A 64,371-nucleotide genomic window follows, 5' to 3' on the forward strand; every position below is an offset into this window, starting at 1 on the left:
AAGTTGAAAACCCAAAAGGGCGATTTGTATCCAAGGGAGATGTTTTAAGGCAAAAACCCAAAAAGGCGATCTAGGTATGAGGGAGAAACAATTATCAAGGAATTACAAAGATTTGACATGCAAAGGATGAAATCATGATCCAAGATATTCAGATAAAGACAAGGTAACAGACATTTGTGCCTGCTTCAAAAGAAAATCTCATATCACTATCCGAGTCTATTTGAGTAATCATTAGGAAAAAAATGTACCTTTTTTCTTAATTGAATTTTGCCACTATAAAAAACTTTTCGTCATTATACTTAACTATTAACCTTTCCCATATTTTCAATGAAATATCCTTCTCTCCAATTATGTTATTATTGTTTTTCCTTTCATTCCATAAATAAAGGAAATATTGATGCATTGCATTTGTCATGAAAATTTGAATGATATCTAATAAAAGATCATGAAAAACAAGAAAAGACAATTGCACTGCTTTGAAAAAGAATCACCAAAAAATAAAATGGGGTTTGACAATACAATAAGGGTATGGAAAAGAAATAGCAAAGGAAATGAACCATGTAGAAATTGAAATGTAAATCATTATGAGTAATGAATCGAATGGGTGAGAAAGCAACGTGCACTTTGTTCGCCTCCTGATAACTTTATGTTATAAAATAATTTTGTCACATTTTGAGCATTAAATTGGATAAGTTCTTGAGACTTAGGCTAGGAATTAGCTATTTTTAGTTGTTTTCCATAGTTTAGATTAAATCAAGATGAGTTATTTTAATTTAAGTTGTTTTATTTTAGTTTATGTTAAATTGCTTTATTTTAGTTTAGTATTGATTTAGTTTTATGCTTTTGTAGGTTTCTGATTAAAACGGCTTTAATTGGTGAAGAAGAGTGCATGAATGGCCAAGTGTTTTTCTCATATATGTTTTAGTATTTTGAGCATAACTCTCACTATATAAGTCCAATTGACTTGATTCTTAAGCCATTGGAAAGTTAAGAAAGAGGGCTACAACTTTCTTGTTAACCACATTGAAAGGTTCAACACAGATATAGGAGAAACTTTCATCAAAATTTGATTAAGTGTAGTAGAGTGTACTGGGAGACAACAAGTTTGGCGTCACGATGCAAAAAAATGACGTCGCGGCACCTAAAAACTAGAAAGTTGGCTACTATAGGGCCAAAAAAGTGGGGCTGCAGCATCGACACGATATCTCAAACACTCTAATTCAATATTTAACTCAAATTAGGTCTTTTTGGAGCTTATTTAAAGGCACTTTTAAAGAAATTGAAAGGCATGTTTAAATTAAGATAGGTTTTCTCTAAAGAAAAAAAGCATCAAGCAAGCAAGAAAGTGAGGAAAAACCCTTGAAGATTCAAGATCAAATATGTGATGATAAATCGTAGTTTTCTTTTCTTCTTTAGTTCTTTTTATACTTTCTTTGTTTTGTGTTGATGGTTAAACTTTTTGGATGATGTTTTTAGTAGTTATGAGGAACTAAATTTCTTATCTAGAAATTGCAATTGAACCCAACATGTGGTTTGAATTTTTAATACTCTTTCTCGCCTATGATTGATAGTGTTTAAGTTGTTTATTTCAATATTGTGATTAATGTGTCTAATTGATTGGCCACCAATTAGATAGATAAAGTAACCTAAACGGAATTGGAAACGACAGTTTAGTGTAAGCCTTGGATGAAATAGCACATGTTCAATATCAATTGCATGAGATGATTGATTTGATTCACGTGCAAGGTAAGGATACACTTACATGTCATATGTAGCCATAATTAGAGTCTAAGCTTAATAAGTCTTTCTTAATATCAATTTGCATAGGAATATAATGAATTGGTTGAGAAGGATATATTTTTATAAGAACATCAGAATAGACTTATAAATACATTAGAACTTTAGGCTAACAACTCAGTTGTCTAGTAAGTAAAGAGAAAGTAAAATAAATTCATATGAAAAGTTAAGGGGATATTGTGATTTTATACTTTGTTTGATTGAGTTTATCCAGTTAATTTACAATTCTTGTTATTAGTTTTAGTTATTTTAATTTTCAATATTTGTAAAAATTGGTTGTTTGGATTAGATTAAGTAGTGTTAATTTTAGTACTTAGCAAAATTTTAGTATAAATCCTTGTGGGATTGATACTCTACTTGTCATTATACTTCTTGTTAGCAATACATGCACTTGCGTGGTAAATCCAACAACAAGTTTTTGACACCGTTTTTAGGGAATTGTTTTCATTATTTTTGTTAATATTAATACCAAGCAATCTTAGGCTTAATTCAAACTTTCTTTTTCTTTGTGTTAAGGTACTTTTGATCATTGTAAGCAAAGAATTAAAGACTTGGAAATTGTTCTTGTTTATTCAAAAATCAACAAGACTTTTTGAAGACTTCAAAGGGAGAATCAACAAGTTTCAACTTAATGTGACACAATGGTTGATTAAGAACAAAACAAGTCCTTGCTAGAATATGTTGTACCTCTTGTACAAGGCCTTCATTATAGCATCATAGACTTACTATCCAAGCCAATAACTTTGAGATTAAGACAGTAATCATTCAACTTATTCAAATTTCAATTCAGTGTGGGGGATTACCAAATGATGATCCTAATGCATATATTGTGAATTTCCTAGAGATTTATGATACATTCAAGAGCAATGGCACTCTAATAATGCCATTAGATTGATGTTTTTCTCGTTTTCACTAAGAGACAAGGCAGAGAGTTGCTTGAATTCTCATCCAACTAGTTCCATTGTCACGACCCAAATTTCGAGCCCTCACCGGTGCATGGGCCCAATGGACGTAGTCCACTAAGCCCAAGCAAGCCTATTAATCTGACATGTTCATCGTTCCATCATAAACGACTAAGTCACATTTCTTAACTTAGGATCAAAGTAATATTAAACATTGCTACTTCATACTAGCATACTAAACAAGTGTATATATGTTGTCTACAACATGTATCTTAATAATTTACATTAGGTTTATCTATACACAACAAAAGAATACTCAACTTCCAGCGGAGGGACTCAGACAAATATACAGCTACTAAATGTCGAGACACCTACCAAAAGATGGATACAAGTCTACAAGGACACCTCGTCCTAGTTACCGGCTGCCTCGTGATTTGAAAACATGAAGTCGAAAACGGTGAGTATAAACCCAGTGAGTGAACAAGAAAGGGAACAAGCATACCATAAGGAATGTTTAACGAAATCATAATGCATTCTTTTTCAAAACAATGCAATTTGTTTTCGATCTTATTAAACCCCTCATGTAAGCCCCACATGAGAAAAAATCACTTATTGGAAAAAATCCATGCTCAACAAAGGATTTAGAGAGTAAAAACTTTAATAGCATTCATACGAATCAAGTCAATAAATGATGGGTTCTCGCTGCAGCAGAAAGGCATTCTCGCTGCAGCGAGAATGAATTTTTGCTACAGTGACACTTGATTTCAATTATCAACTAACCGAGGGTTTTTTTACTAGCCAAGGGTTTTTCACCAAACCTCCTCATATTAAGCTTAATTCACTTATTCCTTAATGTTGGAAATCCATGCTCAAATATGGTAGTAAAGAAGTGGAAACTAAGGCAACAATTAATCAAAATGAGGTGAAAAACAGAAAGTTTTTCGCTGCAGCGAGATTTTGGTCATAAAACAGAAAGTTTCTCGCTGCAGTGAGAAGCTACAGTACCTTTCTCGCTGCAACACAAATGGATTCTCGCTGCAGCGAGTTTCCGGCCAGCCTACCCCTTCAAAACCCGAGAGTTTCTCGCTGCAGCGAGAATCAGAACATCAAGAAAAAGGTTTCCTTTTCCCTTAAAACAAAGCCATCCTGCTAAATAACAAAAGCAAGATGTAACACATGCAAACTCCCAAATTTCAACAATTCAAATGCTCACATTTTTGCATTTACAACCATGTACCATATATGTATATATATATAGATATCAATCATCATATACACCCTCCCATCATCATCATCTCATATGCAATGGCTTATGCGCACTCCCACTCGCACATAGCCGGGTCAGGAACGACTTATGTGCACTCCCACTCGCACATAGCCTGGTCAGCAACGTCTTATGTGCACTCCTACTCGCACATAGCCGGGTCCACATCAACATACAAGAAGCACTCAATGCATATCATGCATACTATCATATTTTGATAACACATAGCCCATTGTATAGCACATTTTTACAATATAAAATCACTTCACCAAAGGCTTGTTCCCAAGGTACATTTTCAAAGACAAGTTGGATAAAATCATTCACATATCCCAAAACAAGTATGAAATGCAAGTCCACTCACCGGTATATTGTTGAGCCTTTAGCTGACTCTAATTCCCCTAATGATCCAATTGAAAGGATGGGACTTCGTTAAAACCTAGAATCACATTAGCATAAGCAATAGGTCAATTCACACACTATAAACCCTAAAAGCTATCTCTTAGTTAGCTTTCAATTTCCACATTGAATGGCTATCTATGTTCACTATCTTAATCACTATAAAAAGAATGAACATACTCAACAATAAAATAACTCATAATCCCAATTACTAGCCATTATCCACAGCTAAAAACAAAGCTTAGTTCATCACTCACCATAGGGTTTCTTTGTAGTTGAATTCTCTTCCAATAGCTTCCAAATAAATGGGATAATTCTCTCTTTCTCTCTCTAGAATGCCCAACTAGTGAGAGAAAGTATGAAAATAAGATTTTTCAAGGGTTTTAAGGAGAGAGAGTGGAAGAATACAAGGGTTCTAGTCAAAAGGGCACAAAGGTATGAAAACTAGAGTTAAAGAGAGAAAATTATGCAAGCTCCATATCAAGCTTCCATGGAGGTTGGAAGCAACATGAAAGAGAAGAAGGAAGAATAAGAAAAAGCTGCTGGAAAATGGGAGAAGAAGCTGCTGGAAAAAAGATATTTATAGCTCAAATTTATCCATTCCCTTGAAATTACCAAATTACCCCTCCACAAATTAGCTTATTCTCCTCCAATCTTTTATGCACTATTTTTCTTCTTTTGACATTGGGACAAGGTCCATAATTGTCTAAACATGCTCAGGTTCATGAAAACTTAAAATTCTAACCTGAGGTGAAAAATGACCATTTTGCCCCTACCGTGAAAATCATCAAAATTTTTGTTTCCTTTTCATTTTACCCCTAATTTCATCATCCATTTATGCCTAAGGCCTACTTAGGCCATAATATTGTTTAAAATCTTACTTTTATGGGCTTACTAAGGAAATGATGAAATTACCCCTGATCAGGGATATCGCGTATACTTTCTTTTACGAGTCTGTAAAGGTCAAGGTCTCACACATTAGTACTTGGGATGATTTGGCTAAAAAATTCTTGACTAAGTTCTTTCCATTAGATAAAACAGCAAAAATGCGTAATGATATCACCTCCTTAATGCAATTTGATTCGAAATCACTGTATGAGGCTTGGGAGAGGTATAAGGATTTATTTAAAAGATGTTCTCACCATGGGTTACCTAAATGGCTGTAAGTACAAGCTTTCTAGAATGGTTTATTGGGACCAATTAAAATCACCATTTATGCCGCAATAAAAGGGGCACCGATGGGTAAATTTATTGATGAGGCATATGACTTGTTAGAGGAAATGGCTTCTAACAATTACCAATGGCCGTCTAAGATATTGGTTCCAAGAAAAATTGCTAATATTCACAAGCATGATGCAATTAATCCTTTATTGAACAAATGGATACTCTCACTAAGAAAATTAATACATTGGATGTCCGTGCTGTTCAGAGTCTTTTTATGACATGTGAGTTATGTGAAGATAGGCATTCCAGTGATCAGTGTCCTATTGGTGCTGAATCTATATAGTTTGTTGGAAATTTTAATAGACAACTAAATAATCCTTACTCCAATAACTAAAATCCTAGTTAGAGGAATGATCTTAATTTCTCATGGAGCAACAACCAAGAATCTTCATCAGCACCTTAGCCAAACTTTCCTCCTGGATTTCCACCTCAAGTTAAAGCCCCTATGCCTGAGAACAAGCCATCTATGGAAGAGTTATTCATGCAATACAGGGCAACAACTGGTTTATTCATTCAGAATCAAACAACATCACTCTGAAATCTTGAAACTCAAGTGGGTTAACTTGCCAATGCCATCAATAACAAGCCTCAAGGATGCCAATGCCATTAATAACAGGCCTCAAGGAACTTTACCAAGTGACACTGAAACAAATCCCAAAAAAGAAGGAAATGAGCAATGCAATGCAATTACTTTAAGGAGCAGTAAGCAGCTTAATAAGGTAAATGGTAAGAAAATGGTAGATGGTGAAGATTGAGTTGATCAGGAGGATACTTCTAGCAAGCAATTTCAAGTTGATAAAGTTAAGCAAAAGAAGGAAGTATCCACTTCACCACAAGTCAAGCCATATGTGCCTCCCATTCTTTTTCTTCAAGCATTGAAGCAAAATAAAATAGATAAGCAATTAGAAAAGTTTTTGAATGTTTTCAAGCAACTTCACATTAACATTCCTTTTGCAGATGCTTTGGCACAAATACCTTCTTATGTAAAGTTCCTTCAAGAGATCATGCCCAAAAAGAGGAAATCGAAACATTTTGAGACTGTTGCACTTACTAAAGAGTATAGTGCTATAATTCAAAATAAGCTTCCACCAAAGCTTAAAGATCTAAGGAGTTTTTCAATTCCTTATACTATTGGTAAAGTTGAATTTTCTAAAGCTTTGTGTGATTTGGGTGCTAATGTTTCACTTATGCCTTTGTCTATTGCTAGGAAACTTGGACTTAAGGAGACACAACCTACTCTAGTTACCTTGCAATTAACAGTCAAATCAATCAAGTACCCCATAGAGATTACAGAAGATGTCTTTGTGAAAATTGTAAAGCTTTACATTCTAGTAGACTTTAATGTGCTTAAGATGGAAGAGGATGTTAAAGTTCCTTTTATTTTGGGATGACTAATAACTCTATCAGATAGAGTTATTTTGACACATTTTGGAAGCTTAAGTAGCTAGATCTTTGAGATTTTAGGTTCGATTCCAATATTTTAGGTGTTTTTCTAGTTTAAGTTTGATTACATGTTGAGTAGTTAGTTTAAGTTATTGTAGTTAAATTTTATGTTATTTTGTTTTAACTTACTTTAAGAGTAGTTATTGCTTTTTTCTCTTATTGCTTTTTTCTCTTATTGCTTTTGTAGAAAATTTGATGAAAAAGGCTTATTTGATGAAAATCCGTGCAAGTATGGTAATGGCTTTATTTGTATATATTTTAGTATTTTGACCATATCTTTCCATAAAGAACTCCAAATGAAGTAATTCTTGGACCACTAGAACGTTACGAGGAAGGGCTACAACTTTTTTTTTTTCCACCACTTCACCCAATTCTAATCGGATCATAGTCGAAATATTTGTATAAGTTGGAGCACTGCAGTAGTAAGCATGGACTGAACATGATGCAGTATTTGGAGCATATCCTTCACTCCAAAAGTCCAATTGACGTTATTCTTGAGCCATTGAAAATTCAAGAAACAAGAATAAAACTTTCATGTTTACCATTTTTCCTAGTTCAAACCATATTAAGGTGAAAAACTCATTGGACAATGCCGATAGATGCAGTTCTAAACAAGGCAGCAAGGCGACTGAGGCTGCAGCTCTAAGCTATTCATGGCCATGGCACTAAAGGAACCAATGCTAGAAATTTGTGACCATGGCACTGGGTTTGAAGGGGGCATCATACAAAACCCGAGCACAGCGCTACGGTGTTGAAAAAGTAGTGCAGCGGCATTACCAAAGTCTGTCATGGTGCCAAGCACAACCTCGATTTTTCAAAAATAAAAATTTAACGGGATTTTGGTAATTAGGTCACTTGGAGCCTATTTAAGGGACTTTTTTTTAGAGGTTTTAAGAGAGAGGTAATAAATAACTATTTTTAAGATTTGGAGCCAAGAATAATGTAAGAAAACAACAGAATTTGTGTTACACCCCGTACTTTGGTATGGTGCCTAATATAACCTTAAGGATAAGATGAAAGTCAATTGAGGCCAATAAAAGTATTTAAAAGTGTTGAAGGGTAAAAAGATTATTTTAAAATAAAATATTTCTTATGCTAAAATAATAATAAAATAATAATATTATGAAATAATATTTTTCACTGTCATCAAATTGTAAAAATTTTATAAATATCTATTTCTTCAACTTTTTTATAAGAACGAAATTATCAATATTTGCTATGATCTCATCCTTTTCAGTTGATTCATTGCTTTCAACTTCAATACCTTTTACTGAAGGTCCAAGTGCACCCTCTTTCTCGCCATCTTCTAGCACTTCACTCTCATTTTCTTGTCTCTAGATCTCCTTTAAAACTGAAAATTTATCAAACCCAGATGAATTTTCAAGCTTAACAAAAGGGGTATCTTTCAAAGTGGAATGCTTTATGATTTTTGCTGAATCGTTACTGGTGGAAGTACTCGAGCTCTCTACAGTTATGGGTTTATGACCACCAAATTAACAAATGATTTATTGAATTGACAAATGGATTTCCCAATGAGTTGAAGGGTTGGATTTGATGATCCAAGCAAAAAAGCAAATCAGGAAGATAAAAGAAGAACATACTGTGAAAGAAAACACCTAAATCTTGTAGATTCGAAGGAAAAACTTCTGTCTCTCCATCAATGTGGTTCATCAACAAAATGCTTCAAAATACAGTAAAAGAACAGTTATTCTATGAAATTTGATAGAGAGGACTTATCCCTTTATGCATTTATTGGTGCGTATGTCGATGGAGCAAATTTTTCAAAAAGACAGCAAAACAATTGATCATCTGAAGAGACCTTAGATAATGTGGAGTGGTTTGCCGGTAAAGGAAAACTTACCACCATTCTGGTGGAAGAACCCAAGGGAAGAGTAGGGGACGACGAAGAAGAGACATAGAGCTAAAGAGTTAAAGGTAGGAGTTTATTTTTGGCTAGGTGAAAATTATCTTACTTACTCCCCTAAACGGCATAAGGCAATTAACAATTTACCCATTGACTTGTAAAATCTTTTTCATTTGAATTTCAATTTCAATCATTCAAGCAAAACTTAATTTTGAAAACATTTTTTGGAAAATTTTTTACACAAACTTTAAATTCCAGCTAAACTCCATTAGCACCTAACAGTTCCTAATTTGGGTTTTCTTCCTAACACTACCTTGATCAATCATTTGCAGTGTCTTACCTCATAAACTCATGTGAGTTGTCTTTAAAATCTGCTAAATCAGTTGTGAGAAAGCAGATTCAGTCGTCAACCTTCTCAAAAAATATGGGCTCAACAATGCTCAAATTCCCAGGTAGTGAAGAAGGACCCAAAGGTGCCTGGAAAGATTTTGTCCAAGCTTGAGTTGTTAGGCCACCTAGCACTGCCGTGGCCAATATCGTGTCATGATTTCCTGAAAAGTGTGCTTCCTGATGGTGTAAAAGAGGTTAAACCATTGAGGCGGTCACAGTCTGCTTTACTGAAACAGCTGCAGAATAATTTGATACCAAACATAAAGCTTTTGAGAGAAATTGGGGTCCCTCAATCTTCCATCTCTGTCCTAACCAATGTAAATCATGCAGTATTTGCCAAACCCAGGCAGACTTGACCACAACGCCACAAAAACTCTAATCTAACTCTTCATTAGTCTTTGTTTTGTTTTTATTTATGCCAGTAATCCACCCCTTAAGATCAACTGTGAAGAAGAATTCAGGTGACAAGAAAAAAATAAAAGAAGCTTACACATATCCCTTCCAAATTCTGATATTCACCACTCTCCAATCTTCTACTACATTTTTCTGGACACTGGAATTCAATATCAGACGAATACCCAGTCATTTAAAAGCAAAAATCTTCACGTTGGTAGGTGCTAGTATTATTATATACACCAAAGGCACTTTCCAGTCACCTAATTGTCATAGTGTAACATCGACATCATTACCAAAAATACAACCAATATTGTCAATTTAAGTGACCGGAGCTATCATGCATATGCAGGTCCCATTCAATGATCAATCTTCAGTTGATTGTGTAATGATCAGACTAGAAATGAGATAAAAGGAAGAAAGTAAGAAGCCATTATTGATTAAAGTCAAATTAGATTTTTATTCATGGGTTATTTCAAACAAGCTACTAAAAAATTACTCACTGTAAGTAATGTTTTTCCTTTTGAGAACAACACCGCAAAGTTACAATTGCCAACGCATTGAAAGTTTTACATCAAAGCTTTTCAGTTAATCTGACCATGAAGGGATTAACAGCACCTGCATCCAACACAATCCATGAAGATTCAAAGAGTTCATGGAAGAATTCAGCTCCAGTTTCCTCAGCAGCATTCCTGAATGCAATACCAAATGCATTCCCTTGAAGTGCTCCAAGGCGAGGCTTTCCACAAACCCCAACAATCAACACCTTTGCTGGCTCTTGCCATACGCAGGCACAAAGCAAAGGCTTCATCCTAGCTCCTTTCTCCTTCAAGGCATCCATTAGAAAGTAGCAGAACTTTGTCAGAGCCTGGGGGTGACCCAACAGCTTTGTATCTACTGAATCTTCAAGCTTCACCCACCTAAACTTTCTTCCGCTCCTGATACAGCCACTCTTTGTTATTGCAGCACTTCCTTGCCTAAGAATAGCCCTTTGTATCTTTATTGCTTGTTGCATTCCAGCTTTCAGCTCATCAAGATTACTCAAGGACAGTGCATCATATGCCACCCCAAACTGCTTTGAAGCACAAGAGCCATCCGATTGCAGAAATGATTCAAGCAGTGCAGCAACTCCATATACCATGTCTGCAGCTGAAACCCTTGAAGTATAACCATGAAGACGCAAGAAACTTTTGTAGTAGAAATCATTAAGTCCATATTCAGGCAAAATTTGTTCAAATTGATCTTTCATCTTCTGCTTTACTTCATGATTCATGTACTGAAACTTCTGCTGGCAATCAACAAGTGCAAATCCCATCCGTGCAAGAAGAAGCTTAAGCTTTTTCATACCATTATCACTCCATGTCTTCAACTTAGGGGCAATGTATGAGGAACACAGCATCGAATCAAATAAATTCCACTCTCTTAACAACATAAGTCTTGGTTCTTCTTCATAGGCAATTCTTGAGGAATCAGGTGCCCGAACCTTGGTCCCATCTTTAAGAGTCACTGAAGTAACTGCATCCAAATTCCCTAAACTGGTAATATGCTGCTGAAGCTCCATAACCCCAGCTTCATACCTCTCATCTGTTAGCCTCTCATGAACAAACTGATCAGTAAGCGAAACGCAAGCTAGCCAAAGCAACTCATTTGTGTTTTTCCTCAAAGAATGTGACAAATCATACATCAAACACCCTGATGGCTTACCATGGAAAGTTCCCATCCGATAATACTCCCTTTTTAATTTCTTAAAACGCCGAGATGCTGGCTCTTCCTCTCCTTCTGAAGACAGTCTTCTCCTTTTCCTAGATCCATCCCTACTTCCCCCTTCCTCCTCTTCATCCCCATCCTCATCCTCGCTTTCACTATATTCATCTTCTTCACTATCCAACTCTGAGTTATGTAAACAATAGCTAGCATTTGCCAACTCCATAACTTCAAAATCATAGGCCAGATCAGCCAAGCGCTCATCATCATTTGTGTAGAGAACAACCACCTGATCATTCTCGTCACTCAAATTATGCAAGTGAATTGGCCTATGACTATCAACAACAAAAACACACGTAGCGGGTCCTAACTTAAGATCCTTCTGGAGGTCACGGTGGCATCCCCAATTAATCAAAAGTATGGTAACAGGCTCCTCAGAGGAAGAACTCAAATCAGAAGCAGCATACTTTCGGATTTCTTGAAAAGAAGAGACCGGATAACACGAGTACCGGATTGAATCAGATTCAAGAATGTGGAAAATGATTTTGAGAGCACAGAGAGAGTCCACATCGGACGCCGACGGGAAAATGAGTAAAGGAGAGAGAGATGAAGCCCTAACCGATTGTCGAAGCCTGGCGTAAAATGACTCTACTCTTTCCTCCCTCACCATGTTTCTTTTCCCTTAATTGGGTGCTCAAATTTGATGAAAAATTGGAAACTTTTGTTGGGTAAGTAAAAGAAAACTGGGGATTTTGGGGGAAAGCTTAAGACCCAGAAAGAAAAAATACCCTCTTTTCTTGTACTCGCATAATTTCGCTAGATTGCATCCGGAATCTAAGATCTAAAAGAAGTAGCTCATAGTTTAATTTGATACATAAAAACTTCAATTGGGTGCAAAGAATTCTTAGAATTGAAGCAATTCCAAACATATAAGAAAAAGAAATTACAAAATTGGTGGCATAATAAAACTACACAACAACAAATCCAAGAGGAGGAACACTTCACTTGAAACAAAAATGGAATAGAAGATTTGTTTAAGTACCTGGGATTTGAAGAAGAAGAAAGAATGGTGAGACTTCTGTGTGCCGTTTGTTTCTATTGAAAGTCAGATCTGAGAGCAAAGAGAAAGAGACAGAGGGGGAGGGAGCTCCCTTGCTTTATTTTTGTTTGCTTCATTTCGTTTCTGAATTTTGGCGATTTGAATTGTTTTGAGCTACCGCGACATTTTGGCGCCCTTAGAGTTTGAGTGACGCCGTCAGATTCGTTTCTTTCTTATCCGTTTGTTTGCTTTAGGAATCAACGGTCAGAGTTGAATTCGCTTTTGTGTCGAAACGGTGTGATTAAAAAAATTGAAAAAATGCAAGGACAAGTGGGATAACGGGATGTGTTGGAGTTTGGGATCTCTACCACTCGTGACACCGTAGACTTTAGATGGCAGACTCAATTGTTTGACTATTTTTTTGTTGTCTTTTTCTTTTTCATTTGTTATTATATGAGATGTCAATGGTTTCCTTAAAATTAAGGGTAAAATATCTTTATATTTTTAAGTTTTAATCAAAATTTAAAAATAATTTATTAATTTTTAAAACAAATAATTCATCTCAAAAATTAAACATCAAGATGATGAAAGGTTTAAAATATTTTTTTATTAATTTTTTTTAAAAAAAGAACACCTAATTTTTTTTAAATTAATAAAAAATATATAATAATAATTTTTAAAATTAATAAAAAGTACAATTGTTATTTCAATATTACCGTGCCATCAAATTATAAAAAATAGCTACACCTATGTGTCTAACGGAAGATTTTTTTTAAAATTAAGTGCTCATTTAAAAAACTAATAGATCTATTTGAAATTTTGATTAAAACTTAAGAATTAAAGGTATTTTACCCTAAAATCAAATACTTTATATTATTTGATCTAATTAAGAAATATTAGAATATCCTACAATCGGATTTAGATAGTAAAATTACTACAATCGGAGTAGAAAATATCGACTGATCTAAAAAATAGGTAAAAAAAAATATTTTAAATATTTCAATTTAAATATTAACATCGTTTAGCTGTTTGGAATAGAGTATTCATTTTACGAACTAGTGAACTCGTATATAATTATGAGTAAAAATTAAAAATGATGGAGTATTTTAACCTAAAAAACTACTAGCGTTTTTTTACCCTTTGACATCCTTAACACAGATAAATATGTTTAGCCAAAAAAATTGTATGGTTTTGACCAGAAAAAAACATCATTGAGCATCCTTGTGGCAATAAAATAATAAATAATCATAAGTCAGCTTAATAATAACTTTGCCATAAAATAATAAGTAATCAGCTTAGTAATAACTTCGCGTGCGGAATAGTAACAATAGTAAAAATTTATGTGACGTCAAACAAACAAAGTGAGAATGAGAATTACCTTTTATTTTTTAATCAGATAAATAATTTTCAAACTTGAACGCAACCATACCAGGAAAGTTCATCAGTAATCATCTATTAGTAGGTCAAAGCCTTCAAGGTTAAATTGGGATATTGATTCTCTCTTACATTCTAATTCTATGAATTCATGCCTGGTTTATAGTTGCTAGCACATAGAAAGCCTGTCTAAAAGTTTGACTTACTGTTGTCATCAACAAAGTGGTACCATACGATAACCATAACCATAATCTTTGATCCATCCATTGCCACAAACATAATTTGTGGCCAACAACCTAGAATGTTAACAGTAAACTCCCAACAGAATTGAAACTACTCTGAGCAGATAACCATGTTAAACAACTTACCACAGCTCATCCACAGTTTGTAAACAACAAAAATGGACACCATACATTTAGAATAAAATTAAAGAATCAGCATCTGGTGTTTTCTCACGAAACATAGTTGCAATGTAAAGTGGTATACCAAAATAGACAAGCTAAGAGTGAAAAAAGAGTATATAACAGAGAGAAAGGGAGAAAACAAAACACGTTTACCAAACAAAATACCATGTTTATCATCACAAAAAAGCACACATGTAGACATAATAACCGCACTTCAGTGAAATTACTCTGCTTTGAAGGAACCTTCAATGTATTTACAATATATTCCACACAACTTATAACAAATCCACAGATTCAAAGGCCTCATTTCCTGCACCATGGAAGGCAGCAACTCTGGGGGAAAGGAAACAGAACCGAATACAAAATTAGGAATTCTATAAGATTTCTAGAAACCACAAGGACAGCAACCAAAGTTCTTGGTCAGGTTCCAAACAACATACCTTAGCACTGCTGTTAGTTGGCTTCCGATTCTGACCAGTGTGGTATGGAGATTGCTCACCTGGCATGCCTGGTACCCTGCCCCCATTGTTCCTCTCTTCTCTCACCTTGTTAAAAATGTGAGTATAACCATCAGCTGATGCCGGATTATTCTCATCCCAGTCACCAAATTTGGGAACAGCAGCACCTTTATCGGGCTGTGACACCAGAAACCAGATTATTAGCAACCAGCTTTAAGAAAATAACAAGCTTAAATAAAGTGACAAGTTTTTACAGTAGGATTAGTTTGTCTCAAGAGGAGTCACCACCTGGGGAAAAACGGCAAAGAGCAGATACAAAAGTAAAAGTTCACACAATCAACCCCAAGGCAAGCAAGACAGGCTAATGTGCTATTCATTTTGATGCTTTATCAGTGTTGCAAAAAAAAAAAAGGCATTTTGATCCTTTGTCAAGTATTAAAAAAAATTCAAGTAAAAGATTTTTTTTTCCTGCTACATGGGAACATGATCTAAGACAGAGAAGGCTTTCTATGAGGCAGGTGCCCAGCAGGCTGCCTGTCATGCAGACTTCAAGATGCAGACAAGCTATGCATATGCTATGCTTTAGTTTGACCTTTTCAGGAAAAAGAAGAAAAAGAAAAAGGAAGGAAATCATTGAGAAACAGATAACAAGAAGGAAATAGAGGGGCTTTTCAAGCCCACCAGCGGATCCACAACACACTAATGTTCAAGTTTATGCGATTTAAGACAGAATGACAGGGGAGAAGGAAGAGAATTTACACTTTCATCGCCTCTAGTACTTGGCCTCATTCTTGATCTCCCAGGAGTACCATGGCTACTATCATATGAATTCTTTCCTTCCCATGCAGGTGAGGCCATGCTACCTCTCCCGACCCGTGCCTGGTGATGGAGTGGTGATCTATCTATGCTGTTTTCAGATCCAATACTTGATCTTGCAGGTCGTTTAGGGGCTTCACCAACATTTACTCCACGACCATAACGTGAAGGGGTAGAGTCCCCAGAAGCTCTACGGTTAACATTGTCATGATGTGATGGAGAGTCAGCATATTGTTTGAGTTCCCCTTCTTCCCTGCTCCTTCCACGCTCATGTGCCCTTCTAGTGGGTCCATGTCCTACTGGTTCATCCAGTTCTGGTTTTGCTCTGGAAGCAGGAGAAGCTCTTGTTGGAGCTACATAATCATAATGTAAGTCTGGGCTCTCTTGGGGATCATTAGGATTTACAATCTTTCCTCCAGTGCGACCCTTACGGGCCTTATCAAAATAAGCTGTGTAGGGAACATTCTCTTCACTCTCCCAATTGCCAAATTTGGGTACATGAGAATGTTGCTGCAATGGCAACAAAAGCATGTTATTAGATAAAACACAAACAAATTTCTCCTCTGTTATTAATGGGGACAAAGATTAGGCGAATCATGGATGGAGCAAAAGCAATTCCAAGATCCTTACACCTAAAGATGGCTCAAAATAGGAAAGCAAGAAGATTCTCAACAGAGATCAAATTTCAGGGTGTAACACTCTACTCTAGCACCTCAAAAGGAATCATACACACAATAAATTTGTGAAAATAGATGACACGTCTTATTGACTTCTGAACAAACATAAGGACGAGCATGCATAAAACTGACAGTTCATCAAGTATTACTTCTGGCTTTTGCTATAGCCACATTGACATCCTTTGACCAAATTCACATTCAAAAGTAGCATCAATCTTACTAAAATGCACTCTATTTCACTACAAGTAAAACTATTCAGAAGGAAAATAAGTTAATATACTAAGCATTCTCACTTCACACTGCTTAAAAGCTTCCCTCCATCAAATTTTTCAAAGATGTTTCAACATTTTTAATATTAATTGAAGAGGAAGGTGGTAAAGATATTCTTCTTGCTAGAAGTAAATAAGAGAAAACGTTTTCTTATTGCACAACGTGATCAATTGTATTATAATCCTTGTTTTTATTGTTTTCAATCAATTTTGAATCTAGATGGCCTATTCTTCTCTTGCAACCTTACATTGAATAGAAATACAAGGTCAACTAATTCATATTCCATTAGATAGTTCATTTCAGAATGGCTACAATTGTCGAGGAATAAAATGAGCACTACAGAAAGTTACCATTCTAATATGAGCTTTTCTAATGATGAAATTTGGGGACAGTTAGGCATAAGAAGAGATAATATAATTATGCTTCTTCCCATAAATGTACAACTGAAATATGGTTACAAAAGATTTTTAGTTACAACAAAATTACAGAACTTCGGGAGATAAAACATATGTAAGTGAACAGAAGATAGCTTAAAACCACTTGTGGTGGGATGCAGAGACTGCCGCTAAATCTGAAACTTCTAACTATTAAACTTCCAATAAAGATTTATTCTGCTGCAATAAGAGGTGATAACAGTAAGTGACCTGGAAATGCACTTGGCCATTGACCAAATCCAAATGCTTACTTAGCTGTTTTAGTAGCTTTTATCAAAACAAGTGACAAGGAAAGGATGAACAGAAGGGACACGAGATCCATCTAAAGTGTTAACAGCCCGCTTTGCAGCCAAGAATGATAATCAAGCTCCTTCCGCATGTTAAAGCAAAAACTCTAAAACAAGAAAGTATCTCTCCAAAAACATTAAAGGACAACTCTTAAATTTGAACTTCACTTTCATCTTACCAAAACAAGCTAAGAAGACAAATGAAAGTAATATTATCAACTAAGAGGTCATTGCACTACATCACCAAACAACAAAATGCCTACCAAAACATTTGAAATGCAAGCAATATGTTATCAACTAAATGAAACTTCGTAAACAGCACATGTTTAATCAATGGAAACAACTCAGAAATCAAACAAATCTGCTTGACCCCTCTTAAGTCACAACACTAAGTTCATTCAAATAAAAAGAATCAAATCAAGTAGAAGATAGACATTTTAGAATTATGTAAATATGATGGAAAAAACTGAATTAAACCCAGGGGTTGCACCTTTATATGAACTTTAGATAATTGTCATTATTGGCTATGAATTTTGACAACAATACTGAGGCATTTCCTTGTTTCAGGCAGGGTGCTTTGACTAATATCTTTCTTTTATGATCATAAGAAACAAGTGGAAAAAGGCACATAGTATGCCATCTATACAAAAATTCAATATGCAATTTCCACGTCACAGGATGTATATCAGTAAATTTTTACCCAATATTTGTCACAAGAAGCCCATCTGTCCAGTATTAATCAATACATGTGGCATATGATAAGCAGCTGACATGAAACAATGGTCCTAATCAAAGGGCTCACATGATCAACATAATCCATTGCAAACAAAAAAGTCTAATTTGAATTGTTCCTGTTCTCAATTTATTCATATCTTTTCTGGATTCACTTTCATTCTACAATTTCTCCTCACACCCTCAACACTTAGCAAACCCCTCTAGCAATCAAGAGGAAACTTAAAATTTTAAATTGTGTGAACTTTCTCCATCTTCCTTATCTTATTTAACCCACATTGTTAACTGCTTCAATTTCTGTATTATCAAAGCAAAAATTGACATAACATAATTCTATAAGGAAATTTGACCCATAGGTTGGAAGCAACTCAACACAGAAAGGCCCCTGGGGAAAATAAACCCAGATCAGCAAAACAAGCCAATCATGTGATATAATAGTTCATCCTAAAATAAACCAATTAAAGTCAACAAAATAAAAGACCACAATCCCAATCATTCTAAGCTCATTTCTGTAAATCATTTAACTCAAACAAAAAAAAAAAAGAAAAAAGAGAAACAAAATTCAGAATACAGAATCTCAAATAGACCATATGAAACTCAATTGAAGGACTAAAAAAACAAACAAACAAACAAACAACAAAAAGAGCAACAATCTTGCTTGGCTTAGCTTAGGTTTATTTCTCTTGTAAAAACCAAAAAATGACATGACACAAAAGCACAAAATTCCACAATTCTCATCTTTCTTTTCGTGTTTTGCAATTTTCTCAGGAAACAAAACAGAAGAACAATGTAAACTAAACCAAAAAAAAAAACAAAGAAACAACAACAAACTAACCGGAAAAAAAAAAGAAAGAAAAAGATAAAAACTTACTGCCATTTCTCTCTCCAGCAACTTGAGAAAGTACCCCAGAATCCCCAAAAGAAAAAAAAACACTCGGCTTTTTTTTTCAGACAATTACAAACAAAACTCAGGAAAATCTACAACCTTTATAAAGAACCCTTCGACCGAAAATCAAAGACAAAAAGGGAAAGGCAGAGAGAGATGAAGGGACCTTTAGTGAGAGAATAGAATTTAGAGAGAAAAACAAAGAAGAAAGAGAGAGAGAGAGAGGTTTATCAACCATTGACCGGCGCCACCGGTAATGTTTGACCATTCTCTCCTCCACCCCCCCCCCCCCCCCCCCAACCCCTCTCTCTCTCTGTAAAAATCCGTTTCTTCTCAGTTTCAGATGTCCCTCTCAAGTGTCAACCCAACTCGACATATGGTTCCGTGTCTTGGATTTTTTCCAATCAAATTTCCTCGTAGGCGAATTTCCACTACTTCCACGCCAACGTACCGTCCTTCCCATCCTATGAAACGCTCATCATTGGGGATTGGAAGGAATAAATTTGGTGCTGAGGATAGCAGTCTTAAGGCTCTGCTGGCTAACTGTTACGAGTCTTAAATTTAACGCCGTTACTGTTAATGGCGGCTGACTTGTCAAAAAAGCTGAGAGATTGTCTTTCTCCACGGTTAATAATAAGGGTTTTTTTTTATTTGTTTTATTATTTTCTGTTTGTCGGCTACTGTTCGGACATTTCTGATGCCCTTCCAATTATGCAAACTAAAATTCAATTTAGCCAATGGGTTGAAGGTTTTATTTCTTCTTTAAGAACATTTCAATGAAAAAAATGAGCACATGTTGTCCACTTCCACTATTATAATATTTTTAGCAACAATATTGGTTTTTTTTTTTTAAATGGAGGGTTTGATTTGCAGAGTATATTTGCATATCACAATTATGTATTGCTGGTTCTCCGATAGTTTTCGATAATTAAATTAAATTAAATTTTTTGAACTTTAAACCAAAGACTATATTAAAGAATTGGGCAACCACACATTTTTAGTAAGAGCAATATTAAATTTATCTTGGATACAAAACTAATGCTTAAAACTCAATCTATTTAGCTAAGCTTCTTATTATTTAATATAGTTTTTCTTGCCGCAATTAGTAATAAGTTAATTGTTAGTTGCGATTAATTTACGTCTAAAACGGCTAGCAATATTCATTTTTAATCAAACGGCTATAATCAGAAATGCGGTGCATATTTTACATTGGTTTTTAACTATATAGAACATAAATTAGGAGCCAATTAATTTACAGTAAAAAACACATTATTTCTTTGCAATTGGGAGTTAATTTACAGGGTTTTTGAAAAGCAATAAGCAATGCAACATACTTATAGGAAGTCAAATTAGTAAGAAAAAGAAAGCAATTATCAAAATGAGACTCCTTTTAGTGGTAAAATTTCAGTTTTCCTTGGAGTGAGACATTGAACGAAAAGACACTAAATCTGTATTTGATATTTTCAAGATGATACGTAATGTCATTGGGTAATTAGAGGGGCTTTTGCAAGGCTGTTGTAGCACACAATAATTAAGCCATTATTATCCACATTCAACGTTGTAAAAAGAAAGGCTTATTAACTTGCATTTATGCTGCAAACCCTTTTTTTCCAGAGCGCCGGTGATGTGACCCCTTGCCAACATGCGAGAGGTTGGCAATGCTTCATCAGCTTTATGTTGTGATAATGGTTTCCACCAAAAGCAACTATCATTTTCTCTTACTTTTTACCTTATCATTGCAAAAACTCCTTATAAACTAATATCACTACAGGACAAAAACAAAAAAAGGTACGGTAGCAAAATCATGCTACCAGATTATTGCAACACGACATCATAATCTTGTAAAAATCAAGTCTTAACTTCACCGTGTTTTTGTTAAAATGATGTTAAAAATTCCAAATCAATTAAAATACTTACCTTAATCTATATTAATGTTATGGATTACTGGTGTATAGTGTCTTTTAATGTCAATTCTGACCCTCTCTAATTTGGATAATTAAGCTTAGAATTTAAGTTGGGATGTAATACCCCCTCATATACATGCAAGTTAAAATTCAAATAATTTCATCCAAATTAAGCTTAATGACAAGAAATAAACATTGTATATACGTATATGGCCGGCTTCTTTGACAGACCAGAATTCCACTTGCTGTGCTTTGGGCCCGTACCTTGGTGTGATGCATTTGTGTTTATAAAATGAAAGAAATAGTACGACCTTTTTTTGTATTTGTAATTTAAAATGGGAGAAGAGAAATAGAGGTCAATGAATTTTCTTCTCAACTTGTTACTCGAATAGTTTGAATTTGGACATACGCGGGGATGGAGAACCATTCAAAACCGCCATTAAAACAAGCATAATTTTCACATTCCATATATATAAAATACAGTTTTCTGGAATTGTGTCAACTTTGGCATGCTGATGCCATAAGTTAACATTATATTTTGGTAAGTAATTAATTGAATTGAATCGCTTGTCTTGTGACATTATTTGGGAAGACAAGAACCCATATCCATCCTACTCACATCTGCTTCCTCTAAATATCCATGCATATTCTTCATTTTTTTTATTCTTTTCTTTTCTCAGTCTTGTCATGTTCAGTTTTACCATCAATTTATAATATGAAAATACCACTATAATGCATATATATATATATATATATATATATGTAAATCAATATTTTGTACAACCATTTGTACCAAAAAAAAAAACAAAGTTGTTTGACAATTTGGGTGGTTAGAATATTATTATTACTTTTGTACGATCAAGTACAATAATTCACAGTTAATATTTAAAAAGTGCTTTTAAAACATTTGTTAATATAACTTATAACACAATACTTAAAATAGTGGGTTCTACTTTTTTTTTTGGTAGTTTAAAAGATGATAAGATTGCCGCACGGCAGGGGGATATAGTAAATCACTTGTCGTACAAGTTAACGCAAGTGGCCGACGATGGCCTTCCTATGGTTCGGTGTTGAAGCCCAGCTTTTCATTTGATGCAACGTCACATTCAGACAAAACTAAGTTAATGCTTCGACTTTTATTACACGGTGAATGACTTTAAGACTCTCGTCCTTAGTAAGGACCTTCCCATCAAGATTGTCGTCTGAGCTTTGGGTCCAGATTTTTATTTTCCCAAAACTGCCTCAATGAGAGGCCACTATGCTCCAACTGTAAGAAGAAGAAAAAAAATCTAACTATTCAAGTACTCTACCAAATTACCAATAAACATAAAAGAAAAATAAAAGTTTGAAGCGTGAAAATCGGTTTTAATGTCATAATTTGTTACGAAGATTGTCAAAAAATTAATAAAATTAAAATTTAGAGAAATCAATTAAAAATAAAAATATAAAAATTTATATGATTCAATCTTTTTGTCTATATTTATAAAGTGAAACAATTTTTTTATTATTAAAAAATCAAAATACAATAACATTTACTTTGATTTCCCAAATCAATGCAAAGACCTTGTACATTCTCTTTTGATAATTTCAAAAGAACATTCAACTTTATCTAAAATAAAAGGTAGAATTGCAACATCTTTCACTTTATAAAGATCTTAAAACATTACTTATTCTCAGTTTTATAATATAAAAATTTAAAATAAAATAAAATTATAACTCAACGTGGAATAAAAAATTTAAAATTATACAATTATTTAATATTGTAAACTAACAATAATCATAGTGGATTAGTGAAAAGCTTGTGATTAATAATTATAAACAGATAATTAAGGGAGTTGTATGTAATGATGTGAAATTATGTCGTATTGGGAGGCTTTACGTGTTGGAAAGAAAAGAAGCAAAGAGGATTGTTTTCAGGAAGATCAGTAGTAGAGATAGTTTTGATGGTGCCTCTACTATGTGCCTTGCATCGTTTACTATTGCTCTTTTTGTTTTGTGACCTTTATTTTTATATGTTTGGGCCTGAGTCCTGACACTGTCATTTTCTCAATATGACTTTGTGATTTTTAGAATTGGTCTTGCCCACAAGAGAAGTCAAGCTTAATCTTCAATAAAAATGCCAATGCAATACATACATGGTTTCTGTTTCAAGTGGTTTTCAATGAACCAAATGTATCCTACAATTCATTTTCCGCCCTTGCAATCAACCATGGCAAATTGTCATGTTTCATAATTGCATTAGTCAATGGGTCCGTGAATGGGGCTACACCCCTGCGAATCAGGCTTGTAGCTGCTCCACTCCACACTGTCAGTTGGCCCAGTGGGCAGAGAACCATTGGGCTATTTTACCTATTGGTTTTCTTCTCTCTTCCTCAGTCTTCACGATCAAAGCCAGGAGATGAAGAAAAAGACAGCAAAGACAGTCAGTCCACTTGGATTCCTGGAATGGCATTTGCGTAATTCACTCCCAATGTGTGTTCTTGTTCTTGGTAGCTTTGTCAAGCGTGAAGATAGGGAAGCGTGCGGGCTTTTAGGCTTTTGCAACAAGTTCTTCGCCGAAGATCCCAGCTGTCAAAGTACATATAGCAAGTTCGCACACATTATGTACTCCGTATATAGTGTGGAAGAGTACAGCAACAGTTTCTTCCAATCTTCCATTCGTGTTACTGCAAAACTAAAAAGAAAGTGCCTAAAAGCTCCCTTGCAAATTACCAGACAAGACAATCATCTTACCCACAACCAAACACTGCCTTACATAATTTCTGCTTAGGACTAAAATATGTCTTCTTTCCATGCCTCCTAAAGTCCTAGTAGCTTTTTTGTACGTCCAGTTTTTGAGTTTAACTTTTGACTAGTGCCCATTTTTTTTGGGCCCTTTCCTTTTACTCTCTCTGTTAATAAACTTTCTGCCCCTCACAAAAAGCAAGCCCCATCCCATTAACACATCACACACCACTAATCCCTTAACTTAGATTAATTAACTCAGGCTGTGAAAAGGAAGCATATGTTTCTTCAAAAGAGCTTCTTGCTTTCTACTTAGGGCTAAATGTACAGATCTTTAGCCTTTAAACACTCATTTTCCAAAGATAAAACTTGCTTCACTCAAGTGGGTTTTTGAGTTTTTGTGGAAAAACTAAAAGCCTGCACTCAAAATCAAAGATTCTTAATAGTTTCTTGCTGAATTTTTCATTTTTTTCATTCTTAGTAGTTAGCCATTGAGTCAAAATCAAGTCTTTTGGAGAGTTGGAATCTAGGATGATTCAGTTATTGTTTTTGGTTCTTTTTGCTGAGGGCGTTATGGCATTCCTTCTTTTGGTAAAGATTGGGCCTCTGAGAGAGCTTGTCATAAAGAGTTTAGATCAGTTGAAGATGGGGAAAGGCCCTGCTACTATGAAAACCATTGCTGGTACCATGTCAGTGATTCTTTTGTCAAGTCTCATGAGTATTGTCAAGATCCAGAACAAGGGGGCAAAGCTTGGTACCATGTCACCTATGGATCAGGTTCTGTGGAGAACCCACTTGCTTGAAGCTTCACTCATGGGTATGATTCTGCTCCTTTCTATGAATTATTTGGTATGTGCATTTATCTGTCAGTATTTCTGCTGAGTTTTCAATTGTTGCCTTTGTTTAGCGTTTGAAATGTTGCTTGTTACTAGCATTGTTGGAGACGGAAAGGCAAGCACTTTCTGACTATTAGTTCTAGTAGTAGCTGCAATACAGAGAAATTAAGAACTTTTTGTTGGGTAGCTTTGGTTTTGAGATTGTTCTTTTAAATATTAACTATTCAGTTAGTTTATTTTTTTCATGAATTTCTTAAGTTTTAGATTGGTCTAACAAAATTTATTAACTTTTTCTTTGGGTGCTGAAATTTTTAACTTTATATACGCAATCACCCCTTTAATATCATTCTTCATTTTATGAGGCTAGGAGGTGAAAAGATGAAGGAAAGGTAGGTATGATTGCATATCAGTTGACCAAAGGTAGTAATGAATGAATGCTGGTGCACAATTTAACAATTGCATCTCTATGGACATTAGATGCAAAGAAAATTTTTCGTGTAAGCAACAAATTTATTGGTAATTAGTTTAGCTATGTACCCAAGAAGTATACAGTAGAGCTGCGAAAGAAAACAAAATAGATGACAAAACTGAAAATTGAAATAATAGGAAATAAGTTGTAAAATCAAATGAACTTTGGAAAGGACTCAGAAAACCCTGAAGATGTAGATGTAGAAACTAAAAGAACAACCTTCTCAGCTAAAGAAACTCACAGAGCATATATGCGAGACTAACCTGACGTGGTTGTTGAATAGTCTGAGTTGTTGCTCCACTGAGAAAAATATTCTGTATCAGAGGAAAGCCATGTGAATATATTAACATAGCATAAAATCTAGTACTTATGCTATAAATAATCATATTTTCCATTTATCTATTGACCTGCCATCAAGTCAATTTCCCCCTAGAGAAATTAGGAGTGCTTCAAATCTTTTTATGTGATTTTTGTCAACGGCTTTTCAAAAAGAGTTGGGATGTGAACTCAACAGTATAATGGGAATTGGGAAATTTCTCAACTGGGGTTCAATGTCGGGAGGTTATATAAGTTTATCGCAGCCTTAACTATTATCCCTAGTCAGGCACCAGGCCTATGTTAATGCAATAATACATTTATATAAATTTTCATTAATCTGCTTTACAAGGATGCCCATGCACCATGTCATGCTCATGATTTTAGCCGACATGATTACCAAGTGATGGTAAAATGTATGTATTTTGATGCATGATGCATCATATCATATGGTGTGCAAGTATTAAGGCATATAGCTTTCTGAAATTTGTGCTAACAAATGGTCCCTTTGCCTGATGAGGGCATTTTGGCAAATGAAATAGACTTTTTATATTCATTAGCTGGAGATGGGATTTGAATTCCAGACCTTCTTTAGGAGGTTAGGTGTGGCTACATCATGCCACTGCCTTGGCCTCTTTAATTCTTATAGTTTGTTGCTTGTTCTTGCGAATGTTTGGTTATTTCAATCTTATATAAGGCCTTCTTCTCTTTCTCCCTTGTGCCCTGGCGCCCACTATGCAACAACAATTATGTAGCAGATATCTTTTCTGTTATTCATGGAGTGATTATTTGTTGGCTTTCTGGTGGAAAATTGGGTAAACAAAATTCTGCACTTTTAGACCTAACAACATTATCAGTTCGTACATTCTACAGTAACATGATATATATATATAGAGAGAGAGAGAGAGAGAGAGAGCGCGTTGCTGCATTCTTGTTTTCTTCTTTGTGCAGCATATAGAAGCAGTTGGCTTAGATATGCTTATGTTCATAACAAAGCTGACAGGAGAAACTGTTCTGACTATGAATTGTAACAGGCTCTTGCAACTAGTAGGCTCTCATGTCATGAGCGCTTTATAAACTGATTGTTAATTCATGTCAACTATGCAAAGGTTGTAGTTACATTGGATGGGAAAGGATCCTCTGCACTACTTTTAAGTAGTGGAGATGTCCGCTACGTCATCCTAGGGTGATTAATACACATTGAGGCTGAAATTTTGATGACCTTCAATTTAGTAGGAAGATAAAAGAAAATTAATTAAAAAAAGGAAAATAATGTGGACAAATGATCCTAGATTTGTTTGAAAGTATATGTGTTAGTCTATAGTGAAAGTAGTGGACATCTCCACTACTTTTTAACGGTGGAGAGGATCCCTTTCCTATAGTGGACACCAAGTTAATGTTTATGATGTCTCGTAATAAAGACCTTGCTTGAAAAATAAACACTTGAAAGCTTTATTATCATCAATTCACATAATTTAAGCTGCTTGATAGCAAGGGTTTGAAAGAATTTGGTCAAATTTCACTTATTTTTGTTGTTGAAAATGAGATGACTTTTCTCTCAATATCAGAAGTACATTTAATATTATATGAGGCCAACATGGGAATTTCATATCTTATTGATTAGCAAGCGGTCCTTTATTACCATGGCAAGGTTGCTTCTGACTTTGCTTACATTGGAAGTAATCAAACTGAATAAGGTAAATATGTCATGGACACTAATGATGTTTAATCTATCTTGGCATCAACTGCTGAAAACTGAAGGTTAATGTTTTTTCCATCTCATTTCTCTGCAATAGTTGTATGCTACATATGGTAAACAATCATGTTTTTGTTTAATTTTTACTTGTCCAAACAACTGAGAAGTTCTTCAGTGTGAAGTCAACAATAAGGTGAATTGTATTTCATTAAATTGTGAGTCTGTGGCCAAATCTCTATCCCTAACCCTACATTTTAACGTTTGGAAGCCATAGCCTTTTTAATTTATATGGAAGCAATAGCACTATTATATCTGCCAATTTAAGGGCTTGGAGTGGGATAGAATCTTATACAGCTCCAATGCAATAATGAGACCATGTGCTGGAGGTGTCTGGCATCTGGTTCTTCCAAATCTCTGTACAATTTCATGGAACTTCAGTAAAAAGGCTGTCCATCTGACTACCAATCTAAACACATCATTGTTTTGAGGTGCGCTTAGCTCCCTGCTGAGTGGTCAAATGATGCAGGTGCATCATTTTGACTTGTCCAGAATTTGGAAATACGAAGATGTGTTAATGGATCACCCTTCATAGCTTCTGGTTGTTACTATTATCCTATTTGAGCATCTCAGTTATTATGCATCACCAAATTACAGCATGGTACATATTTCAGTGTAAGTGATTTTACTAGTACTTTTAAAGTTGAATCTATTCCATGGCTAGCTGTGCCATTTTGGTTCTATGCTATTGCTGATCTGAAAGTGAAGAAAATTGCACAACCATTGGTTGGTAACTGAATTAGCTTCATGCCGATAATATTTAAGTGAATGATTGTTCTATCTATAGCTCTCTCTTCTATTGGTATCGTGTATGTTTGACTGTCTGAACTTGATCTTGTAGGTTTTACCCTATTTCTTGGGTTCATAATTGACCGTATGCACCATTATCTTAGAAAACTTATTGGGTTGAGGAGTAAAGTGGGATCTTCGAAAGAGGAAGTTGAACGACTTCAGAAAGAGAGAATTGAGCTTAAAGAGAAGGATGACAAAGCTTCCAAGGAGATAAAGCTACTGAAAGAAGAAATTTCTACTCTATCAGAGAATTTGAAGAAGCTGAAGTTGGAATCTGAGGAGAAAGACAAAAAGATTGAAACTGCTGAAGCACATGTTGCTTCCCTTCAGAAACAAGCTGCAGATTTGCTACTTGAGTATGATCGCTTATTAGAAGATAACCAGAATCTTCAGATCAAGCTCTAGGATACAAGACTTGAGGAAATTTCCACGGACTTGAAGAAAGTAGAGTTTGGGGAATGTTGGTTGGAGTTTGTTAAGGAGGTAAAAGGGGTCTGTGCAGTGAGGGAAAGTAGCTTTGTCTGTGAACTGTTGAAAATTTTGTAATTCTCTTGAATCTAGACTTTGATTAGTTTGTTCATCCTTTTGTGTTTTCTGCCCCTACTGAAAGATCATTAACATTAGATGAACATCATTACATCATAACCATGCAGTGACTTGTCGGAAGACAACATGCCAACAAACATCTTAACAGCAGAACCTTGGTTCACCATGAGATAAGCTGTGGTGAAAATGAAAAGGAAAAAAAGGGAGATTAACAAGAAGCCAACACCATTACTATTTTATTGGAGTTAAGTTGCATCCTTATGAGAAAAAGAAAAAGCAACGCGCATTCAATATTATTCATTTCAAATATCAAGCATATGACGATAACATAGCCGTCATAAAAAGGGATAGATAATTATTTTTTCACATTTAGTGGCAATTTAGCTGAGGTTTTCTTTTCGAGTGGTCCTCCTTATTGTTAGTTCAAAGAGTGCTTCTCCAATCTCAGTAACCTTTTGTTCAAGGGTAAAATACATTCAAGTTCTTAAGGTATTACTCTGATTAAACTCAGGTCTATTAGTTTTCAGAATGGACATTTTGTTTCAAAATAATTTATAAATCTTGACACTTCTCGTTAATGAGTTCATGTGGGTATCACATGATATCTCAATTGAACAATTCTGTTTTCTGTGATAAGGAGGTGGAGACCAGGGACTTTCTTACTTGTGATTTCAGAGGGCAAGTATAGAACCAAGTTTTAAAGTTGTGCGGACTTGGAAGATCACCGGCTAGGGATTTGATGAGTGAATTTCAGTGGGCTAAGGAGAGGCTAGGCTATGCTTCCTATTAACTGAGGATGGCATGCAGTACATATACTGTATATGGAAGAAGAGAATTGGCAGAATTTTTGACAAGACAAGCTGGCATTCTGCACTGCATCACTGAAGGTGTCATGGTGGTCATCACTGAAGCTGGCATATACTGTATATAGGCAGATTTTACAGCTGGGAGTGAACAGCCTTCTTCTTAGTTCCTACAATCCTCCACCGTCCTGGTGATAAAACTTGGTTAATTGATGGTCATCCTCACCCACCCTAAGGTTTCTCATAATCAGCAGTCAGGATCCTAACCCTAAGTTTTACAGGCCAAAAGCAACAGCAAGACCTGCATTTTGATCATGCAACCTCATCTCATAGTCCAATTTATCCAAGGCAGATGCTATAGCTTCATATTCATTGTGGCTTTTATCTCCCTTAAGGAAAGCATGGAGCTTCCCGTTCACATCCACTACACTGTAGCCAGGTACTTTCTTCATTCCTGTTTCTTTCATGAGCTTCCTTACAGCAGCTACTTCATCCCACATGTTTCCCATGGCAAAGAAGTTTGAAACCAATGCATATATTCCCAAGTCATCTGGATTTAACTCAAGAACCTTCATTGCTGCCGTCTCTCCAATTGATGGCTTCCCATGATTACAGCAGCCAGACAGGAGAGCAACCCAAACAGCCAGCCCTGGTTCATTTTTCATAGAATCTATTAGTTTATAAGCTTCTTCTAGAAGTCCCGAACGAGCTAAAAGATCAACCATGCATACATAATGCTTCTCAGTTGGTTGGATCTTATATTCACTAACCATGAGATTAAACCAGTATTGACTTTCGTTCACCAGTCCTGAGTGGCTGAGAGCTGAGAGAAGTGCAGCAAAAGTTGCGTGATCTGGTTTTAAGTTTGTATTCCTCATCTGGAGGAAGAGTGATAGAGCTTCCTTTCCATGCCCATGTACTCCATAGCTAGCAATCATTGCATTCCAAGATATTCTATCTCTAGAATCTATTTGATCAAAGAGTGCACGGGCATAAGAAAGTGCTCCACATTTTGCATACATGTCAATCACTGCAGTAGCAGAAACTTGTTCAAAATTAACCCTTCTAGTGATATATCCATGTATGGATTTACCCAATTTCAATAACCCAACTTGTGAACAGGCCATAAGTGTACTCACAAGGGACACCAAGTCTGGTTTAAATCCATAACACTGCATCTCTACCAACAACTCGAGTGCATTTCTAGCAAAACCATTTTGAGCATAGCCAGAAATCAATGCACCCCAAGATATAACATTCTTACTTGATATCTTCTTGAAGACACGTGAAGCATATTCCAAATATCCATTCTTAGCATACATATCGACAAGGCTAGTCTGAACAACAACATCCATGGAAAAACCTTTTCTAATCATAAATCCATGAATCGTAAGTCCCAACTTTGAGTCCCCAAGATTTGCGCATGCCTGAATCAACCCCAACATCACAACACCGTCCCCTTCCATCCCTTCCACTTGCATATTCCTATACAAATCAATCGCTTCTCTTGCCAGTCCACTCTGTGCAAACCCTGTTACAATAGTAGTCCAACAAACAAGATCCTTTCTTGGCATCTTACTAAACACCACCATTGCCTCATCCATTTTCCCACACTTTGCATACAAATTCAAAACCGAAGACGCTACAAACACATCATTCTCATATCCAAAATCCACCGCTTTATGCCAAATTTCCTCCCCCATTTCCAAGTCCATTAAGCTAACACACGCCTTAAGAGCCACGGTAAAAGTGGAGCTGTCAGGCCTAGTACCCTCTAGAATCATCTGATGATAAAAACCCAGAACTTGTTTTGGAAAATTATTTCGGGAATAGGCAATGATCATTGCATTCCATGAACCTACGCCTCTATTAGACAATTGATCAAACACTTTACGAGCTGACAGGATATCGCCAGCTCGTGCATAAGCTGCTATAAGATTGCCAACGGAGGTTTTATGGATGTAAAGACCGGTTAAAATCATCAAGGTGTGGATTTTAGCTATGGGTTTTCTGTCTTTGCAGGCTAATAGGAGGGATTTAAGACGCTTTGGCCATTTAAGAGGCTGCATTTGTCTGGTTTTCTAGTTAAGAGTTTTAGTTTTAGCCGTTGCAAACACATACCAGCTGAAAGAGGGAAATCTTTTGACAATGTTCTTATTGGTTGATTTAAATATGACGTATATATATAATATTATAAAGGAAAATAGAGGAAGCTACTTACTAGTACTACAAATATTGTTTCCTTGATTGTTTTATCACACTTATGTTTTTGCAACTTTCGACACTCCAGCAATAAAAAAATAAAAGTCTCTTGTAAGTTCTATTTTTTTTTTTGACTAAATGCTCAATTTGGGGTCTAAATTTTTAGGTTTTTATGAATTTAGGGTTAAATATTTCAATAGTAATAATTAAAGGTTAAATGTTTTTGGTTCCTAGCAATTAAAGGTTAAGGTGAGAGGTGTCTGATGCATGTAACATATGTGCATGACGTAGATGTTGACTTGGATTTTTGCCTCTAACATGGCAGGTGAATTAGATTTTTGACAAACGACGTCATTTTGTACTGGAAAAAATAACTCTGTTTTTCTCTATTTGATTACTCTCATCGGTTGAAATTTCTCACTATTTCATTTTCCCATCATTTTAGTTTTCCCACCATCAACCCAAATTACCTACACTTTGCCTTTTTTCCTCTTCAATCCACCTCTTTTCTCCGATTATTTTCCTTCTCCATTGTCTCACCATCCAACTGGGTATCTGTCGCCGTCAACTCTTCATGTGTCACTTGTTTGAGAGTTTCTGTCATTGTCATCTTGTTGGCGTTTGCTAAACCAAAAATAGTTAGGTATGCCTTGCATTTTCATTTTCATTTTTTATCTTTAATAGTTGCCACCAGTAAGGTTACCATTGAACAATTTTTCTACATGACGTGTAATAGATTTTGTAAATGGCGTGTACGTTCTAAATGGCATGTAATAAATATTGTAAATGGCGTGTAGCTTCTAAATGGCATGTAATAAATTTTGCAAATGGCGTGTAGTAAGTTGTTGTTACACGAAATGTTGAAAAAATGATGTTATTACACATTAGGTTGAAAAAATGATGTTTTTACACGCTATGTTCTAAAAAATTATCTAATCATGACTTTTTTATATCTTGAATAGAATGGCTGATCAATTACCTATCATAAGGTTTCATTACGACAATGCTTTAATCAGGGGAGGGCTCAAGTATGTCAATGGTTTAATGGAGCACTTCACATTTGACCCAAACAAGGTTAGTTATTTTGAGTTATTAAGCACATATAAGGGCACTGGTTATCAAAACATCAAAAAGATTTATTATTTAAAGTTTGGATGCACACTTTCTAATGGTTTTAGAGCAGTTGTTGATGATGATAGCGCTTTGGATAGATAAGATATATACTAGATGATGGTCTAGTAGAGATTTATATTGAGCATGCTATAGATAAGCTTGTATTCGTTGAAGAGGAGGAGAAAGAAAAGGCTGGAGAGGTTTATTTTGTAAATGTTAAGGAGCATTTAAGTGGCAGTGAGGATGAAGAGTTGGTTTTTGGTAAAGGAAAATTTAGAATGATCATAGAGGAGATCTAGGGAGTATATGAGAGACTCCCTATTTTTATAAATGTGGTTAGGGATGGATTTAGTCCATCAAATGAAAGGGATGAGGATGAGGGAAATCATAGTGAGTATCATGACTCTGATGAGTTTGGAGACATTGTCAGTGATGAGGAGGACATGGTTGATGATGCTATTACAAGAAGAGGTAGGTTTCTTGTGTATAAACTTTCATCACGTACCTTTTACATTGAACTAGGCATGTTGTTTGAGAATTCTCAACAGTTAAGCATGTTGTTTCGTTAATGTCTATTAGGAGTAATAGGGAGATTGTTTGGGTAAAAAACAAAAAGAACTTTGTTAGAGGTAAATGTGCTGCTTCCAATTATCCTTGGGTAATATATAGAGCTTTTGATAATAAATTGCAATCCTTTCAAGTGAGGACTTTGAGGGATATACATGATTGTAACAAAATGTTTAAAAATATTAAGATGACACATTCTATCTTAGTTGATTTATATACGAAGAAGACCGTAAGAGATCTTTTCTTTAAGGTCTCAGATATACATGATCAGATTAGGTCAAAGTAAGACTTTAGGGTGAATGCCAACATGATAAGAAGAGTAAAAGAGGTGGTGCTTGATAGGGTGGTTAACAACTATCGGGAGGAGTTTGGTCATTTATATGAGTATGCAAATGTCATTAGACAGACGACTAGAGGTAGTATAGTAAAGATGGTCGTGGATAAAGCAACACCTACCTCTCTACTTGTATTCCAAAGACTTTACATTTGTTTTGAGGCACTGAAAAAGGGTATAAAGAATGGTTGTAAGAGTTTTTTGAGGTTAGATGGATGCTGGTTGAAGAGCTTAACATAGGGTGAGCTACTTTGTGCTGTCGGCACAGATGGAAACAATCAAATGTTTCTAGTAGCTTAGGCATTGGTTGAGGGTGAGAACACACCTTCATGGAGATTTTTTATTGAGCTCCTTAAATTAGATATCAACATTGGAAATGGCATTGGCTGGACAATCATGATAGACCAACTAAAGGTAAACCACTTTCTTAGTTTATTTAATTTAGTATTCAATTATATATATTAGTATTTGTTTCAAATTATTTTATTTTATTGTTAGGGTCTTGACAAAGTAATTGAAGAGTTGTTTCCAAATGTTGAGCATAGATATTGTGCAAGGCATGTATATGTGAATTGGGTTAAGAGGGGGCATAGAGGTTTAGAAATGAGAAAATGGTTTGGGAGGATAGGTAAATCGACAACTGTTAAGGTTTTTGAAGATAACATAAAGTAGTTAGCTAATATAAATGACAAGGCAACAAGAGACATATTTAGAGCTCCACCACAACAATAGTGTAAAGTGTTTTTCCAAACTTATAGTAAATGCGACTTTGTTGACAATAACAAATGTGAAGCTCTCAATGGGAGATTGTTGGTAGCTAGAAGGAAACCAATAGTTTCTCTTTTCGAAGAGATTAGGAAAAAAATGATGATCAGAATTGTCAAAAAGAGAAAAGATAAGTGGAGAGGCAGTCCTAAGCCTAACATATGGAATATCATTGAGAAAAATGGTACGATTGCTTCTAAGTGCGAGGTTGCATTCAATGGAGATGTTAGTTATGAGATATAGTTGGGTGAGGATAGGTTCAAAGTGAATTTGGCTGAGAGCACTTGTTCTTGTAAGAAGTACAATTTGTTTGGAGTATCATGTGCACATGCAATCTGTGCAATCGAGGACTTAATGGAAAATGTAGAAGATTTTGCATCTAGTTGGTACCATAAGGATGTTTATATGGTAGCTTATGATAATGCCCAACAGCTAGTGCTTGGTATGAAGGATTGGTTGAAATCACAAATTGATAACCTATTGTAACCACTAGCATATAGAAAGCTACCTGAAAGGCCCAAAACCAATAGAAGAAAAGATCATGCTGAGCCCAAAAAGAGCACTCAAGCTCATAAAATGTCAAGGAAGGGCATGGCAATGAGATGCCAATTGTGTCATGGTGAAGGGCACAACAGAAGACCTTGTCCTTCCAAGACCAATAAGGTAATTTGATTTTTTAGGATTTGAAAATTGTAAAAACTCCTTTGCTTGCCTTAACCCTAATAATAAAGCTTTTTTTTTTTTACCATAGTAGCAATAGGGGAAAATAGATATGGATAAGGGTACATCAATAGTAGCTCATTACTTTGCGTTTACATCAAAAGGAAGATTGAAGAGGAAACAAGCAGCCTATGCCTCTGCTTCTGCTTTTGCATCTACTTTTGGATAGAGATGTAAACGGGTAAGGTACTTGCTATTTTTGAGGAACTTGACCTCGAAACTGTTTAAATACTAAGATACCCGAATCTTATAAAAACTTGAATAAAATTAAAAATAATTGCCAAAAACTGAATCCTATTAATATATCACTACTCGTTAATTATCCAAATATGTTATTACCCAATTATTCAAAGCAAATTTTTAGATTTTGGATACCCGTTTAATAACTGGAACTTGAAACCAAAATAAAAAATGCTTTACATTAATTCATATATAATTAACTACCAAACTATTCCATAATTAAAATCAACAACAATACAACATAAAAATAAAACAAGTGTAGCATCAAACATAATATTTAAATGTAACATACAATAACATGAATACATCATAAATTTCATTTGAATTCCTCTTCTTTTTCATCATCAATTGTGCAAAGTTCACCTCCAAATGAAGATTTTACACAAATTGAAATGATGAAAAATTATGTAACTTGAACTATAATAAATATTTTTATAAAACAAATGAAAAAAATTAACTAGTATATTACTTGCCTTTACTTTCTTACAAGCTATAGAATGAAGCTAGCTACAACATTTCTGTGAGTGTACAATCACTTAACTAAAAAGAAAAATTCTAGCAAAATCATGAGCATTCCAATATTTAATCTCTTACCATCAACAGTCTAAATACCAACAAAAATTCTGCCCCATTGTCTGAGTAAGAAAATAAAAAAAAATAAAACTAGTATTATTGTACTACAACAAGACTTGAGAGAAATGCGTTGAAACTCTTTAAAAAGAATTCTAACTAGAAAAACATGCATAATACTTGCAAGTTGGAACAATAAAAATTACTATTAATTTTGCTCCTAAACATCTAGCAAAATTCCTACTCAGACATCCAACAAAAAATAGAGCCACACACAAGATATACTTTTTCCCAAAAACTCAAAACAAAGCATGAAAAAATCAAAACAAAGCATGAAAAAATCAAAGCAAACAACTAGGAAAAAACTCTAGAAAGGTTCAGAAAAACAACTAAAAATTCTCACTTAATTTTTTTTTTTAAAAAAAACACTATGCCATTTACCTGAAGTGACAGGATATTATTTCAGCATTGAAGCACTGAAGCACTGAAGACTACTATCCACTGCCCACTGCAACAGCTGCTAGAGACTAGAGAGAGGAAAGGCTGAAAGACAAAGGGAAAGGGAAAGAAAATTGTGGAGAGAAAATGAGGTACTATATTTAGGGTTTGGGTTGCTGCTTGTTGGAAGGAAAGGTGCAAAACAACATCGTTTTAGCTTTTTAAGGGAATTAGGGTATTATCTATTCTTCATTATATATTTATATTACGTTATCTTATATTTATTTTCTAGTGTTATCTTATCTTATCTTTAATGAAAAATTAAGATAATATATAATGTAAAATTTTTATATCTTATATGATTATCTAGTCTTTATTTATATATGTTAGATAAGTTATAATGGGAAGGAAATAGATATAAGATATCAAATACAAATTAAAATAGTTGAAAGATAATTAAAGTTATTTNGTAAAATTTTTATATCTTATATGATTATCTAGTCTTTATTTATATATGTTAGATAAGTTATAATGGGAAGGAAATAGATATAAGATATCAAATCAAATTAAAATAGTTGAAAAGATAATTAAAGTTATTTCAAGAAAAATTAAATGTAAATTAAGGAAAAATATTATATGTTGCTTCCAAAAGGTTAAAGTGTTTATTAAACAAAAAAATGATATGTTATTAAATTTGCATCATAGTTAAAGTAATATAAATTAATTTTACATTTATTAGTTTACAAATTACAAGTTCAACTAATATAAAAATTTTATATATTTAAGTTTACATCATAGTTCAAGTAATATAAATTTGTTTTACATTTATTAGGTTACAAATTACAAGTTCAATTAATATATAAATTTTATATATTCAAGTTTGCATCATAGTTTTAATAATATAAATTTATTTTATATTTGTTAGTTCAAAAGTTCAACTAATATAAAAATTTTATATATTAAGTTTGCATCATAGTTCAAGTAATACAAATTTATTTTACATTTATTAGTTTGCATGTGCTTGATCCCTGAAAAGGTATTTGGTTGTAAAGGTTATGCTTGATCTTGTGTTGAAAAGGCAAGTTGATAGTGGATTCGAACTTCTTTTACTATCAAGGGAAAGGATGTAGGCATCAAAGGCTGAACCTCTATAAAAACTTGGTTGAGTACTCTTTACTTTCTACATTTATTTTTCATTAAGTTTATACTTTGCTCTTGCTACTCTGTTCTTTATACTTCCATTGTGTTTAAAAATTTTTAAAAGAAAATTTTTACTTTATAACCAGTTCACTCTCCTTCTTGGTTACTTTACTTTAAGCTTATTCATCTAACACAAATTGTACTCAAGATCAAGTTTAAGTCCAAACCTTTGAAGACAAAGTTCTAAAGTCCAAATCATGTTTAAGATCAAGTCCAAGTCTAGACCCTTGAAGATGAAGATCTCAAGTCCAAATTGTGTTCAAGATCAACTCCCAATCTAGACCCTTGAAGACGAAGTTCTCAAGTCCAAATCGTGTTCAAGATCAAGTCCAAATCTAGACTTGAGAACTTTGTCTTCAAGGGCCTGGACTTGGACTTGATCTTGAACATGAGTTGGACTTAAAAACTTCGTCTTCAAGGGTCAAGACTTGGATTTGATCTTGAACATGATCTAGACTTGAGAACTTCATCTTCAAGGGTTTGGACTTAGACTTGATCTTGAACACAAGCTAGACTTGAGAACTTCGTCTTCAAGGGTCTGGACTTGGGCTTACTCTTGAATACGACCAAGAATTGAGAACTTCGTCTTTAAGGGTTTGGACATGGACTTGATCTTGAACACAATCTAGACTTGAGAGCTTTAGTAAAGTTTTGAGTCTTCAAAAATCTTCCTCTTTTGAATTTCTGAATGGTCCCCATATGACTTGGACGAACATTGTGTTTATAATGTTAGATAAGAGACTTTCATGAGGATTTAATCTCTTTGAATTATTTCTAAATTATTTTACTTTAATTAAAGATAAATCGTGATGACTTACAGATGGTCTTTTGATTGGCCAAACTCTGAGTCTTTGCATTTTGGTTGATCGAATTTATGTCTTATCTTTAGATTATCTTAATTCATTTAGGGACAAATTAAATGACCAGTTTTTTATTTTATCTCCAAATTATTATAATTTTTAAAGATATGTTAGATGACCAATTGGTAAATTTTAATTGACCAAATTTAAATGTTATCTCTAAATTATCTTAATTTATTTAGCAATAAGTTGGATGATCAATAAGTAAATTTTAATTGGTCCAATTTAAATATTTACCTTAAAATTATCAGGTGAATTTTAATTGGTTCAATTATATGTCTTTGAGATAATTCAGCCAATAGATGAATAGCTTCAATGATGTCCTCAAGTCCACGTGACGACACATGATTCGTCTTTGGAAAATATGTTTCAATTTATTAATTTTAGACATTTGATATCTTATAAGTGGATAGTAATTTTTCTCCTTTTACAGTTAGTTGAACAATTGTTTTATTATTGTTAAATTTTATGAGCAACATTCATAATTTTTTATTGTAATAGTTATATGTCAACTGAATATGTTATGAAGGAAAATTTTTGTTGATTTTGTTGGAGTGCTAAAGAGGGGGCGAATAATACTAAAAAATTTTTTATTTAGCCTTTTAGAGCTTGTAGAGCTCTTAATCAATTAGATGAAAGGAATGACTAGAACTTGTTATAATTACAAGACACCAAGTAAGGAAGGGTAAAGAGAAGTGGACAATGTAAGAGTATTTATGGTGGTTTGGTTCCCTTGACCTACATCCATTACCTTGATCTCCCAATCAAGGATTTTCAACCTAATTTCACTATACTAGTGGAAGTAATAGCTTCTACCATGCTTTTACAAGCTGAGCTTCTAACCTAAGCTCTAACCCTTTACAACAAGCTTTAGAATGCTTCCCACACTCTAATTTCCCAAGAAAGAAAGGAAAAAGAAGTACAACTCGAACTCTTTACAAATCTAGAAAGATTTACAATCAAGCTAAAACACTTTTCTAGAACTGGAATGAAGGACAAGTGTTTTTGGTGAAGGATATTTGGCTTTTTGCTCAAAATGGCTATCATATCATTCAATCTACTTTCTTTGATTGTTGGAACTTCAATTTATAGTTGGAAAGTCAGATTTTTCTGTTAAAGACAGTTTCTAGCCATTGGAGAGAACTTTAATGCCATTCTAGCCATTATTTTGTCCTTTAGTGTTTAAATTCAAATAGGCAGACAGTTCGGCTAACTAGTTACAGGCAGCTCTAATTGATTACAACTTCTTTACCTTGCACTGTCTTGGTTTCATATACTCTGCATTAATCGATTACAGGAGACTCTAACCGATTACAACTTCTCTGCCTTGCACTGTCTTGCTGCTGTGTACTTTGGTGGCGTTTGGTACTTTACAATACAATGTGATTACAAATAATGTGATTGCAAGCAATATGATTATAAGGAAAATAACATTACAGTATTTGATATACAAATAAAATAATGATTAAAATGTAAGAAATATAACATTGTAGTATTTGGTTTACAAGTACTTTATTGAGAATGTAATATTAATTTTTAAAATTACCCATATTTATTAAAATGTAAGTTTAATATACTTGTATTTTTTATTGTNATAACATTACAGTGTTTGGTATACAAGCAAAATAATGATTAAAATGCAAGGAAGATAACATTGCAACGTTTGATTTATAAGTACTTTGCTGGGAATGTAATGTTAATTTTCAAAATTACCCCTATTTATTAAAAATGTAAGTTTAATATACTTATATTTTTTATTGTTAATTTTTATATAATATCATCTCTTCAATATATTTTTAATATCATATATTTTATTTTTATTTTTTATTATAATCTTATATATTTTATTTTCATTTTTAATATAATTTTTTATATTATATATTTTATTTTAATTTCTTTTACCTATATTATAAAAATTTTAATTTTTAATATTTTATTTTATTTTAATTTTTTGATTTTTATATTATATATTTTATTTTAATTAAAACGTTACAAAATATTTTTAATAAGATAATAAAGTTGAAGGGTAAAAATGTCTTTAAAAATATTACAAAGTACAATGTAATGTGATTGCATTGCAATCTTACATTGCAGTGGTCTGTTGCAAAACAAACACTGCAATGTAATTTAATTGGGCACATTACAGGGAATGTGCTCTCACTTGCCTCATAGCAAACGCTACCTTTATGTTAATTGATTACAGGAGACTCTAACCGATTAAGAGATCTTTATCTTCAGACTTCTCTACTTCAACAAACTTCCCTTAATTGCTTAGAGCTTCACCTCTTTTAGCTTTAACCGATTAACATAAGCTCTAATAAATTAATTCGCACTTTTTCATCTTGGCTCCATTTAGCGGTCAACTTCACTTTAAACTTAAATTTTTGGCACTTGGAGATTCTTCAAGCCTTGTATTTTAACCAATTAACCCCATATCTTAACCGATTAGCACGCCTCTATTTTGCTTTGTCTAACACTTTCTTAATCAGTTAAGCCTAGTGCTAACTGATTAACATTTTTCTGTTTTCTTTAACTTATAGCCTAGTTATTCCTTAACTGATTAAGGCCTTTTAATAATTAGTTACAAAACCCCTGCCTTCACTAACTTTTTCCATTTTTCCCACTTTAACTGATTAGCTTATCTATCATATGATTTTATTTTTAATCATTCATCTTATTAAGGGAACTAGCTATATCCTGCACATTTAAATAGTGAGGTTAGACATTAATGAATGAGGAACGTTTTGTTATCATAAAAAACATATGGAGTCAACAATTATTTTGTGAAATCAGATGTACATAGTTTTGGGATTTTGATATTGCAGCTTTTTAATGGTCGAAAAAATAGTAGCAATTTTAATCAAGATCACCCTATGAATTTAGTCTAATTTGTTAAGTATCCTTAATCTCAATATATTATATATTTGATTTTTCAACCTAACCCATTGATTAATGTTACACACAAATAATGCTTAGTAGCTATAAATAAGAGAAAAAAGCATGGAGTCACTGCATTGCAAGATAGGTGACAATGGTTTTATATCCCAAGCTTTAAGATGCTTTCACCAAGATCTTTATGCATGCCAAAGTCAATAGCAGACAGACCAACTATGTAGGATGTCATTTCTATCCTCCAACTACCAAAAGAATGGCATTTTATACGTGTCAGAGATTGATAGGGGTAGCTCTGAACACGAAAGTTGCTCCATCAATTCAGTGCCATAATTTCAAAAATAGAAGCCCCATGATTCGGATCTAAATATAATGACAAACTTACATTGGAAATGAACCCATGCTATACAAAAATAGAAGCTCCCATTGGTTCTGCTCTAGAGACTTTAGATTGAATCGGCTTTTTTAATTTTGGTAGAGAAGAGAGCATAAAAAATTCATAAGGTATAAAAGTTGCCAATTTTTTATTACTATGATAACAACACTCTCAAAAAATCTAAATTAGATATGAGATGAATTGTTAAGATTTTATTAAATAAATCTAATGGTATTGTACTTTTATTGTCTAATTTGATCATTAACATTTCTGGTTAAACTAACTATGACACACTCGCATAAGCTACTTAACTTGTTACATATTCATCTTAATTAAAGAAATATATTTTTTTAGTTGTAAAATTTATTAGTATATTACAAAACTAGAATCATACTCATCTTGCAATATGTGAAATACTATAATTCTTCTATAGTATTCAGTTAATTTTTTAAAAAAGATTGATTTTGTTGTGACAATGTCATGTGTTTAATATATATATATATTTTGTAAAATTTTATCAATAATTCATGCTAGGAGTTGTGAATATTGCACATCATAAAAACAACCCAAACACAATTACATAGCATATGATAAAGAAAATGAAACATTAGAAATAGAAGTTTAGTGATTATAAAATTTGAGAAGATGATAAGAAAAGAAATGGTATAATCACTTAAGAATAAGCTGAACCATAAGGTATAACATGTCAAAACATACAATCTAAGTAAGATTAAATAAAAATAATAAGCAGTCATTATTTGGAAAAGAGAAAAGAAGCATCCTTTTCCTCATTTGTGGTATCAACTGCAGAAATATCCATTTCAAAGAAAAATGAAGGTTACTAGGCAATAAGTTGTATAGGGTGCACTTTTAGATGGGTGATACAAGTTTAATCTGAATGGCTTAGCTCAAAGAATCCAAGATTGGTAGGGATAGTCTGGTAGAATTTTGTTAAATTTTTTTAGACCGATTGGGGTAGGAGATTCAAGCTTTGCAGTGTTCTTGGGAATGTGGGGTCACCAGTCAAAAATATTGTGGAATGAAAGTGACTCACAAAATGCAATCAATTGGATTAAGGCTCCTCATGAATGTTCATGGAGATTTAGGCAGATTTTGATTCAAATTGCTAATTTATAGAAAGAAATTCTCCATTGGAAAATTACTCATATTAAAAGGGAGGGGAACAATAAAGTAGATTTATTAGATAATTAAGGAAGGCGTTGACAGAGTCCAAGATTTGTTGCAAATCTTAGTAGATTAGTTCTGGATGATTTAAATATTTGTTTAGGTTGCAATGGAAAACTAGACTTTTAGCATTAGTAGGAGTTTTGGTTCCATTGGAATGTTGATGAGGATGCAGTTTAAAGGGAGATGATTAACTGTTATTTTCTTGATTTGAAGATAACGGGTTTGGACAATTATCATGGGGACATGTTGTGGTTTGTCCTAGGCAGTTAGGATTTAATTACTGCATGTGTTAATGAATTCGGACATGGTTTGGTTGCTCGTTTGGACAGACTTTGTTTTCGAACATGGGTTGATAGTTGTTATGATCCCTTTTATTCTTTGGCCTAGATTGTTTTAGCCTTTGTCCTTCGTGTTTAGACACCCCCAGGTGTTCTACATGTTATGTTCTTAAGGGTTTTTTCTTAAATTGTTTTTCATTTTAATCTTTATACTAATAAGTCCAAAGTTTTATCTTTGGCTCTAAACAACAAAATTGTGTACTTATCAACTCAAATCATTCAAAAATAATACATTCATTAACTAAAAATTTTAATAAATAGCTGAAAATCTAATTTAATAGAATAAGATGTAAAAAGCAGAAATCTTGAAACTTACAATAACAAAGGTATATGTGTTCTGAATAACTACTCTTTCAACTTTTAGATAACTTAGTACTAATGGACTAGCATATTCGTTTCCTCCTCATGTTGTTCTAAGAGTGAACAATATTGGTTAGGTGCGGTTGTGGACTAAACTTATTAGTAGTTTTAACCTTTATGAAGAATATTGTAATTTATTTTAACCCTTCATTACCTTTATGAATGGTTTTAATGCTCGGAAGGACCTTTTTCAGACTTTTCACTTCCGAATGAAGCATAATGGTGAACATCCCGCCAATCAAAAATATTAAAAGAAACTAACTAAATAAGAGAAAATTTTTTTATGGATAACTTGAAAAACACCTGTTACCTTAGCCTTAAGTACCAAGCATTTGTCCAAAAGGATCAAAGTCGTAGATGCAATTCTGAACTCACAACAATAAGCAGAAAATATAAAGAAAAGCTTATAAAATATATTCAACTATTCAATACAAATCAATTATAAGTTCAGAGGCAAGCATAACCAAAAAAAATAAAAACAGTATCTATATATCTTTGCCCTATCCACGTTGAATAATATAGAATATTTTTGTTGAGACTGGTATAAGGTGATTCTCAAATTAAAATTATAACATCTCTTTGTTTTGGTATTTGAGATAAAGCTAGTTGAGTTCCTTTTGAAAATGTTAAGCTCTTGAATTCTCATCCCACCAAATGAAAAAGAAAACGTTATGCAATATTAATGCTAGCAACATGTTATAAAAAATTTATGTTTTCACCTTTTTTTCCTTTCAATGTTTTCCCATGGTTTTATACTGTTAGATAATGATATCTATGCAGTGAATTATAGTACATGGGAAAAATGTAAAGAGCAAATTAAGATAAATCATAAATGGCATAAATTGCAAAAAAAAAAGGAAAGAAACAAAACACACATATGCATATAAATGCATTAAAATGAGTCACCTATTGTAGTCATTAACAACACACCTTCTTGCTATTGTTTTAACGCTATCTACAAAAAACACCAAATTACTCAAAAAAAAAAATCTTCACTTGAATAGAATATACAAGGAAAATGTCTAGATGGCAAGACGTTGCTTCTAAAGGAGTAATAGAAAAGAGTAAATATTGAAATTGTAGTTGCATTTTAGCTCCAAAAGGTAGGGTCCCAAGTTCAATTTCCCCTACTCCAACTTACCTATTTAAAAAGAAAAACAACTAATGTAAAGAAATAAAGAATGTAATAACTGCTTATTAAAAACCAAAGAAATGAAGAAGAAATAGAAGAGCATAACCATTAGCACAAATATTTGTGGAACAAAATAATACCCTTTAATTGAGTGAAGAAAGAAATGAAGAAGAAACAGAAAAGCATAATCATTAGCATAAATATTTGTGGAACAGAATAATACTTTTCAGTTGAGTGAAGAAAGACTCCGAACATAAAGCTCAAAATTGGTGCTCTTCAAAATCTGATGAAATGTAATGATTAGCTATACACATTAACTATGAATATATAACTAGAATGGGTAAAATAATCATCATAAGTACATACTTAAACTAATTCGAATTCCTTTTTATGAACTAAGTTAAATAACTCTTCTTTTTGTTTCAAGCCATATGCCAACTTGTTACACTTAGATGACCTTTAAAGTGAACCCAAAGTTATGATTTCATATAAGGTCAATGCTAAAGTATTTTGAGAGATTCTTGGAAAATCTGCTTCATAAGTACAAAAAAATAAATCCCACATTTAACAAAATTAAATAGATACTATAACTAAAAAGAAAAAAGAAAAAAACTGAACAGCAAATAAAATACAAATTGGGACTATCAATAATAAAACTTTGAATCACTTCCTGTGGACAATTGATGGATTAGAATCATAATATATACTTGTCCTTGTAAATCAAAAAAGGGTTAGGATTTGGTACCTTAGAGCCAAATGGCAATGACATTCCACTTCTTGACCTCGAAGCACTTGGGTTTCTTAGTGGAGGGGGAATGGGCGATGTTGCTGAAAGCCTTGCTGAAAAATTCATAATACAAAAACCATAAACATAAATGAATAAAGTTCATTAAATTGTAAGAATAAAAGTTGTGAGCTGAGCAGTCTAAAAACATTTGCCAAAATAGATGAATCAACAAGACTAAAGAATTTCACTTAAAATAGAGGTACACTGACTTTTAGTCAACCAACATAAAAAGAATGTTCTAATACAACAAAATTCATAAACTCATGACAATCTGCAACATTTAAACCTCAAACCTTCAAACCCCAAATTTATATAATTATAGAGTTATAGCTCTTTTAATGCATGCTAAATATTTCAACTCAGAACCATATGCAAACTTTGGAAAAACTTAAACAAGAAAAATATTAGAACACAAAGAAACATCATCATCAACAAGAGAAAATCTCTGTGTAAACAATGCCCAGTAGAACCTCTAAAATAAGATGAGATCAAATTATGCAGCATTGAGAAGCAAGGAAGAAACAAATTAAAAGAAAAACAAAATTAACAAATTTAATGCATGAAAAAACAAAAATAAAACATTTCGTAAAACTATGTTAAACTCAATAGAAAGATAAGAGCAAAAACTGGAAAAAAAGTTGAAACAATGCCTCTCACATTTTGAACCAAAAAGCAAGAAACCTATTCATTTCATAAAAATGTATTAATGACATCAAACAATAAATGCTCAAAATCATATAATCAAAAAAAAAAAATAGAAGAAGAGGTCGGGAATGTGGAAAATAAAAACAGACAGGAGGCAGACTATCCAAAGATAGCAATTGGTGTTGAGAAAATGTGGGGAGCAAAAACAAAAGAAAACAAAAAAGCCTAGGTGGCTAATAGAAAGGGGAAGAAGAAGAAAAAGTTAAATCTCGAAATTACCTTAACATTTAAAAGCAAAAAATAAAAACAAATCCAATATTCTAGAGGAAAAGCCAAAAATGCCTTAAGCAATAAAAACCTAAAAATGCCCCATAAGAACTAAAAAATGACAGCACCATGTGTCACGCTTTGAGGGGTATGTATGTTAGAACATTATATGTAAAATCTCATAATTATTGTCGAGAAAAGTTAAATTATGCAATTTGTCCCAATACTTTAATAAAGTAGTGGATTTAATCCCTATACAATAATTTATAAACATTGAGTTTCTATACTTTTTAAAATTGACAATGTTAGTCCAATTATTAATAATATTAATTTTTTTGTTATTTATGCTGACATGGTACTTTCTTGTTAATGTGGCAATGAATATGATGATTTGTTAATCATGATGCATCATTTTTATTTACTTTACAACTTTAAATTATAGAGCACAAAAATTTAATTTTTTTTAGTCTCACAACACTCTTTCCCTAAATTTTATAAACTTATTTATTTTTTTTATTTTTTTCCAATTCTATTTAAAACCATTAGCTCATATTGGATAATTCTATGTCTACACTTATAAGATCCATGTTAGTGTTTGATCATGTCATGTTGGCACTATTATTACATTATTCATGAAATGCCACATCATTACCTGGTCATCAAATTCAATGTCACATCAACAAGAAAATGCCACATTAATGCAACCAAATGCCATATCAACATAGATAACAAAATTTTTTTAACATATTGGACTGTCATTGTCAATTTTGAAAAGTATAGAGATTCAATTTTTACAAATTATTGTACAAGAACTAAATCCACCATTTTGATAAGGAATAAGGACTAATTGCATAATTTAACCTAGGAGAAAAGGCCGATCAATCATTGGTATAATACTTAAAAAAATCCCTAAATTATACAAGAAAATTCAAATAAGTCTTTATTCAAGACTTTGTATTTTTATTTTGAATCAAATAAACTCTTATGACTAATGGTTGACTACATATTATTAGTCAAAAAGACTATTTGTCATTTATATCACATAACGTTAACGTGACATACTAACATGTTATAATAAATGATGTGGATAATGATATGGCTATATGACATTTTTACCCTTGATGTCATCATCATACTAACATCATGTTAATGCGATATGGAAAAAAAATAATTAGTGATATTTTGATTGATGATAAATAAAGGTTTATTTAACTCGACATAAGAATATAAAGTTTTGATTGAATGACATAAAAAATAAATATTTATTTAAATTTTTTTAAATAATTCAGAAACCTTTTTCCAAACAAGGCCTTAATCATTTTTTTTTATGCTGAAAATTCACGTAGTGCCCAGCTACCCTGTTAAATTTTATTAATTACGAAATAAAATACAAAGGAGGGGGACTTAAACCGTACCTCCAAATTACATGATCATGAGAAAATTTTGGAGAAGCACCTAGAGTAAGAAAAACCATTTTACGTGCATAACTTTTGATGCTACAGTAAAACAGATATTCCCTACTATTACATTGCGACAATAAACTAAAGTAAAATTTAAAACAGAAAATGTAAATAAGAAAAGCACATAGAATGAGGTGTTTCATTTTATGACCATAGTTTTTACTATCGTCATAAAATTGAAACACTCCCATATTACAAAAATCTATGTGAATAACAAAATAAAAAAAATAAACTAGGAGTACTACTCCTTTGCATTCATTTAAAACGAACATAAGGAAAACTAACGTTATCTAATCTAAGAATACCTCTAAGTTCTCCTACTGCTTTTGAAAATACCTGTAGGTTCTAGTGCGTATGCCCTTGATTTGAGAGATGATCTGCTGCCTGATTCTCCTCTCGATGGATGTGCGAAATCCGAAAAGAGATACCACTCAAGGATCTACGAATGGAAGTAAGCAAATATCGAGTCCTAGAGGATCCTTGATGACCCTCATTTATCATGTGTACCACTACTTTTGCATCAATTTCTATCCAAAGTCTAGTAACATTGTACTCAAAACACAAAAGTAAACCCTTGTGTAGTGCCATTAACTCTGCCTGTAATGAGTAACATGGTCCAAAATTTTTAGAAATCTAAAAATCATGGTACTTGTATAGTCTCGAAGAAGTCCACCTCTTGCAGCATTCTGAAAATTATGCTTGGAACTCTCATCAACATTCAACTTAAACTCACCTGTTGATGGTTTATACCAAGAGAATATTTTTGATGGATGTGAGGCTACCTGCTGAAATATTAGACCCCATACCTGAAATATTAAACAAGGTCTTAAGCATTTGACAAGTGAAGTGATCACCACCAACTTGGTTCAATAATAACCTTAACAAATCCAAGTTAAGGAATTTGGTCTCAAGGGTTGCAAGGCATTGGGCCTCTTTTTCCGTTGACAAAACCCATCAGTCCCTCTGCTTCATATCACTTACCGAATTGGAAAATTCGAAAGCCGAAAAGCCAAAAAAAAGAAAAAGAAAAAAAGGAAAAGAATCCAAATAGATTTGGCCAATCTACAAACCGGAGGAAGTGAGAACAACACGCTGTTAAAAGGAAATATTCACTACAAAATTCTTCAAATTCTCCATTAATATATTCTTTTATGCATTTACTTATAAATAAGGGCTAGGGTTTTTTATTTTATTTTCTTCTTTTTTTTCGTCACATTAGCTAGAATTTTAATTTTAAAATCCTCTAGAAAACCAATCTTTCCTCGTCTCAGGCTCTTTCTCTTGTGATTTGTAAGATTAGGGTTAGGTTTTTTGCTTAGTGGATAAAGATGTATGCTGATCGAGTGGAGGCTGTTGGCAAAAGGTCGGTAAAGGAGCGACTCAGTGGCAACTCCGCTGACAACTCTATTCGCCGGCATCAAATCACTGGCAAGAGGTTCGTTGTGTCCCTTTATTTTCCGTTTGTTTCGACGGTTGCCTTAATAGGAATCTTTCTTTTCACTTTTTCTCTTCGCTGTGATACAGTAATTTATGTTTACCATTTTGTTGATATTTTCGGAATAATGACTCAATTTTGCCGGTGGCTTTGCCTTTAATATTTGAGTTTAATTTGCTGTCAAGCTTTTGAGAGAGAATGCACGAGTGCATTGGACTTAAAGATCATTTAAATAGAAGAGCATGGTGTTCTCTCAAAAAATTTTTATTTAGATTCCCTAAATTCTGATGTTAGATTTGTCTTGATGGTTCCTAAGTCGGTGAAATCAAGTATGATGCATAGAAAGAAGGGAGGGTTAGGAGGCGGAGATTGTAGCTAACTGGGAAGGTGTATTTGAAAGTTTAGCTTTCAAAGTTTGTATTTAGTATAACAAATGTCATCTGATTACTTTTGATTCAAAAATAAGGGCGCCCTTCATTCCATTTGGTGCTTTATAGTCACTTTACAAATCCCCCTCTTCTCCCCCCCCCCCCCTTCCTTTCCCTCTCTTTCCCCAGAAGAAAAAGCAAGGCAGTTTATTGACATGATTATTATCTTTTACTTTAGTCCATTCTTCTGGCCCTCTCTAATTTTTATGTATGCTTGTTGCTTATGAACTTAGGAATTTGTGGTTTGAGTTGGTAAGGGTGTATTTTGCTGCTTGGGTAGCTGGTTTTGGTAAAATACAGTATTTCAAGTGGTGATAGATTTTTCAGCTGATATTAGTTGCTGCTGTAAGTTGAATTTGGTTTCCCCTCATTCCATCCCCCACCCCCAAAAAATAAAAATGTCAAATTTGGTTTATTTACACTTTTCGCGTTAATGCCCCTAATCCGTGAACATCTTTCATGCCAAATCTTTTCCAGGCTGAGGGAAGATGACAAGTGGGAACATGATCTTTACCAAGATGACTTACCTCAAGTTTCAAGTATGAATTGCCTGACACAATCACATGCAACTAAAATATTGCTGCCATAGTTGGATGCAACTAAATAATGTCTATTTGGTTTTGACTGTGTGTTAATGGCTTGTGAAGATCGCAAAGTTGATGCCCGTGATCTTCGTTTGAAGCTCCAAAGGAAAAGTCACCAGCAGGTGTCTCAAAGTGGAAGGGGAGCTTTCTCAGGTGTGCGTGATCTTCGTGAAAAGTTATCTGGAACAATGAATACACAGCCTCTAAATGTTGATCCACCAAAACCAAAAGTGGAAACTGCCAAACCAGCCAGGAAAAGTGTAGCAGTTGAAACTTCTGAACCAGAACCGAAAAGGGCTGCAAATATGGTAGCAAGGAAGAAGGTTCAGCAAAAGGCATAGAACTTCTGCTCTTCTTGCTTATTATTATCTCAAACCCCTCCTCCACCCCTCTCCTTTCCCCCCAATTTNTCCACCCTCTCTTTCCCCCCAATTTTCTCGCTCTTCCCAAATTTTTGTTTATTGGACAAGCATAAAAAATAACTTCTCTGTTTTTCTCCTGTCAGAGGTGTGCGGATGTGTGTGTTTATTTTTTTTTTCATTGGTGGGGGTTCTGGAGGCTAGTTTCAAAAACCTGTCATGCATGGCATGCATATCACTAGGGTTTGTTTACAGTTGTTTGTAATGCATGATAAAGTGAATGAGTAAAGTTTTAACTGTCAACTCTGAATTATGACCTGTCCTAAACTATAACTAGAATGTGCATAGTGTTGGCAGTTTGAAAGTCCAATAGGTGGGACAATGAATAGTGTTATAACACTTCAGGGTAAGATATAGATGGTTTGCTTGCAAATGGTTAACTTATGGATTTCGTAGAGTATAGAAAATGAAAATAATATAAGGCTTGTTGTGCTAACTTTAATGGAATTGTAAATGTGTCCCTGAGTTTGCACCTGCATATCTCTGGAAATGTTAGCTTTTTCAGCTGCAATCTAAGAGCCATTCCCCCATCATAATTTGATATCATGACCTTGCCAACATGTTTTTTTTTTTGGTGTGTGTGTCTAAGCCTTGTGGTTTCTTATGCAGGCTGATACATCAGTTGAGGGCTTCCTCCAGTCTTTGGGTATTGAAAAATACACAATTCTTTTTCAAGCAGAGGAAGTATGTAGTTTTATGCTTTCTTCTATAGATTGTAAATTAGCCCTTTTGTTGTTTTAAATCATAACTTAAAATAAAGGAATTTCTGCTTCCACTATAAGACATAAACCTCTTTCTGCAGGTTGACATGACTGCTCTTGTACACATGACTGATGAGGATCTAAAAGCGTTAGGAATACCAATGGTAATTTCAAACTGAACCTTGATACATGCATGCACAGTTTTCTATTCATGAATTTGCTTTAAGCTGTATTTGATGCTTGTCTTGGGCAATGAAGGATTTGAAATAGGGATATATCCTATTATTGTTGTTCACAACCAAGAACTTCTGTTACTTTACCTCAGTAGTTTTGTCCAGTTTTCCAATTTGAGATGCTTCAAATGTTTCTCTTTTTTAAAATGTCAAGCACACCTTCTTAACTTTATGAAAATGTCCTCTTTCTTATTGCTTTCTTTTTTTTTCCTTGCATATAATCATTTGAGTGAATTATTGGAATTAATAGTTTAATTGCATTTAAATGTTTGTCTCTTCAAGAAATTGGAATTTCTGGGATGTACAGGTAATAGGTAATGAATGTTGTCGTAGAAAATCCGTAACCTGTGTCAAGGTAGTTTGAAAATATATCACTTTACTATCTCTTCAAGTCCAACATAATGTGACTTTCACTTGTGGCTTCAGCATTTCCTTCACCAAGAAACTGTTGCTGTTTATCTTTCTCTTTGTCTGTTACATGCATATATCACAAGTAATGCATTTTCTTAATTTCCTACGTGTTTTCTCTTTCCTGCCCCTTGTTTTAATCAAGATTTTTGGTTTGCTTCCAGGGCCCAAGAAAGAAGATACTTCTGGCATTGGAACCTAGAGGCTGACATTTGGAGTTTTAGCAAGTGGTTGTTGCCAGTAGGATCTCAAGATGTATTATTGGCTGACATCCCTACAAGGTAGCAGGGCTGTGTTTTGGCTGATGAGACACTGCTTGTAACAATTCTTTGGGTACTTGTTTATTTTGCTTTTTGTTCAGCTTTATTGACAAAAATGTGGATTCATGCGGAGCTTGTATTGAAATGGAAGGATGGAGTATCCTTAGATGCCAAGTAGGTCGGAGCCTTGTTTCTCGTGCCCCTTACGGGCTTCGGTTAGATACGTTAAACTAATGTATATGCTGCATTGATTTAATCTTATTTTTGGATGATTTCTAAAATCCAAATGAAGTGTAAACTGTAAAGAGAGATTCGGAAAAAAAAAAAAATGTGTTATACATAATGCATGGCCATCCTTTCTACCCAGGGGCAGGCAGCAACAGTGAAGGAAGGGAACTAGATAGGAAGATAGAGTTGTAACTTGTGCGTATTGCTAATTTGCACAAGTCTCTTAGGCGAAATTATATGCCAAATTCTGGTTTATTCTATGCTACAGAGTCTATTTTCATCTTCAGGGGAGTGTGGTTTTTCTTTTCATTTGGGCTTTTATCTTCAACAGAATTTTGAACAAATCGGCTACAAGAAAATTTTACTTGTTCAAATACTCTCAAATTCAGCATTGTCCATCGTCCATAAATTTTCCATGGTATATGACATGAGGAGATTGCTACAGATACAAGCAATGTATAACGTGACTCAAAAATTGTGTTTCTCATGTGGCCAAACTGTCAGTTTCCTCTTATCTTCCTGATCCTTTCCAACTGTTGGAGCCTTTGCTTGATGCCAAATCTTGTTCTAGGGAGACCATCAAGATGATGCGTTTGCTTTAGCCTTCCAAGCTAGATACTTTGCCTTTTCTTGCTTATATCTTTTCAATTCTCTTAGAGCTGCAAGCACGACATGCATTGAAACTGGCAGAAAGAATGGCTGCAAAAATAAAAAGAAACGCCATTGAGATTTATAATCCAAGTAAACCAATGCCACTAATAATAACCTTTTTAGTGATCTGTTTTCATGAACTGAAATACTAGTTCAGCAACCAGAGATTACAAGAAAGATAACTATGAAGAAAAAAATGCAGAATGCTATATATTGTAAAGAAAAAGAAAAATAATTCAATGGATTTTGTATCTAATTTCCCGCTTTAGATTTACATAAACCAAATCGTTTAGAAGATAATTCCCCCTTCCCTTCCATAGCCGATAAATACTGCATTTTTTCTTTTCACAGACCTTCAATTGAGGATTTAACTATCAGAGACCACTAAATTCCAATAGCACTCAAATAAAGTCTCATGATACAAAGTAATAAAGCATGTTTTGGGAAGAAAATCTCAGTTTCTGATTAATCATTATCAAGAGACATGTAAGTTTCATTTAACTAACCGAGTAGACAGCAAAACAGTGCTCAAAGGAATAGTAGCTGACAGACATAATAGATGGGTGGAAAAAGGCATCCTCTGCCAGAGACCTTGCTTGCCTTGAGGAAGCTGACAACAAAGTGTAAATATTTTGTTAGGTATTCTAGCTGATAAGAGGCTAGAATAGCAAATAATTATTTTAAGGCAGAATTGAACACTAATCTACAAGTTTAGGAACATACTAGTTGAAAATCCATATCCTCCAATAGAAGCATTACTTTGTGCCAGCTTTGCTGCCTCAAGAGAATACTTTACCTACTCAAGAGACCATGGTAAAATTATAAACTGATAGTTCAATGATTATATTCATATGGATGCTTACAGAAGCAAGTGCTCCTATAAATTAACTTACAGTCCAACTTGATAACTCACCTGTTTTCCTATCTCATCCATAATAATCATCCTTGGCAGTGATTGAACCTGCATTAAAGTTTGTCATTAATAGCAAAATCTTGACCTGAATCAGATGGTTCATTTTCTAATACCCACACATACCAATCTTGAAAGAGATGCAAGTGTTGTAGCACATGAATGAAGATTAAAGCAAGTGTGCTGCCGTGACAAGACATCCAATTCCCTGGACAAGAATTGGAAGAAATACTTTAACCAAAGACAGAAAGAGCAACTGAATGAGAACAAAATATATTTACATTTTAAAAAATTCTAATGGAATTTAAGCAGCCAAACAGAGAAAACATGCTCATCAAACCACTATGAAACTGAGTTCAGTTCTGTCAGATAAATACTACTATTAAAGTCATATTACTTGTCTGGCACTAGAAATTTAACTATCAGACATAGCTTGCTAGTGCCATAGGATTTTATCTTACCATTCAGTAAAACCTCTTTCACTAGGTACAAGGTTCCAAATGCCTGATCCACCAGCATAAACATTGACAGACCGGAAACCAAAAAGTTGTCGAAACTGCCCAATGAATACTTCAAACATGTTCTCAAGATCCTGTTTAAGAACATTCATGCATCAAACTTGAGAAAATTAAATTGAAGCTACCTGCAAAATATAATATGTACTTCTACTCATTCAATTATTCTCTTCATTTCCATAGTGCAAGCAGGATGGCAATAAAAAATCCACAAACTAAATGGTTTGAAACTGATTTCTAAACTTCAGTCTCAAAGTACAATAATCGAATTTTGGAAATTTATAGCATCTGCATGTGAATGCAAGCATGTGTGCAAGTAGGGGAGAGAGAGAGAGAGAGAGAGAGAGAGAGAGAGAGAGAGAGAGAGAGAGAGAGAGAGAGGGAAGAGAGGAACCCANGAGAGAGAGAGAGAATGGAGGGGGTGACTGCAATTTTTTGTTGAATTTGTTACATATCACCTAACCTGCAGGGGAATTGCATGCCTGGCTGTGGTCTTGTTTTCTGAATTCTTTAAACAGCTTTGGGGGTTCCAAACCATAACACCTCCCCACATCTAAAAGGTTTTATGAGAAAAACATTTAATAAGGTAATGAAGTTTCAGAAGAAAAATAAACTGGTGAAAGGAATGAAGATAATAAAGGTTAGATAACTAACTGGAGATATAAAGCCATTTGTCTTAGAAATTTCTCCATTTGGCAACTGGAGAAGAAGAGGGCATTCCTTTGCAGATGGTACATATCTGACAACAGAGAGAAAATTGAAAGGTGAGCTTTGGGGGGAAAAAGAGTTCTGCTTGAAAAAATTGAAACAGTTGTACAAACAAATAAGAAATATGAGTGCAAAATAGAGTTGATTAACAAGGCATGGAGATCAAAGTTGGCCTCCATCTTATATCAACATTTTCTCCAAAAGAGGACATCAAACCAAAACTACATTGATTAGGATGCCCATAAGGTAATTAATATGACACACCCTATACCTCACTAAATGCAATCATTACAGTTAAGATATATAAAAAGAAAAGAGTAAATGAATATACACCACAAATTGCAATATCTTTGATCGCCCGCCAGCTGCAATTGAAGTATCCAAGTGCCATTCATTAGAATTTACCTGTTAAAACTATGAGATAACATTAATAGCAAGTTCCCTTGTTTTCCAAATAAGAGGTACAATAACTCATGACTAGATGACCACTAGAAAAAATATCGGACATTTCTTGTGGCTGAAAACACCAAACAAAAACACATGCAGTTTAGAGAACTGCACCAAGACATTCTAATCCACAGAAACATAAGAAGTCAAAAATTTAAAGAAACATACAAAGAAAGGAAGATCTTTGGTACTAAAGACATGGCTCTCCAACTTTTGATTCCAATAAGAGAATGAGGCCTTTGGTGTATGGTACAGAACCTAGACATGAGAACAATGAAATACCAATCAGATGAAAAGAACAGAATATGAGAGATATGAATCAAAACAAAAAAGAAGATGACCCTTGACCTGACTCTCTACACTGATGTTTGCCACAGGCCCCAAAGCCCCAATCATGGGAGCCAACAAAGTCTCATCAATCTTTTGAAAATCCCTGCAACAGATACAAGCAAATGTAAGATGAGCAAAATGCAAAGGCAACTTCACATGATAATTTTAACGTGTTCAGTTTAGCATCATTCTATCAAACACTTTATCAACTAAAGATTTTCAAGGCAAACTAACAGAATGAAAACAAAATCACCAAAAATTTAAAATCTATCAAATTCAAAACAAAACAAACAAAAGTTAACAGCGAAAAGCCTCATACCAATCATAAACCCAATCACGCGGATCCGCATTAAGCAAATTGAAGGAAAGAACAATGTTCCCATCTGCTCCTACCGGCATAAACTCAGTCCGGATTGACCCTTCCTCCCTCCCTCCATTCACAAACACCTTCACCAACACCTCTGCCACCTTCATCGCCGCCATCTCCACCTCCATGCCACCTCCAACAACCATCCACGCGTGCCTATACTTGCCGACAACAGCTCTCTCATTCTCACCCTTCACCACCACCACGCTGTACTCCTTAATTTTCCGGCCAAAAACTGACCCCAACCTCTCATCGACAGCCACGTCATCGACCGGATCAAAATCAATGGCGGTGATCGATCCGCACTGGTATGGACACGAATGAGGCGACGTGATGGGGGCACGGAGGCAACGGGAGCCGGAGTCGACAGTGACGGAGAGAGAATAGTTGTTGAAGCATTTAAGGTTTTGAGAGGTTAGTTTGGAAATTTCGGAGAGGATTGAGTAACGGAGGCGATCGGCATCGGAATCGAACCCAATGAAAATGGCGTGAAAATGGAGCGGAAAGAGTAAAGTATTGGATCGGAGGTGAGTCGAGAGCGAGTCAATTTCGCGAAACGGTAGTGGAGAACGGTAGATTTCAACGGATTTCCATAAGAACGGGAAACCTGAAATTCAATTTTTAAAAGAAACAATAAGAAGAAGAAGAAAATTTTTGTTTATTTAATTTAACTATATAAAAAGGGAGTTTATATAGCTGAGTCTGAGATTTAGAGGCGGACCTAGGAGGAAGGAGAAGAGGACGGAGTGGGTAAGGAAGAGGCGCTTCAATCCCGGTTTGGTTTTGCGCATAATTTTCGGGTCGAACTCGGGTCGAGGTGGTGCTTTACTAGCATTGTCCGATATTTTGGAGGAATCGAGCTCTGGAACTTCTGAGATTTCAGGCATTGCTGGAGAAGCTGCAGTTCCTTCTGCCCCGGCACTCTGCAGTCGCTGGCTGATCGAGATTTGAACTTGATCTTGTTTTCATGGTTACATAAATAAATAAAATCTAAAATTTAAGACGCTAAACGACAAGCCGTCTTAGCTCAGCCGGTAGAGCGCATGGCTTTTAACCATGTGGTCGTGGGTTCGATTCCCACAGACGGCGGTTTAATTATTTTTTATTTTGTTTTTAAGGATGTCTTTTAGAATAGAATTTCATTAATCCTATAAATTGTCTCCTCCCAACTTAAAAAAAGGTTTCCAACCTTGAGCCTTGAGTTCTTTTTTTATTTTTTATTTTTTTAATTTTGTTCAAGAATGTCTTTTGTCGTAAAGGTCCATTTTTCAAAATAAAAACAATTTAACAATCAATGAAACAAAGACCCATTAATCCAATAAATTATCTCCTCCCAACTACAAAAAAGGTTTCCAACCTTGAGTCTTGAGTTCCTTTTCTGCCACCCCTTTCTCGACCTTCAGTTTCCTCCATCAGTGACATGGTCAGCTTACTCCGGTGGCCTTTCTTTCTCTCAATAGCCAAGTATGCTATGTTCTTTTTTCTCTCTCAGATCTGGAAATGAATCTCTCTTTCCTTCACTTTTTCTTCTGGGTAGTTTTCATAAAGTTAAAACTTTTTTTATTTTTAAAGATGCAGATATGTTGTTAAAAGCATCCCACAAGTGATTATATGACTTTTTAGTTGTCTGGTTGGTTGACTTCATTTTCTTTAGATGTGATATTCTCTGCTTCTTTTTGCTAGGTTTTTTTATTGCTTGTTCATGTTTTTTTGTCGTTGATTTTCTTTTATGATTTTTAGTAGCTGCTTAATAGTTGGTTTCATTTTATGATTTTGTAATTGGTCTTTGGTGGGACGTTTCCTGTTGGTTCCTAGGTTTTTTTTTGTCTTAATTAGGAGTCTTTGTAATTGTTTTGTTGGTTGTTCTCACCAATAGTTTGTGTTTGCTGGTTTTGGTTGTTCTTTTTTTTTTTTTTGCAATTTACTGTTAAATAAGGATTGTTTGTTTTCTATTTCGTGTTGCTTACTTTCTACCATGGAATTGGTAGTTTCTGTAGAGTTTTTTTTTTTTACAGTAATGATATCCCTTTCTTGCCTTTAAAAAAAAAATCTATTGAATATTATTGTGATGGTTTCCTAAATGTACATGTTTTGCTACAATTTGAATATATATGTGATTATATGTATTTCTTGTAGATGGATAAAAAAATCATTGATGCAACAGTTATGGGTGCAGCTGCATCGATATTAGCTTTTGGAGTTGTTTTTGGAGAACTTTAAAAGCCCTATAATTATCCCTTAAGGTGTTATTCATAAAAGAAGACATAGAAGGCTGTAACATATATGGAGGCACAGCTAAGAAATCTTTTTCACAAACATTTTTGGATGAATGATATATCCACATATGTCAAAACTCTATAGCAGCTAACTGATTCAATATTTTTCGATTGGTACAAGTCTAGTCTTCTATACAAATATCCTAAATATAGTGGAGCAAGAGGAAATCTCATCCCTTTAGCAATCTTGAGTGCGTAAGGAAAAATTAAGAAGAAATTCTATCATCTGGACACTCTAGAAGAACATGTTGAGTCAACCACATGATCAACAAAGCCACAAACTCACGTCCATAATAAAGATACTCAAAAGGACTACTTTTACCTTTAAAGTTAAACTTCTTATAGAAAAGCCTTAACTAGTTGGAAAAGCATACAACTTTGGAAGTCCTAACTTGGCTTTTAAGCAAATCCATAAAGAATTCCTTGATGCTCTCATTTTCCTTAAAAAGTATAAGAGAGTGAAAATCGTTTTAACTAAAATGAGGAATTTCCAAAAGAATGCGTACATTTTCGAGAGTGAAGGTAAATTGTCCCTAAGCAAAATCATAGTGTGTGAAAAAGTACTCCGCCTTACAAAAATAGCATGCCGTACATCAATTCTTCTATCCCTGCAAATACAAAGTTTGGAGGTGACTTTTATTGCATCAAGTACAAGTACTCTAGGATTGGTAAACATAATCACATACATGGAGTTCTTCAACACTTTCTCCACCCATTCATCCTAACCTTGGATCCATTGGGAGTTGGATCAAACTTAGTGATAGAAATGGGAATTCACCATGCTTAAATCTGAACTTCAACATTGACATTCTCATGATGAAGCGCCTTTTATTTGAAGTGGCTTCAATAGAAATACAATTTTAGTGATATCCAACAAGCTCACATAAATGGTTATACACTTGCCTTGCGTGTATTTCTTCCCAAAGCAATTTTTCCTCCTTTCCTAATGACGTCATCCTCCTAATTTTCAAGCATACAAGCAACTTCACCAATCTTCACCACTTGTACTTTCTTTAGGAGGAGTTGTAGTAACATTCTTCCTCTTTTTCTTAAGAACAGCTCTGCTAGGCTCGCCATAGTGCATTTTTAATTTCACAGCAAACAAGTCTTAGCCATGAAAGAAAAGATTGGAGATTCCTAAAAGCATTAAAACCACCAACAAGGTAGGAAGCAAAAGGTCTATACACATGCAATTTTGTGATGTTCCCAATTGCGTGACGCACATAGGTGTGTGACATTTCTAGGTAAGTGGCAGGTGTATGATGTTTCCATGTGCGTAACACACAGAGGTGACGCTTTTAAGTGCTTACCACGTGCAAGTGCATGATGCACACAAATGTGTGATGTTCCATAGTGCATGACATGCAAGGTGCATAACATTTTCAAGTGCATGAGATTGGTTAAAATATCTTCTACTCTTTGAAACTTGACAATCGTATCATCCACGCACACCTTAATTTCCTTGTGCATCATCTCATGAAAAAAGTCACCATAGCTCTTTTAAAAGTAACTTCCAACATTATTTAAGCCAAGGGCATTACTTTGTAGCAAAAAGTACCCCACATCGTCACAATCATAGTCTTCACCATGTCTTCTGAATCCATTTTTTTTATTGTACCTTGAAATCCTATCCATAAATGAATATAAGGAATGTTTGGTTGTGTTATTAACAAAAGTATCAAGATGAGGCAAAGGTAAGTTGTCTTTTCTACTCGTTCTATTAAAATCTCGATAATCCACACACATTCAAACTACTCCATCTTTTTTAGGAACAAAGACTACTTAGCCAACTCTAAGAATTTTGCTTCAAACTGCTCTTTCACTTTCTTTTTGATCTTCAATAACATTTCTGGTTTCATTCGTTTTAATTTCTATTGAACCGATTTGCACTTTATCTTCAAAGGCAACTTGTGCACTATAATATTTGTACTCAATCTTGGCATATCTTGGTAGGACCATGCAAATACATCTACATATTTGTTAAGCAACTCGATCAATCCTTGTATTTTAGAGGGAGAGAGACTTGTATCGATTTTAAATTCTTTTTTATTCTCTTCATTTCCAAGGTAATCGTTTTTGTAGGATCATGATGATGTTTTATTTGTTTTTCTTCTTGCTAAACCAATCTCAACAATTCAGAGGACAAGGGACAATTATCAACATCCACTTTGTTATCAAGTTCACCAACATAGTATTTTTTTTCGAAGTCACATTTAAGATCGTTGTTATCATTATTCTCATATTCATTACTTTGAAACCTAGAAATAAATGAAATTGAAGAGATATAGGGACATGGAAACAAAAGAATGACAATTTAAATTGAAAATGTGTGAAAGCAAAGAAATGAAAATTTAAATTAACTGTAAGAAAATTATAACAACGCACCATATGTTTCACTGTATTAAATAACATTAAATAAAATCCTATTGTACATAAAGGCAACTTTCCTTAAGCTCATAGGCATAATCATTAATTGATTTAATTTATTACTTTATAGAAGAATTGAGGATGATAGGTAGTTCCATGACTATCTAATTACTCAACTTCAAACCACGAGGTCCTATGTATATCTGTTGTGTAATTTTCTACCCATGCAAGTATACGTATTGAACATATAATATATTGGTAAGTAGGGTGTTAATCCCATAGAGAATTGATCTAAAATTTCATTAAGTACTAAAATTAACATAATTTAGTCTTATCCAAACAATCAAAATCAAATAATTAATTGAACTGAAAATTAACTAAATCTAATTAACAAGAAACTAAACTAAAAATCAAAGCAATAATATAACAAGAGAAAAATCAATTCAAACAAAACAAGATTACAATATCTCTCACATTTCATCTAAATCTTGCCTCTCTCTCTCTCTTAACTTATTCCTATGGGTTGAATTGCTAATCTAAGGTCCTCAATTATTTATAAGGCTCTCTTGAAACTCTTATAAAAATATTTATTTTAATCAAAACACTATATCTCTATTTGTATTCAAATTAAAACTGACTCATTAAAGTCAAACTCTAATACTGGCTATAAATGGCATATAAGTATATCTCTATCATATACATAAATCAATTTATTCATCTAAGCAAATTGTAACACCCCCGATTTTCGATATGAACTATGTGGTGTGAATCAAGTAAATTACGGAGCTAGATTAAATCTTTGATTTATATGTCTAAAGATTTGATAATATGCCTATGTGTATGTAGAGAATGATTTTTGAAATATATTGTGTATTTGAGGACCATTGATGATGTGTAGAATATGTTAGATACATGAAGCTTGTATTATGACACTTAGTCAATTTTTATGAAAATATGTAATGAATCTTAAAGTTTGAGGTTTTGATCTAAGTTTGATCTTATATATTTGAGAATATATTGTTAATTAAAATTCTACCTACGCAAGTATACATATCAAAAAGATAATACAATGGTAAGCAAAGTGTCAATCTTATAGAGAATTGATCTAAATTTTTACTAAGTACTAAAATTAAAACAATTTAATCTTCTATAAACAATCAAAAGATCTAATTAAACTAGAAATTAATTAACCAAAACTAACTAACCAAAAATTAAAAATCAAAACAAGAATATAATTAAAAATAAATAAAATTAAACAAGTCTAGGATTACAATATCTCTCACACTTCATCTAAATATTACCTCTTTTCCTTAACTTATTCCAATTTGTTAAATTGCTAACCTAGAGTCCTCAATTATTTATAATGCTCTCTCGAGTCTCTTATAAAAATATCTACTTTAACCAAAACACTATATTCTTATGTGAATTGAAATTAAAATAGACTCATTAAATTCAGGCTCTAATATTGGCTACATACAACATATAGGTATATTTTTATCATATACACAAATCAATTTATTCATTAATCAAATAAAAATGATTATATGCTATTCCAATTTTAGCCTACACTAAACTCCTTTTCCCAAGTTTGTTTAGGGTTCTAGACCAATTTAATTGGTGATTAGGCAATTAAAAGCATTAATAATAAATTGGAATAAATAATTCAATCCCATTGAAAATAAGCTAAAAAGAGATTAAAAATTTAACCTACATGTGAGTTCAATTGCAATCCTAGAAAAATAAATTTAGCTAGACATAATTGCGAAAGTAATTAAAAACATATGAAGTTTAGCCATCAAGAGTAACAAGAGTAATAAAAGCTAAGGAAGAAGAAAATAAATATTGACAACCTTGATCTTCAATCTTCGACCTCAACTTCTAACTTTTTGAATCCTCTCAGGATTTCTCCTCAATGTGTATATGTGTATAACTTTTCCTTAAGCTAACTATTTATAACCTAACTTAACCTAATTTTACCTAAACTAAACTATTTTAGCTTAAAAACTCTTAATATGGGCTTAGAATAAGTGTAGAGCCCAATAGGAACTCAACTAGCCTGTTGGCCTATTTTTTTCCACTTTATTTTTTCAAATTTTCCATCTTGACGCCACTGGACACCCCATCTAAGTTGCAGCGCTCTAGTGGTTTCATGCCTTCTCTTGCTGATTAGTACACTTTGTCAATTTTGATTGCAATTTTCTCTATCTTTGATGCAAAGCTCAGCAAAGTAATATCTATAAAAGTTGTAGCTCTATCTCTTGGCTTTCCAATGATCCAAGAATTGCATCATTTGGAGTTTTGGAGCAAGAGTTATGCTCAAAATACCACGATATGTGCAAATAAGGCTTGAACTCCTTAAACACCTTTCTTCACTTCGTTAAGGCTTATTTTTCCAAAGTCCTACAAAAACATAAAAACTAATAAATAATAATTAAATTAAGATAAATAAATATAAAATTAAATTAACTTAATAAAAATAAACTAAATAGAATAATATCTAAAAATAACTAAATCCTAACTTAAACTCAAGAACTTAGCTAGCTTTTAAGAACAATTTAAGATAAAAATAATTCTATTTCATAGAATTATTGTATATGTAGGGGAATTTGAGTTAAAATAATTGGTTTGAAGTGAGACTTTGACAATGAGTGATTTAGGGTGTTAAGTTTGGATTTTTGGAAGTTTGGAGGGTTGAAATATGCATACAAAGGAAAATGTAACCATGCATTCACTAATGTATCGACATTTTCTTAGCAACAAGAACAATATAAGGTATTCTAAGAGTATTCTTGTCACGACCCAAATTTCGGGCCATGACCGACGCATGGGCCCAATGGACGTAGTCCATTAAGCCCAAGCAAACCTAATAATCCGACGTGTTCATCATTTCATCATAAACTGCTAAGTCATTTTTCAAAACTAAAAATCAAAATAGTAATAGACATTGCCATCTCATATTGGCATTTCTCATTTATTATATACATACATTGTCTATAACATGTATTCCAATAATGTACATTAAGTTCGCCTATACATCTCAAAAAGAAAACTTGACTTCCAACGGAGGGACTCGGATGAATGTACAACTATTGAATGCCGAGACACCTACCAAAAGATGGATACAGATCTATAAGGACACCTCGTCCTAGTTACCGGCTGCCTCGTGATTTGAAAACATAAATTTGAAATGGTGAGTATAAACCCAGTGGGTGAACAAGGAAGGGAACAAGCAACAACAAAGGAAAATTTAAAATCATGATGCACTAGATTCAAAACAATGCAATTTGGTTCATTCTAATAAAACCCCTTATTGAGCCCTTAAGTTATTAATCATTTGAAAATCATGAAACCATACATAACGAACCATTTGGAGAATGAAAGCTTCAATATTACCCAAGCAAGTCAAATACAACAACGAGATCTTGCTGCAGTGGAAAGGCATTCTCGCTGCAGCGGAAAGGCATTCTCAACTGGCCGAACGAGGGAATGAATTTTCGTTGTAGCGACGTTGGAATTTAGTTATTAACCGAACGAAGGTTTCTCAACTGGCCGAGGGTTCTCACTAAACCTCCTCCTTTTAAACTTAACTCTTTTAATCCTTAATGTTGGAAGTCAATGCTCCCATATGGTAGCAAAAAAGTGAAAGATAGGGAAGTAATTGGACAAGATAAGAGACCAAAACAGAACGTTTTTTGCTGCAGCGAGATTCAATCTCGTTGCAACGAAATTGCAACCCAGAAAACAGAAAGTTTCT

At 33.8% G+C, this 64,371-nt stretch overlaps 6 protein-coding genes and 1 non-coding gene across 9 annotated transcripts; 3 read left to right on the forward strand and 4 right to left on the reverse strand.

Annotated features, from left to right (window-relative positions):
- Positions 10,083 to 12,507, reverse strand: LOC18612744 (cell division control protein 45 homolog). The gene has a single exon (XM_018114841.1). The coding sequence runs from the start codon at positions 12,045 to 12,047 to the stop codon at positions 10,248 to 10,250; it is 1,800 nt and encodes a 599-aa protein (XP_017970330.1). The 5' UTR covers positions 12,048 to 12,507; the 3' UTR covers positions 10,083 to 10,247.
- On the reverse strand, positions 14,214 to 19,004 carry LOC18612745 (RPM1-interacting protein 4). The gene is made up of 4 exons (XM_007049659.2): positions 18,740 to 19,004; positions 15,412 to 15,978; positions 14,635 to 14,829; positions 14,214 to 14,527 (listed from the first exon to the last, which is right to left on the reverse strand). The coding sequence occupies exons 1-4, from the start codon at positions 18,743 to 18,745 to the stop codon at positions 14,498 to 14,500; spliced, it is 798 nt and encodes a 265-aa protein (XP_007049721.1). The 5' UTR covers positions 18,746 to 19,004; the 3' UTR covers positions 14,214 to 14,497.
- On the forward strand, positions 23,294 to 28,187 carry LOC18612747. The gene is made up of 2 exons (XM_007049661.2): positions 23,294 to 24,199; positions 27,597 to 28,187. Exons 1-2 carry the CDS (start codon positions 23,914 to 23,916, stop codon positions 27,950 to 27,952), a joined length of 642 nt encoding a protein of 213 aa, XP_007049723.1. The 5' UTR covers positions 23,294 to 23,913; the 3' UTR covers positions 27,953 to 28,187.
- On the reverse strand, positions 28,473 to 31,034 carry LOC18612748 (putative pentatricopeptide repeat-containing protein At3g25060, mitochondrial). Its single transcript, XM_007049662.2, has one exon. It carries the CDS (start codon positions 30,963 to 30,965, stop codon positions 29,172 to 29,174), a length of 1,794 nt encoding a protein of 597 aa, XP_007049724.1. The 5' UTR covers positions 30,966 to 31,034; the 3' UTR covers positions 28,473 to 29,171.
- On the forward strand, positions 48,316 to 52,158 carry LOC18612750 (ankyrin repeat and SAM domain-containing protein 6). 2 transcript variants are annotated; one of them, XM_018128343.1, is made up of 6 exons: positions 48,316 to 48,785; positions 49,691 to 49,752; positions 49,861 to 50,120; positions 50,826 to 50,900; positions 51,019 to 51,081; positions 51,723 to 52,158. In XM_018128343.1, exons 1-6 carry the CDS (start codon positions 48,679 to 48,681, stop codon positions 51,765 to 51,767), a joined length of 612 nt encoding a protein of 203 aa, XP_017983832.1. In that variant the 5' UTR covers positions 48,316 to 48,678; the 3' UTR covers positions 51,768 to 52,158. The 2 variants fall into 2 exon arrangements, with proteins under 2 accessions (XP_017983832.1, XP_017983827.1); XM_018128338.1 differs by having other exon boundaries at positions 48,327 to 48,785; positions 49,861 to 50,132.
- On the reverse strand, positions 52,394 to 56,913 carry LOC18612752 (GPI transamidase component PIG-S). Of its 2 annotated transcripts, XM_018128332.1 has the most exons (14): positions 56,834 to 56,913; positions 56,696 to 56,779; positions 55,927 to 56,581; positions 55,626 to 55,710; positions 55,446 to 55,535; positions 55,162 to 55,235; positions 54,777 to 54,861; positions 54,586 to 54,675; positions 54,069 to 54,199; positions 53,734 to 53,815; positions 53,611 to 53,658; positions 53,421 to 53,493; positions 53,204 to 53,307; positions 52,394 to 52,745 (listed from the first exon to the last, which is right to left on the reverse strand). In XM_018128332.1, exons 1-14 carry the CDS (start codon positions 56,859 to 56,861, stop codon positions 52,626 to 52,628), a joined length of 1,749 nt encoding a protein of 582 aa, XP_017983821.1. In that variant the 5' UTR covers positions 56,862 to 56,913; the 3' UTR covers positions 52,394 to 52,625. The 2 variants fall into 2 exon arrangements, with proteins under 2 accessions (XP_017983821.1, XP_017983819.1); XM_018128330.1 differs by having other exon boundaries at positions 56,696 to 56,913.
- TRNAK-UUU lies at positions 56,991 to 57,063 on the forward strand. Its single transcript has one exon. It is a non-coding gene; the product is annotated as a tRNA-Lys (tRNA).

The sequence above is a fragment of the Theobroma cacao genome, chromosome 1 (assembly GCF_000208745.1).
Source record: "Theobroma cacao cultivar B97-61/B2 chromosome 1, Criollo_cocoa_genome_V2, whole genome shotgun sequence".
Lineage (NCBI taxonomy): Eukaryota > Viridiplantae > Streptophyta > Magnoliopsida > Malvales > Malvaceae > Theobroma > Theobroma cacao.

What these genes read in the sequence shown, in the direction of transcription:
- LOC18612744 (XM_018114841.1), bottom strand. Translation starts at nt 12,047, where the DNA reads ATGGTGAGGGAGGAAAGAGTAGAGTCATTTTACGCCAGGCTTCGACAA.
- LOC18612745 (XM_007049659.2), bottom strand. An exon ending in GTACTAGAGGCGATGAAAGT is followed by an intron (nt 14,830 to 15,411) that starts GTAAATTCTCTT and finishes CTGGTGTCACAG; the next exon opens with CCCGATAAAGGTGCTGCTGT. An exon ending in CAACTAACAGCAGTGCTAAG is followed by an intron (nt 14,528 to 14,634) that starts GTATGTTGTTTG and finishes CCTTTCCCCCAG; the next exon opens with AGTTGCTGCCTTCCATGGTG.
- LOC18612747 (XM_007049661.2), top strand. Translation starts at nt 23,914, where the DNA reads ATGATTCAGTTATTGTTTTTGGTTCTTTTTGCTGAGGGCGTTATGGCA. An exon ending in GCTTGAAGCTTCACTCATGG is followed by an intron (nt 24,200 to 27,596) that starts GTATGATTCTGC and finishes TTGATCTTGTAG; the next exon opens with GTTTTACCCTATTTCTTGGG.
- LOC18612748 (XM_007049662.2), bottom strand. Translation starts at nt 30,965, where the DNA reads ATGCAGCCTCTTAAATGGCCAAAGCGTCTTAAATCCCTCCTATTAGCC.
- LOC18612750 (XM_018128338.1), top strand. Translation starts at nt 48,679, where the DNA reads ATGTATGCTGATCGAGTGGAGGCTGTTGGCAAAAGGTCGGTAAAGGAG. An exon ending in GGAAGAAGGTTCAGCAAAAG is followed by an intron (nt 50,133 to 50,825) that starts GCATAGAACTTC and finishes TTTCTTATGCAG; the next exon opens with GCTGATACATCAGTTGAGGG. An exon ending in AAGCGTTAGGAATACCAATG is followed by an intron (nt 51,082 to 51,722) that starts GTAATTTCAAAC and finishes GTTTGCTTCCAG; the next exon opens with GGCCCAAGAAAGAAGATACT.
- LOC18612752 (XM_018128330.1), bottom strand. Translation starts at nt 56,861, where the DNA reads ATGCCTGAAATCTCAGAAGTTCCAGAGCTCGATTCCTCCAAAATATCG. An exon ending in GAAAGAGGTTTTACTGAATG is followed by an intron (nt 53,816 to 54,068) that starts GTAAGATAAAAT and finishes ATTCTTGTCCAG; the next exon opens with GGAATTGGATGTCTTGTCAC. An exon ending in TGGATGAGATAGGAAAACAG is followed by an intron (nt 53,494 to 53,610) that starts GTGAGTTATCAA and finishes TCTCTTGAGTAG; the next exon opens with GTAAAGTATTCTCTTGAGGC.